We start from the raw sequence: 66,569 nt of genomic DNA on the forward strand, positions 1-66,569 counted from the left end.
ATACATGTTTCTCCACCGACATCCATCAAAGTACTCTTGCTGCAGGAGGGGAGCCCCCTGGGCCTGGGTTTGACCCCAATCTACCACGTGTTGCTAATGCTAATCCCGACGATTGTAACCGCGGTGCACGTCGGTTATGAATACGTAGAGCTCGAGCTCTAGCTATGAAGGATGTTTTGCGCCCCGGAGAGGAAGAAGAGGAATGGGAGGCAGATGGAGAGGAAGTGGGGGGATCAGATGGGGGCGGAGGAAGTGGGGGAAGTGCATGAGCATGATGCTGGTGACTCAGAGCAAGCCGTCAGTGGTCCTCAAACTCAACGATGAGGTGCATGGCATCGACGTCCCTTAGACGATCCTAGGATTTCTTGCAGCGATCAGGCTACCGCAATCATTGCTGAGCTCGCAGCCGCACATTGTCTCTCTTCTATTCACGATCCACTTCGATGGCTGCAAGATATTGGGAATTTTGTGCAAGTCCCATCTGTGGACGATGAATCTTTGTTATCACTGGTGGTGAGGTGTAGAGGAATGATGGGCAAGGACATTCGTATCAATTTCATGATCATGATTAATTTCATGACACTTGTTTGTAAGTGTCAGAGGTGCGCCATCTAGAATCTTCACTTAGCTCGATTAAATGACACATTTTGAAAGCATCCGCCTCAAGACAGGCTTACACCTGAAAGGGATTTATGAGAATGAAGTCAAAGACCGCCCTTCAGAGACGAAGGTCACTTATCGCACTTTTTTGGAGTGGCATGCTACTGGTAGCAAGTTCATTGCCATCGCATGTGGTGGCTCCATATATGCTTTAGTACTCATCGCAGGCCTTGGTCTTAGAGTGTCCATCGCATCCATGGTTGGAACCACGCACTTACATCTAGCAGACATGCTACGATCACCTCCAAGGGGTAAGCGGACCTTTTGTCTTGGGCGATCAGACTACTAACCATGTATGTATAGATTCTCCTCAAAGAAAGCTGATTCTTGAACGCATTGTACCCACCATCGCACGCATGCGACTCTCCCATCCCTTCAGTATGACCTCAATGTTCTCTCGCGCTTTGATCGAGAGATTCTCCATCTCAAAGGATATCGACTGCACAGACTTCTCAGCATCTGATCGGTTTTTTGATGCCATTATCCAAAAGTGCATATGGCATATTCATATGCGATCTATTGACTAACACAGTCAAATTTTAGCGCATTCACACCACTCCGTAGAAGTGGACATGTTTGGCGCGCTTGCATTGCGCCTGTGCCAACTGATCTTCAAAGGCTGCCTTTACACACTGTCAATCACAGTGAGCTCTATGGTGTAGGTCGTCCTTATAGTCCACCATTATCCGACATCGAGGAGGACGAGATCGCGCATGTTGTCATTGACACAGCGTTGATCCATCAGCTAAGAACAAGTGCTTCAAGCCTCCTCGCGACAAGGTCCTGAACACTAGCTGGAGTGCGGCGGAGAGGTTACGAGCAGAGGCGGGTGAAAGGGTGAAAAGCCTGGAAGACTTACGCAACAAGGTGGGTGTGCAAGTTCCGATGCCAATTGTACTTATCTTGTCAACAGCTCAAACCTTTCTATCGCAATGGCTGTCAGAAATTACCTGGGCATACTTACTAATCTCAATGCAGATCATGCCAACGTTACGTATCTGGCTCTCCCACACTGCTCTTGCACACTGAAACTCTGGTCAGTCAACCACCCTAGATCTTCGAAAACAAGGATGGTCGTTTATGGCGTTTGTATCTACTGCACCTTCCCACCCAATACGCGCTTCTCTGGAAGTCAATTACTGGCTTGCACTCGGAAATGCAGACTTGCTTGGAGATATGGATACGCGCTTGCCTGGAGGTAGACCCTTTCCAGGCTATGCACCTCTCTTGGTACAATCGCCATTGTACATCGGTAAGCTAGCGCACATGGACTATCAGTATTTTGTTGTTAATATAATACTTAGGGCCTTAACGCTCCAACAGACGTTCAACCTTGGCTGCTAGAGAAGGAAGGAATGCGCACAAACCATGGTCAAGTTATTCCCTACATATCCCAGGACTTACAACAGCACAGACTCGTATACGGAACAATCTCAAAGGTGTACGGGGAGTTATTTGAGTGGGTAAGACAGTTGGTAAGTTCGGTGAAATCTGCGTAGCATCCAAGCGCTAAATTGTTTCAATGGTAGATGGAGAATTACCTACAAGAAGAGTTCGAAATGCTGATGGAGGTCGCCTCAGTTTTGCCTGGCAACGCTCTTCCCCCGTTGTTCCTTTCATTTCTCTAGTGATCAACATCAATGTTCGCACCAAAGCTCATAGAGACAGCGGTGATCGTCATCTATGTTTGGTGATACCTATTGGACACTTTGAGGGGGGGGCCTTGTGCTTGTTGGAGAATGGGCTAGTTCTGGAGTTGCGCAATGGTGACATAGCTATCTTCAGATCTAGTGAGGTAACCCATTTCAACCTAGACTACAGGGGGGGGAGGGCGTCCTTGGTTTTCCAGACTGACAAGGAGTTTGCATCATGGATTAGGAATCAAAATGGATGGGTAGACACAATACTATGCATTCTTTTGTATAACTTACACTAGAATTGCAATGCACCAGATTCTGTAGACCTTTTGTTACGTTACATGCATGGTCTCATATAAGCAGGTTACATTTTTACACGAACCACTTTTCTCACTACTACCCTATCATCACTATGCGAGTGAAAGGCAAAGGCAAAAGACCCGCCTTCCCCTACTTCCTCAGCTCCTCCTGCTAGTAATAAAGGCAAGACAAAAGCAAGCAAAATTATAACTGATGACCAGTATGACGAATTCCTGAAGTTTCAAGCTCAAAAAAAGAAGGAAGCTGAACTCAATCATCGCAAAGGTTAGTGATGCTTTTCACTAATGTAATGATATTCAAATGCTAACTAATAGAGCATTGAATTAGGTTTGAGGAAGAATGTTGACGCCATGCTAGATGAAGAAGAGAGTAATACTGAGCATGAGATTACGGAGCATAACAAGAGGAAAAAAGGTGCGTAATCAACAAGATTTTGTGTGTATGATAACATCACCCATGATATAGTGAGCAAGAAGGCAAAACCTATGGACACAGATGAAGAAGTAGAAGACGATGCCAATCCTGATGATATTTTGCCTCACTTGGACCCTAAGAAAAGAATACGCCCATAGCCAGTGAAGGTAAGTTATCATTGACATATCAGCTAGTATATTTGAACAATCATGTGTTTTAGATTCAGATCATTCGCGTCACCCAGAGGCAGATTCAGCAATAGAGACAGACGTAGCTGGAGAGCAGTCTGTGGTTAAGAAGAGAGGCAATGGTGTACGTCTGCTATACTTAATTGACTTCATAGCTAACTAATATTACATCTAGCTAATAGAAGTCAAGGATGAGTCGCAAGATGAAATGGCTGTCAGGCGTCGCAGAAGGGGGGCCAATAAAGGTGAAGTCAGACCACCTACTACCCTTGCATCTTTAAAAAAAGATGGATGCGGACCTTTGGTGGATCTTGCTCATCAACTGCTGAGAGTAAAAATTGCCCTGGAGAACGCCTTTCCTGGTCCTTCTGTAGATGTCCAGGACGCCTTTGCCTGGAACTGTATCAAGGAGGCTGGTAAAGAATCAGGCTCCCCAATGAAGGTTATGTTTGATCGCATTAGTGAAGATGATACACTCAAAGGCAGGGCATTGGCATATGTAAGTTCACTAATTTTTTATGAATACTTACTGACGCTGTTCTTAGGTATGGTCAGGTGCATCTCAGTTAAGGGGGGAGTTGGCTAGGAAGGCTAGAGAGAATGTGATTTTCATGTTGCAGCATTTACGTCCCAAGGAAATAGGTGATGTCTTTTCAGGTTATATATTTTTAAATCTAATCTCAACATTGTCTTCCTTCCTCAGCCGACATAGCTAATTGGGTTATATCTACAAGAAAGGAGCCGTTCCTTAGTGGTGAGATGGACATTAAGTACGCCATCTACTTCTTACCTTTGTATATGTATACTGACTAGACGTGTATTCAGGCCAAGACCTTCAACAAGAACCTTCCTTTCCGCACACACCTCATCAAGCAACTTCTCATGGGCCAATTTTTTCAGGGCGCTGGTGCTGAAGGATTGCTTTACAAGGAAGAATTTCAAAAGCTTCCTGATAATCTTATTGCGCTTTTGGCAGCTTCAGTAAGTTTTATTATTCAATAATATTTCATACTAACCTTAACGCATCTTCAGATAGAGTGTGCATACAAAGGCATGCTCACAGGTACACCAGTTGTAGTAGAGTTCAAGGAACCAGTGTTTCAACCAAGGTGCATATATATTTTACTTTTTTGGATATTTTTTGGTTATATTACTGAACGTCATACATAGACATCAGTACTACTTGTCTAAACTCACTGAGTATAGCCTTAAGACTCCAGGCTATATGAAGAAATTGAGAGATGATCTGTGGACTGATATTGGGTACGTGTTTTGCGGTTTTAAAATCATATGATCTTGTTACTAACACTATGATAGAGAGGCTTGTCGTTTCCAGCTTAGAGAAGAGGGAGGCGACAGTGATGAATCTGATGTTGATTTTGATGCAATGGAGGAGTATGCTAGGCCAATGTCTGGTGTAGCAAATGTTGATGATGCTGTCGTCAACTGATATACTAGATTTTGTAAAATAAATATTTGACAAATGTATCATCTGGATGACGCAATGAATTGATTGAGATATGGAGCTATATAGAAATGTCATAGGTCTGTATAACATCATATATCAAGAGGATACAGAAGATATAAGGGTCAATGTAGCCTGGTATAGATGGTTATAGTCATACAAATGATCCTATTATGATGAATATAATTTTTTAGACAGACTATATGGTGCTATACCCCACTATAACGTGCTCTACAGGCCTATATAATTGGGGACTTAGCTATGGGGCTATAGGTCCCATATGGTCTATGGGGGGCTATAGGGCACTATACTGGGCTATATAGAGTTAGCATATTTTCCTGATGAAGGACGAAGTGCTAATATTGAGTCGTCCAGGAGCCACCGAGCAGATGACTTACTCTGGAACTCGTCAAGGAGTTTAAACTCCGCTCGTCATGTTGAACGGCTATGCCAATCAATCCAGAGTTCAAACTCCGCTCCTTGTCCATCCCGCTGCTTGGTATCAGGCAGGCCTCAGCTTTGGCGCATTCTTCTCTCTTATGTCCTCATTGTTTGCCTACGGGGACTCTTTACTACCGCAATCCACTCGAACCGGTATGAATAAACAGAAGGCCAGAAAGAGCTTTGGAGAAGTTGGAGCATTGTTTGCCGGAATAGAATGTGTGACTGAAGGTGTAAGTTATCTTTCATTGTTTCCCTTGACCTAATCTCTCACCTTCTAGTAAACCCGGTTGCTGCAGGCTTTGTTGCTGGAGGTGTTCTTGTGTGAAATTCGAGACCTAAAGCTGCTCTTGGTGGCGGATTGGCATTTGTTGCATTCTCCGCAGCCATAGATTTGTTTTTACAGAGGGAACAGACAGTAAGTGTGCGCTTGTTTTACTTGTGACTCTAACAAATGCATTGCCATTCCTTTAGTGACGACTGAGTCGTCATACATATTACAAAGGCACCCCTTCGATCTGCTCTTTGATGACATATTGTGCAGCAGGAGCCATAACGGGCCCGTATGTGTGGTATATGAGGTATGTCAGCTACCTTACTCACTTCTCACACAAGTTTACCTTCACTTGGCTGACCAGCATCCAATTGACCCTCCCATCATCCAACTTCGTGTTTTCTGGCCCGAACGGGGCCCATGTGAGCGATCCAGGTACTCATAGCGTACAGGCTGGCCCTACCACACCCACAGCCTATCACCCCAACCTCAACCATGGACCTCTTCCACCTATGTTAAACGCCTCACTGCGTCATTCAAAAAGTTCCGTATCCCAAGGTGCATTGGTATTGGTTGGGCAATCTCCTGGTCATGGAGAGCACCACCCACCACAACTTCCGCCCTCACATACCAATCCGACTTCACCGACCCAATCATATGGTTATTCCCCTTCTGGAGTGCCCTGCCTGTAACCACCACACCAATCTCGCCTCCACTCTTTCCTGCTACATGCAGCCTAGCTATACTGTCGCCACCAGTCAATAATATCTTTTGTGGACAGCGCATTAAGACCGGGCGGTACGTCTACACCAAGATCTAGTGTCCCTCCCTCATTGCCTCTTCCTATTGATCCTCCTTGTTGGTTATCGTTATTGGCGCGAGATCAAGAACAAGTCTAACAGGATATCAAGAATTCCCGAAGTACCGAGCCAACTTGATCATAGGTAAGGTTATCTGGCACGCAGACTTGAAGGATGCGCCGAAACCCCAAGAACTGAGCAAATCACTGTGATCTCCGAATCTCTGGTTTCTCAAGTTCAAATTTGAGAGACGTTCCAGCTTTCACGACACGTGCAACTTGATGGATCTTCCCTCCGTACCAATGGTCTTTTCCCTCCCATTGTCCCATAGTTCCCAAACTGCGACCTTTGTTTTCAACACCTTCACATTTGTTATTCAGTGATTTCCACTGCATCCTGGATTTATCCTTCTTCTCCTACCTTGCAGCTCCACCTTGTACACACTACCTAGTATAAATGTCATACATGTTCATGTTGTTGGTAGTCATAATTTTATATCTCGTCCTTGCGCCCAGTAAATCAAATAAATGAGAATCTCAGTTGGTTCATGATTAAAATTTTAAGGACTACACTACACACCCAAGTTCTGTATGAGATACTCGTCACGGTAACCACAACAAAGAAGCCAAAAAGTACAAAGTAAAAAATGAGAGGTGATGCAGTAAGTGGGCAAGCATCCAGCACCAAAGCCATACACTTCCTCACATAGTCGAAACTAATGTCTGGCCATGTACTCTAGAATTCAGATGCACATTTTAGAAAAGTTAATCAATTAAAACACCAATGTACAAACTTACTGGATTTGCGCGTGAGAAATTGAGTAAAGCTGTTCCAAAGTCGCGAATAATTAGTCTTCCTGCTAGCGGAACTTGAACTTGTGTTGTTGCTTCTGTGTAGATTGTCACAGCTGCTCGTCATCACCAACTGCAGAAATGGTCGCAACCCGACCATCAAACAAGAAGCATCCAGGTAAGGTAGACTTACCTGCTCATAAACAAGTACAGTCAGAGTTGGGTGAAAGTGACATCAATGACGACGACGACGACAGTGATGAAGGGAAGTGTTCCCGTATGAGAAGGTCAAGGTCAAGAAAGAAGCCTGGACCGACGTCGAGAGTCACCAAACAGGCAAAGAAAGCTGCAGCAACAAAGGCTGCAGCTCAACTCGAGCTGGAGATGGCAGAGATGGATGCTCAGCAGGCTAAGCAAGTGAGTCACCCACCGACGTCAAAGGTGCTGAAGAAACCTCGAACTGCGAGCAGCAATCAGAAGTCTAAATCATTCAGAGCAAAGGACATACGTACATGATTGATTGATTGTGTTTTGACTTGGTTAACCCAGCCGACCGGAAGAGGACGTTATGCTAGTAGATCAAGATAAGCGTGATATAGACGAGACCAGAGATAACGACAACTCACCAGCAAGTCCTGAACAGCCACTCACAAAGTCCCAGAAGGTCCACAAAGATGTTGAGGCCGTAAAAAGGTGTATGTTGGAAAACAGGGGTGAAGTACTGGAAGGGGATGAGACAGGTGATACTGATCAAGATGTTGGAGTTGTTGGAGAGAAACGGCGAAAGGGCAAAGATCGCGCCCTGAGTGACAATGATGGCCAGAGGTAAGCGTCACTTTAGCGCTCAAGAACAACAACTGCTGACTCACAGTGACAACTCCAATCAACGTTGATCAACACTTATCAACATCACTCATGGACTTGATACGCACACCCTTACCGTCCAAATGCAGGCCCTCCAATCAAAAACATAAGCCTGACATCTTACATTTTTCTTCTCAACCGTCACTGAGTGGCCTTCATGAAAACTGGCGTCAGTTAGTAGCCAAAGAAGTTCTGAATTCCTCTCGCAGACCTACCGGTAGCGGTACCCCCAAATTCTTTAACAGCCAAGACAGCAGGTGCGTACCAATTTTCTTACATATTTATTGCATTGATTCACTCAATTTCTAAGGTGTAGTACCTCGCAACACTGTCCATCCTGGTGGGTTCGAGGATGAACACGAAGACCTCGAAGATGATGCGAATCAGTGCTCAACGACGAAGGCACCTGTACTCGAAGATAACGATCCGCTATTGGCTCCTTTGTCAATTGATATAATCAAGGTATTTTTCTTTCTTTTGCATTCAGTATACTAATTACAAACTTCTATATCTACTGTAGAAACCTCCTTCCAAGATACCCGACCAATCTGTCTCTGTCTCCACAACATCTCGTGCATCCCAGCAACCAGCACCCATTCCTCTGGTCACGCACAACAAGAAACCGAATGAACAGGAGAACGAGCAATATGACGGGGAACGGGACGAGCAGTGTGATGGGGAATGGGAGGAGCAATGTGATGGGGAACGGGACGAGCAATATGATGGGGAACGGGACGAGCAATATGACAGGGAATGGGATGGGCAACTGGACGAGCAAAAAGGCAGGGAGAATGAGGGCAGTTGCTATATTGCGCAACCCTACAGGCACTACATGCGAAAGGTGCATTTTTTCTCTATTCATTGGCTTTTGTTCACACTAATCACAAGTTTATTTATTCTAGTTGAAAGTAGCTGGCCACCAACTCACATGCCCTCCACCTGTAAGTCAGGGCCCACAAGCCAACTCCACCGACCCAGATTGATCGAATGGCATGGCTGCATCGAAGGCTGGCTACAGTAAGGCAAGTCTTTTTCTTCCTCTGCGACTTACGACTCCCCTAATGTGTAATCTATTAAGGACAAAGCACAGTCCAAGCTCCGTCAATCCTACAGGGACGCAGATACGAAGGGGGGCCGTAACGATGGAGCAGCCGCAAATTGGAAACAGAAAAAGTCACTTAATGCTCACTCCTTTAAAGTACGTGTTACCTATTTTTGCTCTCTGACTTGCGCTCAAGTCTATCTAGGCTGCTAAAAATGCACAACACCTCAAAGGTCGTGAACCTGACACTGACGAAGATACTGATGGCAATAATGCCGACGAGGACGACAACACCGATGCACAGTCACGTGCGCCACCTAGTCATATCAAATTTATGAAAAATGATCTTCCCCCAGGTTTGCATCGCCTTTTTGATTCCCTCGTCATTCCCATGTGGATTGAGTTCATTTCCTGCCTCGACAACATGTGGGACATATCTGACTTCGCTGAGGAGATGCAATCCATGTGGGACCATGCAATGCCAAACATCCCACACACAGTTTCTAGGGTGAATGATCCCGTATACAGGATCATAAGTGCTTGATTTTGACTTGCACACACTGACCTCGTTTTTATTGACCGTTTAGCTTATGCAATGCGCGTATGATTACCACAGTGACTTTGGAGTGCGTGCCCAAGTTGTAATAGCGAAGCACATTGACAAGGAGGGCTGGACGCCCAAAGAGATTTGTGAAGTCATCACATATGTAACTCCGAAACAGCACAAGTGTGTCAATGATAAGGGAGAAACTATCCTCGTCAATCCTCCGGTTTATCCTTACATGTGGAAAGAGTGTATCGGGGACGAGGCAGATGCAGATGTAAGTGCTATTATTGATATGGTGCCAGTTACTCACGTTGTTGACAGGCTTACTGTGGAGCTTTCGAAGATCCTTGCATCCTCGACACGTTCGTGCTGTACCTCAAGTATGTTCATAGCCTCCCAAGCACTTACCGTCGTAAAGAAATGCCCAAGGGCGGGTTGTCTATCGCTACAGTTGCTATATGTATTCTCCCTTACTTCGAGACATGAATATCTTCATGTTCATCTACAGGTCAAACGAGCATGGAACATGTGGTCAACGGGACAGTTTGTGAAACCATCTAAGTTAACACACCAACAGTTCACGGAGGGGCTCTGGAGTTTTAGCACTGATCTCATCATGGAATCTATCGACAACGCTACTCGTCGCAAACGGAAGAAAATTTTCAAGGGTGCTGCTCCGTTCATAGATGCTCATCGGAAACGTCCCACTCGGCGGGCACAGGTACAGGCCAAGGGTGTAGGTGTGAATGGTCGAGCCATGTGTATTGACGAAGACTCTCATTCGGATTCCGGCTCTGACATATCGCTGATGGTTTAATTGACTGCTACTATTCATGTTTGTAATTGTTTCAAGTAATGCATTGAGCTTTATGACTTTCTGGTTTACCTGTTGGGTTGAGGGTAATGATAATGTAAGGTACTGAGAGTCATGACTTCCTGGATGAGCTGCACATCTGTTAATTTGAAAATTGGATGGTCTGAGTATTTGATAGTGCTGATGTGGCTGAGTACCTGAGCATACAATAGTCTTGACATAATGACTCGCTGACACCTTTGAATATTTGATAGAGCGGATTGGCTGTGTGCCTGAGTTACAGATAGTTTTGATGTAATGCCTTACTGAGATTTGTGGCATCCTAGTAGGCCTGTGCATCTGTTAGCCTGAAAATTGGACAATCTGAATGACTTATGTATCTGATAGGCTGTGCACTGGAGCATATGACAGTCTATCCATATGACTAGCTGACCATAAGGTGATCTGATCATCTGAAACACACAAGTATTTGATAGGGTGGAAGTGACTGAGTGCCTGACTGTATGACAGTCTGCACATAATGATGTACTGATGCTCTGCACATCTGACTGGCTGAAGGCCCCGAGTGTTTGTCCATTCCACCATTTGATTTTTGTGATAAGCATGATGGTGCTGAGGAATTGCATGTCTGAGGTCTCTGCTATACCTAACATCTGATAGACCTAGACATGTCTGATTTCAGATGAGACCTGTCTGATTTCAGACAAAATCTGAATGACTGATATGTATGATTTGACTGGTGGGTCTGCTATCAGACAATGCAGGCAAATCAGGGAAAATCCAGGGTTGCTGATGTAATGGTACTGGCGCCTCTATGTAAAACAGATGATAACATAGACCGAAAAAGGACTTAGCGATATTTTAACGAGTTGTAGTACTGTGATATCTTAGCTTCCGAGTCTACTGTGGCAACATGGGTTGTAACCTGAAGACATTCAAAAGCACAGAGTTCATCGACGACTCTGATAGCTCGGATGACGATGGCAGCATCCTTGACATCTTGTCGACATCTTCCGATTCTGATAGCTCAGGGTCATTGACAGCATTTGTATCCGATGCAAGCATTTTCAATTTCGATACTCAAGACAGTATAGATCGTGAACTAGATGCCATGGCTGCTCTGCCTCCAGCTGTAGAGCCTATTCCAGTTGCAGAGCCTCTTCAAGCACCTAAAGTCAAGTCAAAAAAGAAATGTTGCACATATATTCTGTTTGTGGCGACTCCCCCTCCCAATGAGCCAGAGGTTTTACCTGCTCAAGTGGCTCCACTGTGTATCAAGGCAACATACAGCATCACAATTCTGCTGCACAGTGAGCTCAAGAAACATGACATCAAGAAATGTGTCGGCACAGCAACCATTCTCAGCCTTTATCTTGACGAGCCTTTTGACACATTCAAAGCACAAGTTCTTCGAAAGATCGAAAAGAGACCAATCCAACCATCTTGTCCTTCGAAAACTACAAGACTTTCTTTACCATCATTCACATCGCTCCGCAGCCAACCTCACTCACAGATGAAGATGATTATCAAGAGCTCATCAAACATCTGCAGCGAATGAGCACACCTGCTGCCACTATTTATATCCAAGAGCTTTCAGCCATGAAAAAGGTGCTAACTGCGTGTGATTTCTTTATGAGCTAATTTGAGTCTGATAGCGCAAGGACCGGCCATCAGACAAGGAGAACAATAGAGAAACAAATGAGGATAACAATCATAGCAGCTCAGAATCGAGTGATGACGGTAAGAAGAGGAGCAAGAAGAAGAAGAAAACAAAGGTAACACATCATTCTATACTATCTCAATGTTGGTTGACGAAAAGTTTAGGCACCAAAGGCTGCTGACATAGACGAAGAGATGAAACCAATCAACAAGAACATCAAGGCATTATCGGATCGGTGGGTTTGCCACAAAAATCCAGGCTGCTTGAGCGACTACTGCTACCTAAACCCTGGTGACAATGGATCTCATGTCCGTCTGACATTTCCCCTTCTCGAATGCTGGGCAGCTGCAATGGTTGGTATTCGTTTTTGAATGTTTTATTGACCGTTTCACTTTGAACACTGCACAGGAAAAAGGGCCAGAGTATGCCACTCTTGAGATGCCTCTTAACCATTCTTCCTTCAGCATGATTTCTTCCGACTCTCTTGGGCGGCCCTCACTTCTTTCCGTCCGCCACCAACAGCTCGACGAACAATCCAAGAAAGCCACTCAGGCTGAGGCTGTACCTGTCGCACCTGCACCAGCACAAGCTATGCCTGTTATCAACATCAATTTTCCTCCTGAAATGTTCCAAGCTATACGTGCAGCATCTGGCTCACAACCTGTCCATCATGCACCAGCTTCTGCCTTGCTTCCACCTGCTGTATTACCACCTGCTGTTCCAGCCTCTCTCGGCTCTTTGCTCTCATCGACACAACTTGCTTCCCTTGGACCGAGAATGAACCTAATGGACTTTTGCTCTGCTTATGAACTTTCACAAATTCTTCAGTCAAAACTTTCCGATCATGGTTTCACGTCATCACATGCCCTTTGTTATGTCACTGTCGATGATTTGCAAAAGGTGGGCTTGCTTTGTGGAGAGCTTGCTGAGCTCAAGGATGCAGTTGCCCGTTGGTGTGGTGAATAGTTGTTACACGTTACATTTTTTTACCATTACTTTTGCTCTGCATGTTCTGTTGTCTCTCACTACTCTCACTCTGCATGTTCTGTTGTTTCTTGCTACTGTTACTTCATACACTGCTCTCAATTATTGATAATGTTTGTATTCTAGAAGTACCCTGAATGACGAATGTATCCCTGTGCATCCTCCACCGTAATGATCTCCAGGGCCTCTCGTAGGTCATACATAATCCCATCATTGTCTGCTGCTGCAGAAAACAGGTCATAGTTACGACGAATCCATGCCTTGAACTTTGAAAAGGCTTCCTCGATCGGGTTGAGGTCAGGGGAGTAGGGAGGTAAAAATACGATTCGTACACCTGCTCTGAGTCAGCATCACTGAGTACATAGATACCATGTAACAGGCATTATCCATGATCCACACACTGTTCTTGCCAGGATAAGCCTCACAGTTGGGCAGCTATCAATGAACATGAATTGACGAAAAAAGTCAAGTGTGATGAGTCCTGACTCACAACAGAATGTTCGAGGAAGTGAAGGTACCCATTGCGATGCAAAGATCCTTCAAGAACATGTCCTGCAATGATTCCATCTATAGTCAAAGCAGCAACAACTGTGAAGTGTCGTCCACGAACAAATGCACCCTTCATGCTTGCATATCGGCTCCTCTTTGCTCGTCCATACCTCTGAATTTGTGTGCGTTCATCTTTCGATGTCTCATCAATGAACAACAGTTGATCTGGTGTATACTGCACCACCCGTCGCTTGAAGTCTGCACAAACATCTTCGTTGCGCTCCTTAGCAATCTTGTGGAGTTTTTTGAGTGAGATGCCAGCCCGTGCAAGCTCTCGGTGAATTGTGGAATAATGGACGGCGATTGTAGTGATTGTGTCGCATAAGTGTTGTCAGCTCATCAAGAAACCAATCAGGATGGTGATGGATAAGTTCTAGAAGGTAATGGAGGTCTTCGAGATTGAAAATGCGTGGACAACCAGTGTATTGGCTCCTTGGCTTGACAATGTTACCAGTGTCGTTGTGGCAGCCCATACTGTCATATTGATATATCCAAACTGGCTTATTAGCCAAAAACCCTGATACATCATCCAGTTTAGCTATCCACTGTAACACTATCTAGGTTGATGTATCCTTGGGTGGATCCCAGCAGTGGCTTCTGTATACATCATTCCCAGCATATTTTCGCATTTTTGGCCACCTACTGTGGGAATTTCCCCACAACACCAAAACATCGCCCATTTTGGGAATCTCCACAATATCAATTATTCCCACACCCTCCCCACCTTACTGCAGCTTCACCACTACACCAAAATAGGTCCCCCCTTGTATCTAAGTAGTAGTTTGGTATATACATGTATAATATACTATAATAGACCGCTTTTTTTGTTTATTTGTATGCTGCTCCTCCTCCAGGACCCTTTTAAAATGAAGTAGGACACAGAACACTTTCGCATTTTTGCCCCTTTGATGTGTAAGTGTCTCAGGCCATTCAGAACATGTTTATGAGTATATATGAAGAGAATCACATCTTTATTTGACCCCCTTTAGCGTTCTACATCAATAGATATAACATATATACAGAAAAACACAAAATATGTTGCCATTTGTTTATTTCTAGGTGGATGTACTTGAAAAATCATTCCCAGTACCTATTCAATAGTAGGAACAATGTGTGGGGAGCTCATCACCACAGGACAAGAGATTGTTGTGTAATGTATCCCCCTCCCCTGGTGGTTTACCCCCTGTGAAATTTTTTCCTGTAGGACTGGACCTCAAGAAGTGTAGGGTGTTTATTCATATTCATATTTAGAGTATATCTATTACCTAGCTACTCCAGAACATCCACAGGGTCCTTCCACAGGAACATAAATATAATATATCGCAATTTTGACATTTTTGATGTTTTTCATTCCCTTACTCTTGCAAAATGATCCAAGCTGGTCATATATCATCATTTGGGTACAGATATATGCTTTGTATCCCCAGGATCAGCTCATAATAGGCCGGAGATTTCAGATCATGTGTATGCTTACTATTTCTACTGATTAGGGGCCCATACCTTTAAAACATCAGAATTTAATGATCAGACATCTGTAGTACATCTCACATACATTCAGCATCATAGGACTAAAGTTATAGAAAGATCTACCCAGGATTGAGGACTGGGGAAGTAAATAGATAAGAAATTGAGTGTGGGAAACTTCAAATGCTCAACACATCGAAAGTGGTCAGTTAAGAAGTTGTAGGACTTTTATGCTGCATCAACTGACTTCACCACCACATCCCTTCCACATCCCTTCCACTCTCAGGGCAAAGTGTAGTATAGGTTCCTTGTGTAGTCTAATATGTATTCTATCAAAATTTAATGAAATATTTGACCTATATCATATACAAATGTGAATTCTGTGTGATGTGTCAATTGTCACTTTTCACACATATGTTCTTTTGCATTCATTTCACTTAATACTTGATGGATCTTTCTGAAATTTGAGATCTGTGATACTGAATATATATGACATGCACTCCAAGTGTCTGATCATTAAATTTCGATACCCTAAAGGTATGGGCCCCTAATCAGTAGAAATAGTAAGTATATAGATTATCTGAAATCTCCGGCCTATTATGAGCTGATCCTGGGGATACAAAGCATATATCTGTGCCCAAATGATGATATATGACCAGCTTGGATTATTTGTGCAAGAGTAAGGGAATGAAAAATATCAAAAATGTCAAAATTGCAATATATTATATTTATGTTCCTGTGGAAGGACCCTGTGGATATTCTGGAGTAGCTAGGTAATAGATATACTCTAAATATGCATAGGAATGGACCCCATGCAATACTTGAGATCCGGTCCTACAGGAAAAAATTTCACAGGAGGTAAACCATCCGGAGAGGGGGGATGTACTACACAGCAGGGTCTTATCCTATGGTCCTGAGCTCCTGACACATTTTTAATACTGTTGGATAGATGCCGGGAATCATGTTTCAAAGGCTCTGTACCTAGAAATTAATACATGAGAACATATTTTGTATTTTTCTGTATATATGCCATATCTATTGATGTAGGGCGCTTCAGGGGGTCAAATAAAGATTGGAATCTCTTCATATATATTCTTAAACATGGTCTGAAGATCCTAGAACACTTCTCTATTAAAGGGGCAAAAGTGCGAAAGTGTTCTATACCCTAACCTATTTTAAATGGCCCCTGGAGGAGGAGGAGACATACAAATAAACAAAAAAAGCGGTCTATTATAGTATATTATACATGTATATACCAAACTACTACTTAGATACAAGGGGGGACCTATTTTGGTGTAGTGGTGAAGCTGCAGTAAGGTGGGGAGGGTGTGGGAATAATTGATATTGTGGAGATTCCCAAAATGGGCGATGTTTTTGGTGTTGTGGGGAAATTCCCACAGTAGGTGGCCCAAAATGCGAAAATATGCTGGGAATGATGTACAGTACACTTTCTCATAATGTATAGCGACGGGAGCTGCCTTTTCGCTATACAATATGAGAGATATACACTACCAAATAATTCCCACGGCAGAGGGGTCAACCAAGATTGGGGGTGTCAATGCGCGCTACTTGCGCATGGTCCAGAAATCAATACATTCAGCGAGTACATCGAAACGGTATGTTACTTAGAATTCCATAATTGATCCAATGTAGCCTGCTTTGCATTCTGCAATTCCTCGTGCCGTAGTGTTGCTCGGAATGCACGAAATTTGTGAATAAGATCAAGTGAAGAATCAGCGCCAGCTCGCGCAATACACGCAACTTCGAGCTTTTCACACAGTGGAATCAATTCAGCAACACAGACCTTGGGTTGATCATCCTCGTCTTCATCATCTGATTCTACTTCAACCAGCTCCCCGCTCCTAATTCCTTGCCGGCGCCAAATTTCTGCAACAATTGCATTATCATCTTCATAAACAGTTACTTCCCCAATGTTCTTCTCTTCTTGAGGGTTGAGAATCTCGTCAACAGACAGTGGCGTGCCAATGATCCATCTTCGTGTTGTAAGCTCCTCTATGGACTTCATCAATCCATGTTCAAGAGTTTGGAGCTGAGGTGACTTGGTGAGAGGTGGAATTTTGATAGTGAGCCCAGTTTGTCGACATGCAACTGATGCAAGTTTCTCAACAGTCTCGGCCGCTTTGATGTTGTCACCCTCTGCGTCCATAACAGCTTTGAGGGCATCCACCCAGTCCCCCTCAACATAATTATTGCCAAGGTGTTCTTTCAGGCAAGCTTCGGCCTGAGGCAAGGTCATGTCATCAGTATCTGCAAACTGGCAGATGATGCTCCATGCACCCGGGTCTGCATGGGGAGGGTGAGACGAAGGTGCCGGAGAGTTGGCTTGGATTCCTGCGTGATTCCAGCAATGCTGAATGGTGGATGACTCGACAGCATCCCAGGCCTCTTGCGCCATGACCATGGCTTCTCGAAGGTTTATTTTATAGATATCACGATTACCAGCTTCATCAAGTTCAATAGCATGGAGACAGAATGCTCGACGGTAGTGAGCCTTGAAGCAATGAATGACTCCGGCATCGAGAGGTTGAACAAATGAAGTTAAATTTGGCTCAAAAAATTCAAGCTGGATGTGAAGCGGTTTGTATGTGATTTTGTGCCCAGAGAAATTGTCGATAAGAAGGCAGATGTGACGTTGTCAGATCCCCATCTTGATGTCGAGTGCCTTAATCCACCTTGTTTTATTGCGTAAATTTTATGTGATGCAACCTGATCTAGAGCGCTTACTCATTGAACAATTCACTTGTCATCCATGCTTTCTTGTTGTTTCGATAGTAAAACCCGGCACTCTGTGGTGACTTGCCACCAAAGCATCGGGGCTTTTGGGAGTAACCAATGAAGAAAAGTGGAAGCTTCTCGCTTCCATCTGCATTTGTAGCAAAACCAAGGGTCACCCTAAATTTCTCTTTTTTCTTCCCACTCATTTGATGTGTAGCAAGGCCACGATCAGGAGGTGCCCTAATTCATTTTAGTTCCTCTTTGAACTGAACACTGACGAGTGACTTACATTGCAAACAGACTTGATTCATCAAAGTTCCAGCGGTCTCGCACTGGGAAAGTTGATAGGAGACATCCCACTCGCAACCGTTTGTGTTTCACTGCTTCTATATCCACTGATCCGGCCTCACCATGACACCGGTATTCTTTGATATTGTATGCTTTGCAGAAAGGGGCTATCCAGCCATCACCAATTAGCTGTTCTGTTTCTGGAACGCCAAACTTCTCTTCGAGCTTCCACCGCTTCTCCTGGAGCATTGCTCCAGTGTAACTCTCACCCTTCTGCTCCATGCTTGTGGTCCATTCCACAAGTGCTTCTTCAACATCAGGGCGGGGGTAACGACACGCGGCTGTTTACTCAAGAGAGCGCCGGGGTATGACTCAATATGTTGCTCAAGGTGCATGCGGTCCTTTAATTTTCATGATAGGGTTGCCTGGGTGAACTCAAGCACCCCCTCTTTTCGTGTCTTGAAATGCTGAACAATATGATCCTGGGGTAAGTCTGGATGTTCATTGATGTATGCAAACACCATCAGCCAGTCATTCAAGGTAAGATTCTTGCGCCTGCTAGTATCGGAATGCTTTGTAGATGTTGCAGGACCATCTTTCTGGTGAGGTGTCTTTGGTTTCCACTTGTATGGGGCAGGTTTTGGACGTGACTGGCATTTCTTAGGGCTGCGCACCATTGGGACTAGATTGACTATAAAATTTTCCATCTTACTGCATTGTTATGCATCAGTTTTCGGCAACTCCGCAGTAGTCCTACTCGGTACAAACCATATCTCATAGTGTATATCGGACCTCCGAAGGCTATACATTATACATTATACAATTTTTCGGGCATCTACCCGCATACCATGATGGGAGCTGCCAAAACTCGATACAAGATGAGATTTATACATTACTAATGTATGCATTATGAAAAAGTGTACTGTATACAGAAGCCACTGCTGGGATCCACCCAAGGATACATCTAGGGAACTGCATGGGTATACCCCCGGGTATCAGAGGCCTTACCCACACCCGTACCCGGCGAAAACCCGTACCCGCTCTGATGGGTGCGGGTTTTTGGCGGGTACGACGAGCTCATACCCTTACCCGCACCCGTGCAGGGTTTACCCACGGGTAATACATATAAATATTAAGTTAGCAATTATAAAAATATGAAAAAACGATTGTGAAAAAGGACAAACTCGCCGACACGCTGCAGACGGCGGGCAATGACTTCGATCAGCATGACTCGAGCTCGAAGGAGGATTGACACACTCACCTCCTGCGAACAGCGGGAAACGACTTCAATCAGCATGGCTCAAGCTCGAAGGAGAATCGACACACTCACCTCCTGCAAACAGCAGGAAACGACTTTGATCAACATGGCTCGAGCTCGAAGGAGGATTGACACACCCATGCTACAAACAGCAGGAAATGACTTCGATCAGCATGGCTCGAGCTCGGAGGATCAACGCATCACTTCCCGCGAACGGTGGACTTCAATCAGCGTGGCTCGAGCTCGAAGGAGGATCAACACATTCACCTCCTGCAAACAGCAGACTTCGATCAGCGTGGCTCGAGCTCAAAGGAGGACTGACACACTCACAGGTGTTGTGTTGAAGAAGATGGAGGGGCATAGCAGCAGGGTGTGGATGAGTGCAGAGGATGGAGAATGAGGTTGAGGTTGGATAGCGGCGCTGTGCGCAGACAAGTGCCTGATATTGAAAAAAGGGTGTAAATACTTGTAAGTAATGTACTGTACATACATACATAGATTTTGAAAACATACCTTTAAGTTTTGAGAGCAGCATTACCTAGAGTCAGCAACAATAAGATCTAATAGTACGAGTATAAAGAGGAAGCGTTAGTGATACTTTGAACAACTGAATGCCAAACAATTACCACATTAGGAAGGCACGGGTATGCCAGGGGTACAGGTTAGCCCGCAGGTTTTTGATCCCCGACCCCCACCCGTACCCCAGTGGTACCCGTACCCGTGACCCGCACGGGTTACCTGTACCCGTGCATATGCCTAGATACATCAACCTAGATAGTGTTACAGTGGATAGCTAAACTGAATGATGTATCAGGGTTTTTGGCTAATAAGCCAGTTTGGATATATCCTTCCCCCACTAACAGGTGGTTGTGGAGCTTCTTGATGGCATTCTATAGAATGTCATGCGGGAGAAGCCAACACAGTCGAGGATCTCGCTGAGTCTAAGAATCCCTTGTTCATGCAGGCGAATAGCTGCAAACTTCAAATCAGCTGAAATCTTTCTGTTGCCCATGATATTGATGGTTGTGGTATGCAGGTCTTGTAAAAATATCGCTAAGTCCTTTTTCAGTCTATGTTATCATTTGTTTTACATCGAGGTGCCAGTACCATTACATATGCAAACGGCTGTAACTTTGAATACCACTATTGGTGTCATTGTTAGGAATGTCGTACACCACGATGACCGTGCAGCGCCTAGATCTAGTAGAGCAGAACTCCTACACTAGCCGTGGGAACGGTTGGACGGTGAAGGTCCGACGGCATTCGTATCGCCGGCCGATAGCCCGATATCATTTTCAAATTATGCACCTCTCTTCTTTACTTCCGACCTAGTTCAACGACAAACTTCATGGTCCGGTTGATATCCACCAGGGTCCAACGTCGAGATTGCTGTCTCCTCATCATTTAACCACATCACTGTAGCCTGCGTGTAAATTGAAGACTTCTCGTTGTCTTTGATTTGCCGAGAACCTCGTAAACCCTGACTTCGATGCTGGTCGCCCTCACTGCTCAGTGCTCAGTAACATGATACATCCACGGGTTTCGCGCTTTCATGACATTCCATCAGATATGTTCCAGTACTATATTTAAGCAATTCACCCGCCTATTTTCATGCAAGAAACGTGTCACGAGCCACGATATATATTCAACAGAACCGGGAGCTCATAGAAAACACTTCGATTCTTCAAGACGTCATCACCGCTCTGCGTCACAGAATCCGACCCGTACAATTCGATAGTTGACCTTATCTCCAATCATGAACGACAAAAACATTTTAGCCTCCGCAGCTGCATCCTGATCCCCAAAAGTCAATCCTGAGGTCGTCAACAGATATATATATGCCAATATGGGCTCCCATTTGTCAGGATCGAAGTTGGAAGCCGCCCAAGTATTCAAATCTCGTCCTTCGACAACAATAATCGATACCTACGCAGTACTATGTCTTTTCTTCCATCTGACCAGGAGAAACATCAGCAGGTGAGCACAGTGCTCACAGACAAAGGTGTCATCGACCTCCCAAAGTTCAAGCCTGTCACACGTTTGGACGACATCTCATATTCCCGCGTTGGAGATGCATACAGGATCACCTACGAGCCGAATACTACGTACATGTCATACCTGTGCCAATCGTGACAACATAGCCTAGGATCTATCCGAGTCGTCGAGCTACACGTCGGCCGAAAGTAATTCGAACTTGACAACAGTTATTGACAAGGGATTAATATCAAAGGCACAGACGGCAGTACTTACTACTAGTACCAGGAAATGATGAGAATGGCACATCTAATCTCTGTCCTTGTATGTAGCAATGCAAATTGCGATTTGAGTTTGTGAAATCTGCATGGCGGGTACATACGGACACAAGTACAGCAATCTCGTACATCTTGTTAGTAATGGGAAGTTAACTTTTTTGCGTTCGACAAAGCCCTCCTCCCATTGAAGTAGGAGTCAAGGGTGAGACACCATAAGTAAATGATCGGGTACATACATATGTAAAGAAGGAAACATCGAGAATAAAAACTACTGAGATCTATCTCCTCTAAAACAAATGAGCAAACATAGCTACAATATCTCGAGTGTCCTGACGTCCATCATACCATGAACAGATTTCACGTCTTTGACTTGTGTAATGATATCATGATCTGATGCGATTCTCTTGTATTCTCCGCCGCGTTGCTGCGCAAGCAGGAATGCGCTGAACGGCTGTCCAAGGCGGACAATCAATCTCATTGCGGCACACTTGCTCAATTCCGAATCAACCGGGCCCTCTCCTGAGCACAATTCCTCATCGTCATCGTCGGCTTCATCGTCATTGTAAACCACGCTCTCTTCATCCATGCTCTCTGTATCATCTGCGTAGTCAGGCAGCTCGAACAGACGACGATCCCAGGGACGGACGAGTAAGAATGACTGTCGAGTGGGTCTGCCTCGTGAGAACTGAAGCAACCTGTCCTCCGTGGTGATCTTCAGATCGTGAAGCCCGTCTGCTTTGACTTCATACGTGAAGTAGGTTTCCTTGTGTTCAGTGGATCTCCGTCTAATTTGTGTGACAGGGAATGCTATGCATGGCAAATGCAGCCGGCGGTGAGCAAAACGTGGAGCGCTCAAGCGGTCGAGCGAGTTGTACAATTTCAAAGCTAACTCGACAACAACAGCATCTTGCAGCGACGAGACCGATCTCTGCATATCATCTTCAGATATAGATGGCAAAGCGTACGACGGGGTTTCGTATGAATTGATGTCGGCAGGCAGACAGCTGTTGAATTCGGATGATTGCCCTACCCAGTCCAGGGCACTGATATCACCCGACTGAGCTACGACCTCCTGCAAGAGCCGCCCGAGCGCGCTTTGCTTCTTCTCACCATACATGACAGGGAGCTGAACACCAAGGATGCCAAATAATGAGTACGCGATATCTTCCTCTACCGTGGTGACACGCGTGGACGCCCATTGCAGTTTCTCGCGGGCGTTTATCATTCCAGGACGGAAGGCGACAAGGGTTTGTGCATCTATCCCCGTTGCATCTTCCAACTCCTGCATGATCGCGACAGACTGCTTGTGGTTGGGAGAGTGGTCGTCGAGATACGGGGTCCAGTCGCTTTGGTAGAAGCGGATGACTTTCGGGGCCAGGAATTCCGGTACGGTCCATCCTCGCGTGTTCCATGCGCTCCCTGACAGTGAGCCCGGCTTCGACGAAGGCAGAACATCCGACAGGTAGACCATCGTGAGCGCTGAGGTGCGATACCAGACGAACATGGAATTGAGCGATTTCTGGAGTTCAACGTTGTTAGCCTGGTCGATGCAACATGAATCAATCCACCCCCAGCGATACCCCGCAGCACGAGCAGTTTTGCAGAAAGACTGCAACTTTGTGATACCGCCAACTGGATTCAAATCATCAACAACCTTGTCCTGGATGTCGTGCAGCAGTGGTTCCTTTCCTTCCCACCGATGCGATAGCGTGACGCAACGGAAGTACGTCGCCACGACATCTTTGATGCGTTCCTCTCGGAAATCGATGTGCATCAATGTTGATGACAAAAGTTCCTTGTACTCTGTGCTCGTTTTGAAGGCATCGATCTGTACCTCTCGATTGCATAAGCGCCCAGTAAAGGTATTGAGTAGACGATGCGGGGCGTCGTCGAGTTGAGCCTTGATGGTCTCTAGAATAGCTCTTTCTGCTTTGAATGGATTAGCATACTGTTGGCGCAGCTCTGGAGAACGACTCAGAAATGTTTGAGGATGTGGTTATTTAGGGGCGTACTTTGTGTTTGTGTGTCAGGAGCAATTTCCAAGTTCGAGAGCATGGTTTGGAATGCGTCAATCGCTTCATCATAACGATGTGCGCCATGAAGTGCTGCATGCTTTAACTGATATCCAATGTGAGACGAAGGGGAAAGTTTGATGACCTGCATATCACGAAAATGAGCGTCGAATACAACACGGTAGCTGTCGTCGTACCTTTTCCGCGTCGAGGAGTGCATCGTCCCATAGCATTCTTCCCGACCTCGCCTTACTGCGGTTCGCAAATATGGTATCGGTTGCAACATCAAGGTCGATCGCCGCAGAGTAAAGCTCGATAGCACTGTCGTAATTACCTGCAGCGAGGGCGTCGTCTCCGCCCGCAGCACAGAGTACGCTGAAATCTTGCTTGAAAGCTAAGTGAAACGGTGTTGAGAATTATGCCCAGTTGAAATCATGAAGACTTGCCAGTGGACCAATCAAGGTAGAGTGCTTTTGCAGCCTCATCAGCCGTATCCGACATGTATCGGTATGCTTCGATGGCTTCTGGAAGTCTACCTGCCCGACGGAGCTCGTCGCACCGATTCTGGTGTGCAGTTCGCCACAAGGACTTGAGATCCCACCCGAATAACTAGAAAAGCACAGCGGGGAGTGAAAATTTGATTTCTATTTGCACTGCAATCAACCTACCACCACGAAGACATCATATTCAGAATGGATGGCCGACATAGACGAGAAACCAATAGCGTTGACAGCAGCAGTGAAGTGGCTAGCAGCTTCGTTGTGACGTGCGTCGTCTGATGCATTCATCCCCATTTGGACGTGTAAATAAGCCTGAAGTGCGAGGTTCGCAAGATCAGCATCGACGAGGAACCTGGACTTGACTGTGTCAGGAGCACTCACTTCCACGATACCACATACAAGAGAATTCGGATTTGGACGAGTGGTAGCTAGCTCTTGGACGCGCAGAATTGCGTCGTCATGTTGATCTGCATTGAAAAGGGCGATGGCCTGACAGCTGGGGTGTAAGTAGCAACTACATGAGACACAATCGACGTACCTTAATCAAGAGTAGAAGACGAGTTTTATTCAAGTCTGCGTCCACGTACATGAACGCGAGATCAAATGCTTTCATCGCATCCTGAAACTGTCGTTTTCCACAGTGGGCGATGCCCTTGGAGATACAGCCCATCAAGGATGGTTGAATGCTGATGCTCTATACCACCATACAAATTAATCTGTATTAAAAAGGTCGCGATGGAACGGTGCATCTCACTTTGAGCGCGTCATCAAGTGCGCAGTCCCAGTCTGAATTTCTTGCCTTCACAAATGAGCGATTCACATAAGAGTTGTAGTTGTTGCTATCAGCGTTGATCCCTTGGGTGAGCAGCATGTCAGCAGTGGTCAAATCCCCGCATATGCATGCATCGCGGGCCGTCGTGTTGATGGTGAGAATCTGCATGATGCATGGTCAGATTTCATGGTAGGAGTGAAGGCTAGAAACATGCCTCGCAATCAGACTGTTGAGCCTTGGCATCAAGATTGAAGATCAATATGCAAGAAGACGGGCAAAGAATGGGAACTCACATTATTTGTCACTTGTTCCTTCAGGGTGTCTTCCCGCAACGCATCCTTGGAGAAAATGAGATGAAGGGATGGAAAATGAACATAAACTTACATCTGATGCCTTCAAGTTGTCCTTGAGAAATTCCTCCAGCAAAGGTACTGCCCACTCTGACATCATTTTATCATCTCCTCCACTCAGGATGTGCTTGCCATCCGTGGAGAAGGTGACACAATTCACCTCATTGGTGTGCTTGAATATGGTGACGGTTCGTCGATCCGAAAGCCGCCAAAGGCGAGCCTGATGGTCTTGAGATGCGGATGCGAGAAGGGTGCCAGTAGGGTTCAAGGCAATCATGTTGAGAGCATTAGCATGGCCCTTCCAGGGCTCACCGACCTGCTTCCAGGTCGATGAATCCCATATCCGTATGGTGGAATCACTCCTAGAACCAGCCGAGACAAGCTGTTTGCCATCGGGCGTCCACGCGAGTGAAGTATTCCATGCTCCATTGAACGCAGTGTGACCCTGGAACTTTGCGATGCATTCCCTCTTGCATGGATTCCATATTTGAATATTTGTCTTTGTTGCGATGGCAAGATGTTCACCAGACGGCGAATACCGAACGCAGCGGATTTCAGCGTCAGTTCCGCAACTGACTGGATTTCCTTCCACCTGCCATGTTTTTGTATTCCAGAGCTTTATTGTGGTGTCCGATGAGCCACTCGCCAGAAATGTGCTGTCTGGGGAAAAATCGAGCGAGAGGAGCTTGTTGGAGTGGACTTTGATGGGCTGGGTGATGGATTCGCCGTCTCTGTTCCAGGCGATGAGCTCTCCACCATTATCACCGCTTGCTATGAATTGCCCGTTTCTTGATATTGCAACTCTTCGTACGACCAAGCGATGCCCCTCCATTATCTTCAATACTACACCATTTTCTAAGTCCCATAGACGAAGCGTCTTGTCGTCCGAGGCCGTTACCATACGGCGTCTATCGGGGAAGACTGCGACTGCCCCGACACAATCTTCATGACCTTCAAATGTTCGACTGGCCGTAGTGATTTGAATGGCAGGCTGTTCTGCTTCCGTCATTCTGTTCAAGGTGGATGGTGTTGAGCACAACTTGCTGGGGAGTTTGTGGGTGTCTTGATCTAAGTTTCAGGGGTGCTTGTACCGGGCCCTTTAGTGCTTCTTCACAGCCTCAACCTGCTTCGTGTATCATTAGACGCGCAGGGCACGAGGCCTGAAGCCTATATGTATACAATTTGCAACAAATCCAGAGCCAGCCTCGCTCTCTTCAAGATTCTAGCTAGTCCACCACGTCCATCCCTCTATCCGACTCCATCGCCTACTCCACCCAATCCATCCTGGACGTATATCTAGAGAATCGACACCATCTCTGCCGGAAAAAGGCTGGGTCGCAGGCGAATCTGCAGAGTGGAAAGTCTATAACACAGCAGAAACAGACAAGATGTACGTGCACTTCGACCTGTTGTTCAGCCACAATCGTGACTGCGATCGACAGCGATGTCTAAAAGCTCTTGATTTTAGCCTGCATCGTACCACGCACCATCGCATTCATGTCCACGATCAGTGAGGAGGGCATAGAGAACCTGACACCGTTCAGGTAAGATGTACATTCGTTATCTAACGCGCTCTGCATGCTTACTTGGCCTGCATCCACCAATTGGTTTAACACAGAAAAAACATGTCTCTTCATCGATTCAATAACTTCTTCCCATAGGTCACGAACTATCCGCCTATCATCTTATTCGCATGCAGCCACAGCGCTCGGGGCCGCCTCGAAAACACAGTCGCGAACTTGCAGAACAGCCAAGGATACACCGTGAACATTATCAGTAAGCCATTTGTCGAGAATGTAAACGCAACTGCCATAAACGCTCTTTGACGAGTGGACTATCAACTATTTGACAAAGGAAAAATGCGTATGCGTGCTCCTTTGTGATACGATATATGCGCTAACTACCGGATGTTCGGCCCCTTTTCGCATGGAGTGCAAGGTCATTTCATTAACTGCCAAGTCCGCTCGGGAACTACACCGCCTCCCAACAGCTCTACAAATCCATAATATCACACACTCAATCACAGGCGAGTACAACAGCACGCTCATCCTCGCGTACGTCAAATACATCTACGTGCGAGACCTGCTCACAGGTATAGTAGAGTCCCAGTCTCTGCGTCGATGGCGGTCGTCATAGTCACGGACTCTGTCATGACGTTTATCAACATCGCGATCTCGGCCCCTCCGGTCCAAGTCCCTGTCCCTTTCACTACTGTCACTTCTTCTCCTGTCATCTTGGTATGTCTCCTCGATCGTCACGGTCGCGTTCTGGTCGCCTATCGCGATCACTTTCTCTCTTAAAATCACGTTATCATCCCTCCTACTGCTCCCCGCTCCGTTCCTTCTCTCAGGTGACCGTGAAGCCCTCCTCGAAACAGTCGCACCCCCATTCCTGCTTTCCTGCCTACTGATCTCCTGTCTCACAAGCGGGATATACCACTTATCGTCTCCTCGCCGTTTCTCACTGCCGTAATCCAGCACCTCCTGCTCCTTTGCTCCAATACCCAAGAGTGCAGGGCGTGATTTCGGTAGGCAAGGCTCCACCAGCGCATTATCTTTCGCTCTTTCTGAGCTTGTAACAGCCCCACCGTCCACCCAACCCATGCCGCGGAGCATAGCAGCTCCAAACGCAGTAATTGGCACACGCGCATAGTCATCGATAGTAGCAACATCCGGAATATCAGCGACGTCTTGCTGGACGGTATCGGTTTCACTGGGAGGAACGAGAATAGTATCGACGTGGGAAGCCGAGTCCATATCCTCAGCCAGCAGCACACGAAGGGCATTTTGGTCGTCTGTCTCTTCTACCATGTCTACCTTCGCATGTTCTTCTACTGTAATATTTGTCTCTATAGACGTCGTGCTTGTATTGAATTGAACTTTCTTGTTGCCGAATTGGATACCTGACAGCTGGGGGCCGGAGTTGATGGTATCACACGTTCTAACTTCCAATCCCTCTAACGCTCACGTCTGCACCTATATTCTCTTTTTCAGAGTCAGGGATGAATCGTGCTGCCTCCCGCCGGTCAGGATTTCGCTTCGAAGGAGTCACACGACAAGAGGGCCCTTAGGGGCTTTGGTCTTCGGCTTTTTTCCCATTTACACTAGATGATATAAGTAGCACATGTGCCTTTTGTGAGCTGTAGAAATGTTGGAAAGAACGGAAAGAGACGCACCGCTGTGCACCGAACTTGTTGAAAGAAGTGATAAGCTCGTCCTCGAGACGGTCATCTTCATCATGATCATCGCTATAGTCTGACTCGTCTTTACGCCCACAATTAACGAACACTATCCCGCTAGGCTCTTCTTCATCGTCTGAATCCTCTCGGGAGCTGAAAGTACGAGGAGGCCAGAAGCAGACTCGGAGCTGGCGGTACCGGAGAGGTGACGAAGGAGCACTGAAAGTTTGAATTTGTCGCTCGCCCTGTCATCGTTGGCTCAGCAGCTGCTGTGTACCTGCGCACAGTGAATGACAACTTGGACATCGTCGTGCAAGATACAGCAAGTGTGGCCCTCGGATCGTAAGTGCATTTATGATTTGGAGGACACTTGTAGAGTATATCAATTGCATTGATATTTCCGTGGACAGCACCCTGCTGGCGAGCAGGGCAGGATGTTCGATATGGAGCTTGGACACTGTGGAACTCGTACTTGAAATACTTGGTGACAGATTGGGTGCGCACTGTGCTATGAAATGTTGAAACTCACTGCAGAAATCGGTTGTCAGAGTGGGAAAAGAGGCTTGCAGACCGTGGGTAATAACATTTGCACGGCTCGGATGACCTGCAGGCTTATAATCAGTTACTAGCTCCATTGGCTGGCGGCGAAGCGGACGGCCTTTCTTGGTGGAAAGACCATTCAATCAATTCTGAAATCCACCCGCTCAGGATCTTTGCTGTGACGGTCTTCTCAATTGTAGGGCATGCAGGCGAAGTAGAGCGCACGTTCTCAACTTCTCTGATCTCGGCACAACACCATCCGCGCGGTGTGATCTTTCAGTTGACACATTTGAAATACTTGTGCAAACCACAGCGCCATAAAAGCCGCGGAGGCTGGGAAGTCCATCCGTCTTCGACATGCTCGCATGCACACTCGTGAAGAGGTTAGTATTGCTATCGAGACTGGACAGGATCTTGAAGCATCTTTCGCGTAGACACCTCCGCTCTCGACCGAACCTCGAGATGCAGAGACTTTCTTGCCAGTCCAGAGAGTATTTCGCCTGACGATATTACTACTGAATTTGCAGCTCTCGCAAGAGTCAAAAAGGACTGAAGAAGTTCAGAGCATTAATGGAGTCAACTTGAAGTGTTCGAGGGAAATGTTTTTGATTTTGACGAGTTAGATCGGGTCGAACAACTTGAAGGAATAATATTCTATATGAAGTTGAGGTGGTTAATCACAATGGCGAGGGTGACGAATGGGACGAGGCAACATTGGTGTCTTAGGAATGTCGATAATCGGCAGAACTAAATCCAACCCCCTATAGCTAGCCGTGGGAATGGTTGGAGGTCGGGTATTTGATTGTGGATGATCATATTGCCGATAGTAGTCCGCACTTTCAAATTATGCAGCTCTTCTTTAATTCCGACCTAGTTCAACGACAAACTTCATGGTCCGGTTGATATCTACCAGGGTCCAACGTCGAGATTGCTGTTTCCTCATTATCGTTGTAGCCTGCGTTCAAATTGAAGACTCCTCGTCTCGTGTCTTTGATTTGCCGAGAACCTCGTGAACCTTGACTTCGATGCTGGTCGCCCTCAGTAACATCCCCAGGTTTCGCACTTTGTGGTACCAGCCTATTTTTATGCAAGAAACGTGTCGCGAGCCATGATGTTCAACAGAAACGGGAGCTTCTCATAGAAAACACTTCGATTCTTCAAGACGTCATCGATTCATCACCGCTTTGTGTCACAGAATCCGACCCGTACAATTCGATAATTGACCTTATCTCCAATCATGAACGACTGAAACATTTCGGCCTCCGCAGCTCCATCCTGATCCCCAAAAGTCAATCCTGAGGTCGTCAACAGATGTAGATATGGGCTCCCATTTGTCAGGACCGAAGCTGGAAGCCGCCCAAGTATATAAATCTCGTTCTTCGACAATAATAATCAATACCTGCGCAGTACTATGTCTCTTCCTCCATCTGACCAGGAGAAACATCTGCCATCTATTGGAGAAAAGACTGACACTGACCATGAGCAGATAAATCAACAATTCGACTTGGATCCAGTAGATATCGCTGCTCATGCGCCGTCCCTGCGCGGTCGTAAGCTAACGGCTGCAGTGGCGTTTGTGGCAGGAACTGGATTCACACTCCTTGGGTGCGTTAAGAAGTGACTAACAATCGAATTATTCTCATTTTGCGATTCAGGTATGACCAAGGCGTCATGTCGTCACTAATTACGGGTAATCAGGTAACATGTGTTCTATCAAGCCTCGCATGCAAGTGTCCATATTCTCATTGTACCAGTTTGAGGCTTCCTTCCCTGAAGTCGTAGTAGAGGCCAGCCACCCCAATCACGCAACTCTTCAGAGCTTCATAATTGCCATTTATGTATGTTGTCACCTTTTGTACGTCGTATTTTATGCTTATACCATGTAGGAAGTGGGCTGTCTCTTCGGTGCTCTGTCCAATCTTTGGGTGGGAGATAGGCTTGGTCGCCGTAGAACAATTTTTTTAGGAGGCAGCATAATGATGATCGGTAGGCGAATTATATCGTTTTAAGAACACTAGCTAAATTTCTCACAGGGGCAATTCTGCAAATAACTGCGTTTTCTTTCGCACAGTTGACTTTTTCTCGTATCCTCACAGGCTACGGAAATGGTCTGATAGTCAGCGATGCCTGTTCATGATCCCGAAGTCCTGCTGAAACAAGTCTGCAGACATCAACGGTGCCAACATATCATGCAGAGCTCTCCCCTTCCGCAAAGAGGGGTCGAATGCATGTCATTCATACGCAATATAATCCAAAGACTCACAGAATTCTTCTAGGATCATGATGGAGGGGACTCTGATTGTGGTTGGAGTATCCATTGCGTGAGTGCGCCATTATATCGATTTATTAAATTAATTTAATTACTGTTTTACAGCTATGTACGCGCGTCGTTATTTCATTTGTTCATTTTTGCTGACATGGTGCTCTAGTGGGTTGATTTAGCACTGTATGTTTCAATGTCATATCCAGGTTAAGCTTGTCTGACCGATGGCGACGATAAAATCAGGTTCTTCGTGAATTGGTCGTCTGCTCAGTGGAGAGTTCCGATAGCTTTGCAGTTGGTGTTTGAAATCATTGTGGTGACGTGCATTGGATTCGTGAGTTCTGTTTCTCCCAAAAAATGTGCATACTAGTACTAACAGAATCGATTTGGCACGCTACACAAGCTTCCCGAGTCACCGAGATGGCGAGTTCTTGTTATTCTCCATGATTTTCGCGAAACTAATTAGAATCTTAGGTTGGTGAAGCATGGTCGGAATGCAGAAGCGATGGCCGTTATATCCGCAATGGAAGACAAACCTCCCACTGATCCAGAAGTTCAGCGCACGTACTACGGTATTCGTGAAGCTGTTGCTGTCGAAACATCTAGTCAAGGTTCATTACGTGAACTCACTACCGGGGGTCGCAGTCAAAACTTCAGACGAACAGCCATTGCTGTGGCATGTCAGATGATGCAGCAGCTGACCGGAATCAACCTCGTTACCTAGTGGGTATTTCAGTCTCCTGAAGTGACTTGTTCTGATTTAAAAATGCGCTTTCAACAGTTACGCTGTATGTCATGCAACCACATGGCCTACTACGACGATGCTGATATCACGTAGACTATTGTATTCCAGCGTCTTGGTCTCTCCGATGTCAACGCGCGGATTACCGCTGCTGCCAACGGCACAGAATATTTCCTTGCTTCTTTTATTGCTTATTATGCAATAGACTATGTTGGCAGGCGCCAACTCATGCTGATTGGAACAATCGGCCAATGCATCGTGATGCTGCTCTTGGCTATCTTAGGATATATTAACAATAAGCCAGCGCAGATTGCGAGCGTAGTCATGTTATTCGGCTTCAATACGTTTTTTGCTATTGGGTGGCTTGGAATGGCCTGGTTATACGTGAGTACAGCAACGGCGGTTTTAATCATTTTGATTTTTCGGTGATCTGATATTTTCTTTGCTGATTTCCAGTGCGCTGAGCTTGCTGGGCTCAGAACCCGTGCACCAACAAATGCACTAAGCACGGGTTTGTCACTCTCGTACGCCAAGACAACTTTACTTACCTATTGTTTTCCCAGCGTCAAACTGGACTTTCAACTTTGTCGTCGTGATGGTCGTTGGGCCATCTTTTAACAACATCTCCTGGAGAACCTACATCGTTTTTGCAGCATTGAATGCAGCCATTATTCCAGTTGTTTACTTTTTCTTCCCCGAAACTGGCGGTCGGTCTTTAGAAGGTAAGTTTTGCGCGTCCTCTGTCCAGCTCCTAGTTAATTCTATCATGGAAGACCTCGACGTTGTGTTTGCGTTGGCGCACATTACTGGTGAAGATCCTGTCAAGGTTTCGCTTCGGAAAGATATCCCGCTTGCTGGATCGCGAGAGGCGGACGAGATTCTTGGTGTTAGCACAGGCGTTCAATATCATCACGCGACAAAACCTTTGACGTCATTCTCGTTATCGAGTGAAACAAGGACACCGGTCTAGGTGCGATGGTCACTGTTGGTTACGGTTGAGTTTGACGAAGGTTAGGTGTGTAGCTTCTAGAATGCACAGAAAGTGTATGTATGCATAAAGTACGGTAACCCGAGCTAGGGTAGAGGGGCGAGTTGAGTTAGTTGAGTCAGGCATGTTTTCTATGTATGTATTTCGTAGCCATCAATACAATCAATTCTTCATACTGAACTTAATGGACACGTGACCCAACATCACTTCGCGTCCAAATCGCGTCTGTCATGATTTCGAACGATCTGGCAGGACGCTGTACATACGGCGGATGATTCCTGGACGTCCAAAACGGTGCGGCCAGGATAGTGTAAAATATAGGGTCGCCTCAGTCACAAATCTGAAGTTGTAAAATTTATGCAATGTGTCAGTGTCATGTTATAGCCTATTACATGTTGATATAGTGTCTATTACACTCATAGAAAGTACTTATGCAATTCTTACCCTTGAACAAGTCGAATAACCCTGGTGGATATGAAATATAATTGGCTCTTGACAACATAGTTGCTACGTCGCCCGCGCAGTCATAACGAAGTGAAGAGTAATGTCCATGGTGAAAATTAAATAAATCACATAAAATTCTGGACCTTCTTCCCTTTGACCGTCCTCGTCTTAGTCTTCTGTGTCTTTGGCTTACTAGCCTGGAACAACTTATCAGCAGCAACCTCATCCTCATCCTTTACTTTCTTCTTCTCATCATCAGACACATCAACGACTTCATCATCCAACTGAAAGAAATGTTAGTGGACGGAGACGATCATGCTTGGGACACTCACATCGAAAACGTCTTCTAGATCGGGCGCTGGACCTCCTGAAAGTTTCTTGGGGACTTTCCCGAGGTCCGTTGCTTTGTGGAAGGGTATTGGATGATCCGTGCTGTTATACCTGAGCGTGCGGTTAGCGACAATCTGACACGGTTGATCGGTGAGCCTTACTTCTTCGTAAACGATGTCTTGGTCGCAGGTTTGATGAGCTTGTTAACGACATCGTCTTTCTGAGTGTCCACGCCAAGCTCAATGACCGTGTCCCAATCCTCACGAGAAAGGTAATACTCGTCCATCCGTTCAATGACGTCGTCGACAGCAGCCTATGAAGGACGCGATAAGTAGCAAGGAGGAAGAGGAAGGGACAAGACTCACAGCACCCTGATCTATCAGTGGCTTAACAACGTGAGGGAACAGTGCAGGGATATACGACTGTCGGATCTCGTGCTTGTCCCCAGAGACTTTGAGTCGCATTCGAACCTGCACATCTCCTAGTTGTCGATTGAGCTTGATCTGTTTCGAATTTTGTCCTAGCCACCTATGCGAGAATCATATGAATGATGGGTGTAGTAAGCTGGGGCGAACATACTGAGGGAATGTCATTGGGTTTTGGCCGCCGTATCCGCCGCCTGGACCAAACAAGAATGAAGCGGGCCGCACCATTGAACATACCGCATGCAATGGCATCAATGACCAGTGTTGCTCCGGCCTGAAGGACATCATAAAATCCAATAGAAAGAGTTATGCAATCTGCTCACCCATGAATCAGGGCATCGACGAGATCGGCGTCAGATATAGAAGATGCGGCTTGATCCATCAACTCGAGTTGCTTCAACATCTTTGGAGGCCCTTCGAGGTTCCGAACCTTGACAGGTTGAGTCTTCAAATAATTTTCCTGACGAGAGGGTAAATACTTCGGTGGTACTCGAAAACAGTGTGTTTCACCTGGATGAAAAGCGGGACGAAAGAATGGTCGTGGAAGTACAATTCCATCTTGTCGCCCAGTGTCTCTCGAACGTTCGGCCCAAACGCATACGGACCAAGAATTTTGTACGTCACGTCGAACGGTGTCAAAATAGTGTACTTTTCGTTGATCTTTGCACTGTATTATAGTATAATTAGTGAGTAGCAAACGACGAAGAGCACACGTACAGATTCTTCGCCTCGTCAAAGTCCATGCTACTACTGGATAGTCGCCATGTCGACAACATATTCAAAACTTGTCGAATATCTGACTGAGAGCCAGTGATAAGCTGATCGATGACGTTGGCAGGAATTTTCATATTCTCCCTAGTCGACGACATCAGCATGGTGTCAATGTGATTGAAGGACAGCTTACTTGTACGCGATCGTCATTATGCGTGATCGGACAGATTGAGCCTCAGGTCTGTTACTGCAGTGAGGTCATGTTACTCCTGAAATTGAGTTCGACATACCGCCGAAATGTCATGCCAAAAGTATTTGCAACGAGTGGCTTCAGCTTCTGGGCGCCTCTATCGTTAGCAATACAGATAATAGGGATCTGAATGCTACGAGGTAAGATGTGTGCTCGAGCGGACGGATCAAAACATACTTTCGTCTTCTTGATCAAGGCACTGAGAGCGCCAACGCCACCCCTGTCACCAGCGGACATGCCGTCGACTTCGTCCATAATGAGACACGTCTTGTCGGTGACTCTGACTCCTGCTGCGTTTGTAGCCTATTAAAATATTAGAGCCATCGTAACAGAGCATTGAACAAACAAACATTGCTTCCACCCATCCACCCGTCTAACGACAGATTGCTGATGTTCATGCCACTCTAGATGTTTGTGAGCACAGTATAAAGGTAAGGCACCACTTCCGATTTACCTCGACTAGCTTTTTGCTACGCGCGTCGCTTGCATTAAGCTCAATAGGCGTGAACCCTTCGAGCTTCGCACAAAGATGGGCACTGGTAGTCTTGCCTATACCAGGTGGGCCAGTAATCATCACTGCACGGTAGACATTCATAGCATTTTTCCCCGGTTTTTTGAAACCACACTTCAGGCTGTCCGACCTGCGAAGGGATTTGCATTTGCTTGAACAGACGCTAACATATAGACCTACCAGTCGTGAAGCCATTGCTGTAGTTTTTCCACCTGTCCTTTGTTGCCACAGATCTCCTTTAATGATTGAGGAGCGTATCTCGTTGTCCACAGCTGGTTGGAGACATCAACTTTGGAGCTGTAGTAAGAATCAGGGGATGTGCTGGGTGAAAACGGAGTGCATACTGACCTACTAGATTCGCCAGCGTCCTTCGACGCTTGTTTCTCCCTCCGCTCGAGTTCCTTTGCAGCCTGTTTGATCGTTTCCTGTTCCTTTGCCATCTTCTTCTTAGTCTTCTCATCTAACTTCCCATCACCTGGTCCTTGGCGAGTGGCTATGAGATCAAGGAACTCATCCTCGGAGAGCGTCTTGAGTTGGTGCTTCTTGATTGCGTTTAGTTTCGAAGGACCAGCATTGTCACCCAGGACAACAAACGATGTTTTTGATGAAGGTTGCCCTACGACGCGCCTATGAAATTGTGAAGCCTTGTAGATACTGTGGATGTTAAGATAACTAACCCCCCAAATCGCTTCGCCAAGTCTATTGCTTCGTCTCTAGAGAAGCTGCTGAGTTCGCCAGTGAAGACAAAGGCAAGGCCCTCGAGGCAGTTGGATGACTTGGGCTCAGGGACCTGTTTCGAACCAGGGGCAGACGGTCCAGCTAATTTTGCGGCTTTTGCAGCAGCCCAACTAAGTCACGTAGTTCAGAGACAGAAGCACAAACACGGAAAGTCAGTGTACTTGAAGGGTTTGGTGGGCAGTTCCGCGTTCTCTTCTTTAGCCTGTCCTTTAGCTGCTTCCTTTTTCTGTGGGGGAGGTTTCTTGGGGGGCGGTTTTGACTTTGGGGGCGGCTTAGTGTTACTTTTCTTTTCATATTTGACATCTTCCTCGTCCTCATAGTCGTCTTCACTCTCCTCCGCTTCCTCCTCGGAAGAGTCCACCACGAACTCGTCGTCCTTTGATTTCTTGGATTTGACAGGTGCCTTTCGGTTCGTCTTGGTCTTGCTTGTCGATATAGTTGCTTTCGAGGTCGAAGGTGACGCGGCTACTTTCGTTGCGGTAGCTTTTGAAGCCGATGCTGACACGACTGCTTTTGGTGCAGCCACTTTCGAAGTTGAGGCCGAGGCAACTACCTTCGGTGCAGACTTCGCAGCGACAGCTACTTTCTTCTTTGGCGGGGACGCGACGGATTCGTCCTCCTCATCGCTCGAGATAACAACTGTATTTTTTCGCTTGAGACTCTTTTTCGATGGAATGTCATCACTGTCGGGCATCATTGTGCGGTCGGATTTGGTTATTGCCTTGTGCTAGGAGTCCGCAGAAGTTATGGATGGATGGAGGAAGGATACTCACGGATTTACCTCCTCCAGCACCACCGAAGAAAGAGCGAAGGTCTTTTCCTGTGGGTGCAGCAGTCTTTGAGGACTTGGCGGGTGCCATAGTCGTCTGTGCTATACTAGCAGTGGTGCGTGTGGTTTGGTCGTGTTCACACTCGGAGCGCGCGCCAAGTACTCACGTCGCGTCACATTCTGTCACGTGTCGGCGTGTCACTCATGGTGAGCTCACCTGGGCTTCCCAATAAGTAAGCCTTAATATAGTTGTTTATTACGTGCTGTACTTACTAATGTTTGGCTTGGTTGCTGTCAGATTCAACACCAGCATTAAATGTTGTCCCAAATCACCTGGAACCTTCAGCGTATGCTACCTAGGTAGCTCGGCACTCTCCGCTGCCTATACCACCCGGATGCACCATCCCGATGCACCCGCCAACGCGCCTCACTTTCCAAAATGGGGCAGGCAACACTCTCACGCCCTTTGTACTTGCCCGCCACCACCATCATCGTCTACCCTCAGCGTATAGACGGCCCCCTTGTCTTCCAATGGCCACCACCCTGCTGCTAACGTTGTGCAGGCCTTCCAAACTCCCAGAAAGACTCAACGCGCCCACATCTCTTGTCTTTGCCTGCCACCACCACCATTGTCTACCCTCAGCGTATAGACGGCCCCCTTGTCTTCCAACGGTCACCACCCTGCTGCTAACGTTGCGCAGGCTTTCCCAACTCCCAAAAAGACTCAACGCGCTCGCCAATGCTCAGCCACGTACCACGTTCACCAACGATGCGCCCATCTGTGAGGAGGATCACGGGGCTATCCAAAGTGGCTACCAAACATTCGTTTCGACGCTCTGTTTGGACTATTGATGTACTTAAGGCAGGGAAACAAAGCCAACGGAGGGAGGAAGTCAGTGCGAAACGGCAAGCATGTATACAAGGTATGATAACTATTGTTCTACATGACTTTGATGTCCTTTTCATTGTTGCAGAAATGTCATCTGAGGATCGTGAGGCTGTGGAGACCATGCTCATCGATCATGATGTTGATACCGAATCCCTACCATATACAGCACCTCCTGGTGAGGAAGGAGTGGACCTTAGCCATGAAGGTGGCGAGTACGAGGCCTTTGAGGGACTAGCTCAGCAAATGGCCAATATTTCTGGCTGGTAAGTCTCTATTTCCGTGCGCTTGTTGTCATCTTCTAACATATCATAGCCACTATGTGGATCCGCGCACCCGCAAGGACCGCATTGACATCCAGAACGCAAATTGGAATGCTCAAATGGAATGCCTTGTCGATGCTTACTTGGACTATCGTACCCGGGATGCTGGCGACGGCATGCCAAGTGCTTTGAAGGAGGATCAACCTATATGCAATCATGCGGACAATCTATCACTTCAAAACATTGAGCTCATCGATATATTCAGTGATTTATGTATTTTTATTCGTCGGATTTGTATTGACTAACAATACACAGGTCGGAAGTGCACTTCTGTGCAGCCTCGAGCCTTCCACAAATTTCTGAACGAAAGTCTTATCTACCACGGTTACCTAGGCTGCTCCCCACTTCACCCAACTGTTGCCATTTCTCTGCGCACGCTTGCTGTGTATCAGCAAACTCATAGGACATGCCTCCGATATAGCATCCAAGCGCAGTGCAAAAGTTTATGTCACCTTCACGATGTATGATTTCTAATGTATTGATATGATACATTAATAACATATTGTTTCATAGATTCCGTACCGACCTTATTTTAATACACAGTTTTCAGACGCTTATGATGTGTACCTTGAGATTTTGCATCGTGTCGACTCCCTCATCAAAGCAGCGCTCAAGCACAACACGCCCAATTGGCGACTTCTTAACTCGTGTCCCTGTTGCTTTTATAAGCTTGAGGGTGAACATCCCCTAGCTTTTGAATGGCTCGCCACTATTGACGGAAACAATAGCTTGAAAAGATGGTTGTCATCAATATATGGCACATCTCCACATAATGATTCACGCACCTATCGTTCCGACTACTGGCTTAGCCGAGCACAGGCTGATGAATTCCAGAAAGGTGCTCAAACGCAATCAGTGAGTTTGGCTCATATCAACTATACGAAACTAATCATTTTAGCTAGAAAGAACGTAATGATGATTGGGAAGATGTCATACAGTCGGAGTCTGCACCAGCATCATTCCATTGTGTCGACCGCTGGCGAAATGCTGGTCCAGAACAACGTAAACGCATGTTCTCGATCTTTGATGAATCCGGAATCATTGTCGCAGCCTGCCGCCACCGGATCATTCTTTTAGCTTGCGATATGGTGAAAAGTGGTGAGCTGTACGTATCTTATTTTGATATTGTTGTCATCCTTGCTGACTGGTTTTAAGTGCAAAATACCCATTAGCCATTATAGACCGCCTGCTCGACATTTATGGCAAGAACAGGGGTGTTGCATATGATATCGGTTGTGCATTCTCTAAAACACTCGACAATAGTAGCCTGGGTCCCCGCGCTCGCGCACTCAATTTCCGGATGATGGTCGGGGCGTTTCACGGCCATGCTCATAACCGAAGGTGTCAGATTGATTGGCACCCGCTCTATATAGAAGGTACCGGCCACACAGAAGGTGAAGGCTGTGAGCACATTTTTTCTTCGTCAAACGAGCTTGCTCGTAGCACTCGCCATGCTAGTCCATTTCACCGACATCAGGCAATCGAGCAGCACTTCTCCTTTTGGGACGAGGACAAGTATGCAGCCCTTAGTAAGTTTTGTCTTTGACCCGGTAGACAATCAGAGCTGATTCTAGATTGATGTATAGGCACATTTTTACACAATCATTACTGAGAAGCTTTAACGGCTGTACAAACTCTTAGCGCTGAACTTGCTACTCTCCAAAGTGTGCTTAACATTTCAAACAAAGACTTCCTCCGTTTTCATGAGCAAGAGCGTTCATACCTTGATGGGCTGAAAGAGCCGCCACTCAAGGATTGAGTCAGCATTCGGTATATTCGAGCTCTCGATGATGTTGCCGAGCGACAGTAAGTCATTAGCCAAATTTGTACTGATTTGATGCCTCAGTACTAGTATAACAGAACGGAATGGAACTCGGCTCGCGAAGCAGCTAATCGGTCGCTCGTAGACATTCATGTCGGTGGCTTTCAGGATATGCATGTCGCCCTGAATCAAGCTTGGGTACGTGTTGATGGAGCATATTCCAAGCTTCAAAATGCGGAAGCAATGGCTTCGCACTTGGAAATTCAGCTGGGAATTGAAAAACAATGGGAGATCGGGAGCGAGCATTATAATCGCTTCCGCCAGGAAGCCTCACTTTTGAACTATCAGACGGCACTTGATGAGCTAGAACGGCTCGTTGTTATGCGTTTATTTGAGCTGTCAAAGCTCTCACTTTCAGGGACAGGTAGGTCTCTCATTTTGGTAATGGCCGCATTAGCACTTAATCCTTTCTGAACTAGGCTACAAATTACGCCAACAGATCAGCAAAGCTTTACAATGTCGTTCTGAGGCAATTCGTAATGCACTCGGCCAATACAACACTCAGGCCACTGCTCTGGTCCCTCCGCGACCACAGCTGACTTGGAAAGATATTGTCGAATATAGTTTCCTTGGCAAGTTCGATCTCTTGCGTCAATCACGTTCTGACATCCGCTCTTTGGATTGGACTAAACCTGCTCACCGTGAAGCTACGGTGAAGTACTTCAAGATCCAATGCACTCGTGAAGAAATCCAACGATTGAATGTTGAAATTCGTCGGTTGCGTACAGCTATATACGACGAAGAACTTACGGTAAACGCCACCATTGAGGTTCTTCTCACATCAAACAGACCTGTTGGACTTGAATTGCAACGTCGATGGTGAAGACGTGCTGCCATCAACGCAGTGCATCTTTTTAGATTAGATCAAATTGCGTCGCAATCGAACTTTTCAGGGACAAGAGGAATTGGTGTGCAGCTCAACAGTACATCTGAGTCCTCTAGCCACGGTATGTCTCTTGATTATTTCAACCAGTATTGATACTATTAAACATGCAGACATACCCGCTGTTATCCATGCCAGCAATAACCAGGCAGAGTCAGAGACAGCTGCCTCGAATATTTTGGCATCTGAACAGAGTGATGGAGATATTCTCGAGCATGAGGAAGAAGCACGGACTGTAGAGGACTTCGCTGATTTTTTGGCCTCCGTCGCAGACTGAATGCTGCTACTTTGAACATGTTCTCAGTAGTTCGCTCCTTGTACTAGTAGTTTGTCTAATAGCATCATGACTCGAATTCTACGATAGACGGTACATCAATGAGACGCACAGAATGGTTTGCACAACAGGAATACAGTCTGTAGTTGAATGGGAGACATAAGATGTGATGGTTTTTAAGTATCTTTGTTGTCTAGGAGTTTAGATATATTCGCCGTTCGACTTATCATATTCCCTTTTACATATCATCTGCTACTACTTTTGTACAACAGGAATACAGTCTGTAGTTGAATGGGAGACATAGGATGTGATGGTTTTTAAGTATCTTCGTTATCTAGGATTCAAATAGTATAACAAACTCGCTTCACCGTTCAACTGATCTTAACATATCATATTCCCTTCTACATATCATCTGCTACTACTTCGTCCCTTCTACATATCATCTGCTACTAGATGTCCTGATTTATAACTGTATACAGCACGCACTGGGTTCTCTTATTATGATATCCGTAATCGGTTACCTGCGCAGGCCTTAATTTTCCTTACCTCAAGCATCCTTCCATCCTAACTCAACACCTCGACCATGGTTTGTTCTGTCCGTTCCTCATCTCCCATCCCTGCAAAACAGAAAGATCATTGTCTGAGTCAGACAGCGTCTACTGAAACCACGTCTCCAGTGCAGGTGACGATTCAACCTCGCTTCTCGTTGAATAGCTTAGCAGCATTACACTTGAGCTCATTTGCGCAAGGGTTCAGTAATGCAGAGCGACAGGCAGCGGCCCGTGCGGTACTCAGACATGATGCTCACATTGACGGTACTCACTACCACACTCGAAAGCCTGGCGGCCTCCATCCTTCGCACATCGCCTTCAATTCATACACGTCATCAGATGAACGAACCATCACTCAGGAAGAGTTCGTGGATGCAGCACTGCAAGATGTGTTTGATGCGGTGAGCTCTCAACTTCTCATTGTTAACAGACCAATAATATAAACTGTCGTCAGATTGCAATGCAAGACCCACTTGATGGTGGGATTTCCATCCTTATGCACTGCGCTGGTTCTGAAGCCCCAGAACCACACTCTCCAGAGTGATTCACCATTGAACTCTATGTACATCACGCCACGTGAATATCATGAAACACCCAGGCGCATTGGGGGAGACTTATCAGCTTTGGTCCAGGCTTTCAGCGAGGAGTTTGCAATTCCGCATCTACAGCGTTTTTCGGAACGTTGTCGTATTGAGGGCATCATCCCTCCCCAGCACTGTAAGTCTATCTTATCTGGATGCAGCTATACTATTTAGAAGCTCACATCTTTTTCTTTCGCACTTAAAGATGCTGCAAGCCAAGTGAATTTTTCTGGACCATCATTCATACCCGGGCCAGTTGTAGCCACGGGTGCATGGGTCCAGTGCTCGGCTCGTCCTACCAGGCAGTTCACGCAAGATTTCGAAATCAGTAACAAGTTGCTCTTGGCTGCTGTTCAGATGGGACAAGCCTTGGCAAAAAGGATGTGTCTGACACAATGTCTGCTAGTGCTTCGCTCCGCAAGGGCAGCATTCGTCAGCGCCGTCATGCTGATGCGGCTTTCCTGAATACTGGGGCCCCTCTGCTTAGTATTGGTCTGCACACCGATGCCGTGCTTGATAGATTTGGTCTGGATGACAGGATGCTTCTAAAGCTCCAAGAGCTCATCGGTTCTGTTTGTAGCAGCCGCTGGGAGGCTGTACTTCAATCTCCGAAATGGAATCTGACTCATGAGCAGGCGTTGAACATGAGTAAAGCGCTCCATTTGGATCTTGACAGCAGCCGATCTATGTACGTGGTCAATAAGGTATGGTGTGTTTTTGGGTTGTTTAAATTTTTATAACTGATTATTTGGTCACCATTTAGGCGTCATCTTCGCTCCTTTTGCAAATTTTCAGGTTTCTCAGCATTCTAGTGTGTATGTGCACGCTTTACCTGTTTTGTCTTTGTTTCTGGTTATTAGATTGAATTACCCATCATTTCAAAGTAACTAGTAGTTGTGTCAATATTATGTCAATATACGTCTGGTGTGCTATGCTAAATATCATGCTTGCTTTCTACATATAAACTCCTCGCTAACGGATCAATATCCAGGTCAATGGCTCCCCCCTCCCTTGCAACGCAGGTGCACAAGCGCATCCAGGCACACCCTACCTGTCGCTCCAGAGTTACTCTCAGTAAGGAGGCTCGTGCTGCCCTTACAGTTCGATGTCGAGACAATTCCCGTCGCTTCAAGTTAGCCCTTCAGGGCGCATGGGACGGTCTTGACAAGACTGTGAAGACCATCACATCCTCCCATCACAAAAGCTTCCGTCGCGTCCAAAATGACTTGTGCATAGGACGCGGGATGATGAGGTTCAAGCGCTCCAAGTTGAGTGCTTGGAATGCATTCTGCTGGAAGAAACGTCAAGAGAACAAGGACAACGGTAAGCACATTTTTTAATCACTTCAACAGAAGTGTACTTATTGTGTGACGGTATCAAGGTACGACGGGCAAGGACGTCTTGCAGGAAATTGTCAAGGACCACCGTGAAGAATATCAGGACCTCACCGAAGAGGAGAAGACTCAGCTTCTGCTCGAATATGGTGAATACAAGGAGACGAAAACCACAGGGGTCCGAATTTCAACTAAGTTGAAGATTATTGATATCACCTCGACATTCAAGGCTGTCGAGAGCGAGGTTAGTCTTCATGCATCTTATTTTTGCTTGCTGACAGTGTATAGTTAAACAACTTGAGGAGTCGTACTGGCACTGAGTCAATGTTCTACGCAACGCGTGGGTCTACTGACCTCCCTCTCTGTGGTGTTATCTTCGCTACCAACGGTGTAGAGGAGTTTATGCCGTCCGTGATGAATATCGATAATCAAGATTTAATCAGCAAGATGGAAGGATTTGCTGTCCAGGGAATGAAAGGTCAGCCTCATCTCGACCGAAAACGAGTCTTTGTCAATTAATTTCTGATGATAGGTGCTGCGGGCAATCATCAAAAGCGCTGTTCTAAGGTCCGTGCATCCCTGCGCAATATAATCAATCGGAAACTCGGTAAATTTTCCCTGAATCTTCTTTGCTTGCTGTTATACTAACTACTATAATGTATAGTGGAAATCACTAAGGACGACAGTGCGAGGATGCACTGGGCCAATTATTTCCGCAACGTCGTCGAGCCTTATCAAGTTGTTGTCCATGGCTGGCACACCAACATCCCATTCGTCAACCTCAGCAAAGCATCTAGTGCTCTTCCTGACCTCCAGATGTTGCAACGGAAGTGGGAGTCTGGTGCTGTTCATTGGAGACAACTTGAGGAGGAGGAGTTTCAACAACTCCTTGAAGAGCGTAACGAGAAGATTGAAAGTGGTGAGATTATCGAGAGCCGCTGCCGAACTCGCTCGGACAAAGGAAAGAAGCGAGTGTGATTGCTTGATGACTCTGGAACACAGCATCACAAGAAAAAGTACAAGAGTACAGAAACTATTGATACAGATGATGAGGATGATGAAGATGATGCCCCCACTTCACCTACCAATGTCAGCTCCACCAGCACCAACACGAGCACCAGTGCCAACATGAGCACTAGCGCCCACAGCAGCATTAGTGTTGATACCAACACCAATGACAACAATCAATCTCACTCGTCTGAATAGATTTAACCGTTTTTCATCACATAAGGTCCCAAGTACATTCAATTAGATACCTACTATAATAAAAAAGTTTCTTCTTGCCGCTTTTGTGAGCCCAATGATCCTCCTCCGAGATGAAGGTGCCACCAGTCATTAAGATACATGGGTAGCATCCAGAAAGTGGTCTGTAGATGAGCAGATGACGCCATGTTAGGAAGTCCTTTGAGAGTTGAGAAAGCCTGCGCAACGTTAGCAGCAGGGTGGTGTGGCCGTTGGAATACAATAGGGCTGTCTATATGCTGAGGGTAGACGATGGTAGTGGTGGCGGGCAAGGACAAGAGGCATGGCTGCATTGGCAGGCGTGTTGAGTCCTTTTGGGAGTTGGGGAAGCCTGCGTAACGTTATCAGCAGGGTGGTGGCTGTTGGAAGACGAGAGGGCCGTCTATACGCTAAGGGTAGACGACAGTGGTGGTGGCGGGCAAGGACAAGAGGTGTGGGCATGTTGGCGGGCGCGTTGAGTCCCTTTGGGAGTTGGGAAAGCCTGCGCAACGTTAGCAGCAGGGTGGTGGCCGTTGGAAGACAAGGGGGCCGTCTATACGCTGAGGGTAGATGATGGTGGTGGTGGCGGGCAAAGACAAGAGATGTGGGCGCGTTGGTGAGCGCGTTGAGTCTTTTTGGGAGTTGGGAAAGCCTGCACAATGTTAGCAGCAGGGTGGTGACCATTGGAAGACAAGGGGGCCGTCTATACGCTGAGGGTAGACAATGGTGGTGGTGGCAGGCAAAGACAAGAGATGTGGGCGCGTTGAGTCTTTCTGGGAGTTTGGAAGGCCTGCGCAACGTTAGCAGCAGGGTGGTGGCCGTTGGAAGACAAGGGGGCCATCTATACGCTGAGGGTAGACGATGATGGTGGTGGCGGGCAAGTACAAAGGGCGTGAGAGTGTTGCCTGCCCCATTTTGGAAAGTGAGGCGCGTTGGCGGGTGCATTGGGATGGCGCATCCGGGTGGTATAGGCAGCGGAGAGTGCCGAGCTACCTAGGTAGCGTACGCTGAAGGTTCCAGGTGATTTGGGACAACATTTAATGCTGGTGTTGAATCTGACAGCAACCAAGCCAAACATTAGTAAGTACAGCACGTAATAAACAACTATATTAAGGCTTACTTATTGGGAAGCCCAGGTGGGTGAGCTTGACAAAAACTTTTGACCACTCATTATAACGTTTAACATCTTGGTGCGTTGCAATTGTTGCCTGGACCCCTACTTGCATGCATTTTGCTCATCGTAGTTCATTCATAGCAACTGTCCCAACCGCACTGATATACTCCACGAGCCTGCCCCCGATGATCGATCGCGCAACCGGCGCTATTACATTTACTAGCATGAACGTATCTAAACTGAGAACAGACCAGTGTTTTCCTTCCTTTTTGTAGGGTTTTTCGAGGAGAAATTGTTTGCCCCACAGTGGGTCATCATGATTTGACTGGTCCATTGCTAGATTTTCAAATGGTGTGGCTTCTGCGTGATTGCAGTAGTTGATGTGCACCATCTTGCAATTGTGCTCCTCCAGTGGGTAATCTTTGTATTAGTAATGAACGCGAATCTGCAAGGTGGAAGGTCTAACACATGTACAGACAAGACGTACATAGGTACATCTCGAGCTGTTTTTCGGCCGCAATCGTGATCGCGATCAACGGCAATATATCCAAGCTTTTGATTTCATGCGATGGGGTGTGGTATGATGCCTGACGCAGACATTGAATCACACCTCATCGCATCCGTTTCCACAATCGGCGAGGAGGGCACAGAGAACATGGTACCGTTCAGGTGAGATGCACCTCCAGTATCCAACATGCCCTGCGCGCTTACCTGGTTTGTGTCCATCAGTTGGTTTAACACACTGGGAAATACACAAAAACATGTCTCTTCATCGGTTCAATAACATCTTCCCATAGTTCACGAATTGCCTGCCCATCATCTCATTCGCAAGCAAGCTGTAATGCCGTCACGTCGACGGCAACACTAATAGACGGAACGATAACGTGGAAGAGAGTATGATTGACAAGGCGGTAAGAAAAAGAAGATCTCCAACTACAGGTAGGTCGAGCTATATATATATGAATCTGTATTGTGCACGGTGCCCAATCAACGATGTAGGTAAGACGCGTCATAGGCTGCGTCATATGCTGTGTCAGCGATGTGGTAAGCATCAGACTTATACAACACAGCTTAAAGACAATCGCGAGAACAACCAAGGATTCAAATATTCACCGTGAACGTCCGCGTCATCAGCGGAGTGGGCTATCAGCGGTTTGACAGAGGAAAAATGCGTATGCGTACACCTGCCAATCATGACAACATTCATCTGAGTCGTCGAATGTCACGTGTCGTGACACTCCCGCGAAAGTAATTCGGTGACGTAACTCGGATGCGAAGAGTTGCGCTCTTCGCATCAACGAGTCACGTGGATGACGTAGAACGTGTCTTCGTTTTAAAACTTGGTCGGTGCGTAAAGGACAGTAGCTCCTTACACCCTGCACGCTTACCTCGCTTGCATCCACCAGTCGATTTAACACTTTTTCCCGTAGGTCACGAACTACCCGCATATCATCTCATTCGCATGCAACCACAGCGCCGGGCCGCCTCAAAGACACAATCGCGACCTTGAAGAACAGTCAAGGATTCACCGTGAGCATCATCATCAGTGAGTTATTCGTCGAGAATGCAAATGCGACTGCCATAAGTGCTCCTCCCGGCTTCGATTAGTGGACTGTCGGCGGTGTGACAAAGGAAAAAATGCGTATGCGTGCACATTTGTGACACGACATATGCGCTAACAACAACGTGTTCAGGCATTCCGCGTCAAGGAAAGCACTTTTGGCATCGGGTGCGAGGTAATTTCATGTACTGCTGAGTTCGCTCGCTCGCTAAGAATGCCACTTCCCAACAGCTCTACAAATCCATAGATATCACCCACCCTCTCACACCCGCCCTCCCCGAGTGCTCTTCCCGTCCCGGACGACATTTAGTGACATCGCGATCTCGGTTCAAGTCCCTGTCGTCGTCCCTTCTACTACCGTCTCTTCCCCTCCTGTCATCTTGGTCTCTGTCCTGTCGACCCTCACGGTCGCGTTCTCGTCGCCTATCGCGATCACTTTCTCTCCTAGGGTCACGGTCATCATCTCTCCTTCTATCAATCATCCTCCTCTCACGATCATCATCCCTCCTACTGCTCTATCAGGTGACAGCGAAACCTTCCTCGAAACAGTCCCACCCCCATTCCTGCTTTCCTCCCCACTGCTCTCCTGTCTCACAAGTGGGATATACCGTTTCTCCTCTCCTCTCCGTTTTTTCTTCTTACTGCCGTCACCCAGCACCTCCTGTTCCTTTGCTCCAATACCCAACAGTGCAGGGCGTGATTTTGATAGGTAAGGCTCCACCAATGAGTGCATTCATTTTCGCCCTTTCTAAGCTTCGCCGTCCACGCAACCCATGCCGCGGAGCATGGCAGCCCCAAAAGATACAACAAGTACTGACCTCGGATCATGAGAGCATTTGGAGAATACTTATGTAGGGTATCATATCAGCTACATTGATATTTCCGTGGACAGCAAGGCAGGATGTTCCATATAGAACTTGGACACTGGCAAACTCGTATTTGAAATACTTGGTGACATTGTGGGATGTTGAAACGCACTGCAGAAATATCGGTTGTCAGATCTAGATTGGGAAATTTTATGTTTGTGGCTTGTGAGTCAGAAAGAATAATTATAATTCAACGACGAGTCGACACTACACGTAAGTCGGAGCTAAGGGCAACTTCACCACACTTTCATTTGATAGTGCTCTCTTACTCCGTTAGTCCCTTATAGTCCAACACAACAGGTTATCGTCCCCCGCCCACAAGGAGGAACGTACTTTCCTTTGTTAGTTTTGTAAAATCCTTCATTTTCTCACGAATCCTGTTCGGACTCATCTGCCTCGTGATCCTCTGGATGTATCTTTCCAATGTCCATCTTCCTCATGGCATTCAGTCGACTTCATAGCCCCCTTAGAGTTCCCTGCTGCTTTACCCCTACCTCGCAGCTTCTCTCCCTCTGCGCAAGCAACGACTCGAGTGCATTTTGATATGAATTCCCACTAGAATATGAGTGTCGGCTGCCATCTCGTTCTCGACTTATATTCTTTCAGGCTCGACCCATATCAACACTCCACACAACCCAGTATTCTGTCACCGCTCCCGTCACCGTCAAAACAGGACTACGCCGCCTATCAACCTTGTGGCCCGCTCGTACATGTCATGCACTACCGCCTATTGTGGACATTCCTCTTACTCCGGGTAAATTGGTATGGTCGATTCATTTCTCTCACCGCGTTTCAGCCAAATTCGCAACGACCTTCCACAGAAGTGCAGATTACCACCGGACAACATGGAAGCGGCTGGTCGTGTGGCTGCTTCTAAACTAGTATTGTGAACATTTTACTTTTGATCGTTGTCATTCGTCGTATGTGTTATATCACATTAACCTGTCCCATAGTTGACCGAGATATAAACTAACTATGAAACTCGCCTCTTTGGTTAGATGCAAGTATAGCTCTCCATTACATGCTACGTTATTGTATCTCCAGGACAGATATCTGATGCATCATCGCATGAATTAGGTTTTCATAAGCGCCAGTGCCTTAGTATAATTTTTGAAAGAAGGCATTGCATTTTGGGATCAAACTGGCGCTTGTTGGCCTACACGAAGACTGGATTGTGGAGCTCCCACACAGGATGACACCGGTCACGACCTTGGGGGTCATGAACCTTCCATTCCCAATCTTCCGAATGGTGAACAACGGATCTGCCACTATAGCTTCAACGTTGGCAATCATAGGTCCGATCAGACAATTTATGAGTTTGACGCCTCGACACTGAAGAAGGTGGGAACGCCCTTTGAAGGGCACACCAGCCTTGTCATAGGCCTAACATTGTCATTTGAATGTGCTCTTTTCGCCAGCCCTACCCATGACCGCGTCGTCGGGCTCTGGGCTTTCGAGTCCCGGTCCTGCTGTGCCGCGTCGTAAGCCAGTGATCTCTGCGCTCGCCTGTCAGATATTTCTCTGCTCAGCTGCTAAGACAGCCACTTTGGTTCACTACCTTCACAAAATTCTTCCATCCTCCTCTTGCACGGGCGCGGCTCCTCTCATGAATACTGAGATTCGTGATCGCTTGGATGTACGTTCTTCTCTCGTTTCCTTCGCAATTGACTCGGCGGTCTCCTTGTAGTTCCCTGCTACATTGTCCTTACTAATTGTTCTCCCACTCACGGACGTTCACATACAGATCCACGCGAGAACGTAAGCGTCAACGGCCGCCATCATATTTCCAACTTCCATCTTTTTCAGTCTCGTCTACCCACCAACCAATCATCCGCTACTGCTCCTACAACCTTCAAAGCCTGCCTACACCACCTATGGACCGCTTGTGCATTGCCACCAATTTCCAATGTTCGTCTTGCCTCGAGTTAACCGGTATACATGGTTCATTTTTCCCGCTGTAGTGAAGGTCTCACCCATTTGCAGCACAACGATGCTGACGATGACTTGATTCATGATGAAGATTATGTTCCTCATCCATCCAATTAGCAACCGTTAGTCACAGGGAAGCTCGTGACTGGAGAGCATGGAAGTGGCCAGTTGTATTATTGCTTGTAGACCAGCTTCGAGGATATTCCATGGGTATTGCTCGTCTCATACGTCAGATTCACATTCTTGGATTATGGATATAACTAACACCAAGGATGCATGCCGCTACAATATCTCTAGCGTCCTGACCATGTCCGGAATAGAAGAAAGGTCTTTGACTTGTGCAATAATATCATGATCTGACGCGATTCTCTTGTATTCTCCGCCGCGCTGATGCGCTAGTAAAAATGCGTTAAAAGGCTGCTCAAGGTGAGCAGCCAATCGCAACGCTCGACCTCTCAGTTCCGAATCAACCAACTCCTGCGCTTCAGGGAACTCGCCAGGCGAATCCTGTAATGGAGACCCGGGCGCAGACCAATAATCTTCCTCGCTCTGCGTGTTGTCAGCAACGTCAGGCAGTTCTGCCAACACAGACGGCTCCCTGAAGTCCAGAGACTCGAGGAGATCACGATTCCATGGACGAACGAGCAAGAATGTCTGCATAGTGGGTCTTGGCGATGATAACTGGATCAGCTTGTCCTCCGTGGTGATCAGCAGGTCATGAAGTCCGTCGGCCTTGACTTCATATATCTGCTGGTCTTGAGTGCGACTCCGTTTGACTGCTGTGACACGAAATGCGATGCAAGGCAGATGCAGCCTACAGTTTGCGAAACGAGGCGCGTTCAGGTTGTCAAGCAGGGCGTAGATTTTCAGGACCAAATCTACAGCCATGGCATGTCGGAGCAAGGAGATTGACGTCTGGATGTCATCTTCGGACAGAGATGGTACGGTGTATGGTGGGGCTTTGTATGAAGCAATATCGTCCGGCAGACAACTATTGAATTCGGATGATCTCCCCACCCAGTTCAAGGCACTGATATCCCCGGACCGAGCTACGACCTCCTGCAAGAGCCTCCCAAGGGCGTTTTGCTTCTTCTCGCCATAAATGACAGCAAGTCTGATGCCGAAGATACCAAACAATGAGTATGCAATATCTTCAGGCCACGTGGTGACACGCGCCGACACCCATTGGAGTTTCTCCCGCGCGTCTCTCATCCCCGGACGGAAGGCGACAAGGGCATGTGAATCTATGCCCGTCGCATCTCCCATCTCCTGCATGATTGCAATGGAATCCTTGTGGTTGAGAGAGCGATCACCGAGATATAGGGACCAATCCCTCTGAAAAAATAGGACAAATTTTGGGGCGAGGAATTCTTGAACTGTCCATCCTCGCGTGTTCCAAGCGCTACTTGCGAGTGCGCCAGGCTGCGACGAAGGTGGAACATCCGACAGGTAAATGATGGTAAGCGCTGAGTGGCGATACCAGATAAACATGGAGTTGACCGATTGCTGGATCTCGACGTTGTTAGTCTGGTCGATGCAACAGGTATCAATCCATGCCCAGCGATACCCCATATCACAAGCAGTTTTACAGAATGACTGCAACTTCGGGATGCCACCGACTGGATCCAAGTCGTACACCACCTCGCCTTGGATGTTATGCAGCAACGGCTCCTTCCCTTCCCACCTATGCGATAACATGACATAACGGAAGTACATCGCCACCACGTCTTTGATGCGCTCCATTTGAAGGTCCCCATGCTTTATCGTGGATGACAAAAGTTCTTTGTACTCTGCGCTCGTTTTGAAGGCATTGATCTGTGCCTCGCGATTACATAAGCGCCCAGTAAAGGTATTGATTAGACGATGCGGGACGTCGTCGAGTTGAGCCTTGATGGTCTCTTCAATGGCTCGTTCTGCTTCGGATGGACTAACATACTGTTGATGCAAGTCTGTACATAGAGTCAACAATACTTCAAGACCTGCTATTTGGGGCGTACTTTCTGTATCCGTGTCGGGAGCATTTTCCAACTTGGAGAGCATGATTTTGAACGCCTCGATGGCTTCATCGTACCGATGGGCGCCGTGAAGTGCCGCATGCTTCAACTCATATCCAAAGTAAGATGAGGGGTTGAGTTCGATGACCTGCGTATCACCAAAATGAGCGTTGAAGACGAAACGGTAACTGTCATCGCACCTTTTCAGCGTCGAGCAGTGCATCGTCCCATAACATTTTTTTCCGACCGCGCCTTGCTGCGGTTCGCAAAGACAACATCTGTTGCCAAATCGAAGTCGATTGCCGCAGAGTAAAGCTCGATAGCCCTGTCGTAATTACTCGCAGCGAGGGCAGCATCTCCACTCGCAGCGAGATCAGTCACTCCGGTGGCAGTATAGTGCATGCTGCAATCTTGCTTGAAAGCTAAGTGAAATGGGGTTGAGAATTATACCCGGTTGACATCATGAAGACTTGCCAGTAGACCAATCAAGGCAGCGTGCTTTCGTAGCCTCATCAGCCTTATCCATCATATATCGGTATGCTTGCATGGCTTCTGGAAATCTACCTGCCTGAAGGAGCGCATGGCACCAATTTTGGTGTGCAGTTCGCCACAAGGACTTGAGGTCCCACCCGAATAACTAGAAAAAGCAGTCGAGCGTGAAAAAATGATTTTCAGTTGCATCGCAATCAACGCACCACCACAAAGATATCATATTTAGAATGGATAGCCGACATAGACGAGAAACTGATAGTGTCGACAGCAGCAGCGAAGTGGCCAACAGCTTCGTTGTGATGTGCGTCGTCTAATGCATTCATTCCCACTTGGACGTGTAGATAAGCCTGAAGTGCGATGTTCGCAAAATCAGTATCGACGACGCCCGAATCTGGAGCTGACTGTGTCAGGGGCACTCACTTCCACGATGCCACAGGCAAGAGAATTCGGATTGGGACGAGTGGTAGCTAGCTCTTGGACGCGCAGAATTGCCTCGTCATGTCGATCTGCATTGAAAAGGGCGATAGCCTGACAGCTGTTGTGTGAGTGGTGAGTACATGATACACAATTGACGTACCTTGATCAAGAGTAGAAGACGAGTTTTATTCAAGTCTGCGTCCACGTGCATGGACGCCAGGTCAAATGCTTTCAATCGCGTCTTCAAACTGTCGTTTTCCACAGTGGGCGATGCCCTTGGAGATATAACCCATCAAGGATGGCTGAATGCTAATGCTCTATATCAACATATAAGTTAGTCTGTTAAAAAGATCACGATGAGCAGGTGCATCTCACTTTGAGCGCATCATCAAGTGCGCAGTCCCAATCTGAATTTCTCGCCTTGACAAATGACCGATTTGCGTAAGAGTTGTAGTTGTTGCCATCAGCGCCAACATCTTGTGTCAACAGCCTATCAGCAGTGGGCAATTCCCCGCTTGTGCAGGCATCGCGGGCTGTCGTGCTGGTGGTGAGGATCTGCATCACGCGTGGTCAGATTATGTAGTAGGAGTGAAGGCCAGAAACATGCCTTGCATTGAGTCTTGACATCAAACTCGAGGATCAATATGCAAGGAGAGGGAAAATGAACAGAATCTTACATTTGATGTCTCGTCGTCGAGAAAGTCCTCCGGAGGCGCTGCCCACTTTGAAATCATGTCATCTCTTCCTCCACTCAGGATGTGTTTGCCATCCACGGAGAATGTGACACAATACACGTAACTAGTGTGTTTCAATATGGCGATGGTTCGTCGATCCGAAAGCCGCCAAATGCGAACCTGGTGGTCATCAGATGCAGACGCAAGAAGGGTGCCAGTAGGGTTCAAGGCAATCATCCAGACAGCCCCAGTATGGCCCTTCCAGGGTTCGCCAACCGGCTTCCAGGTTGATGAATCCCAGATCCGTATGGTAGAATCACCGTGAGTACCAGCCGAGACAAGCTGTTTGCCATCGAGTATCCACGCGAGTGAGTAATTCCACGCAGTGTGAATGTGGCCCTGGAACCGTTTGATGCATTCCCTCTTGCCAGGATTCCATATTTGGATATTTGTCTTTGTCCCGATTGCAAGATATTCACCAGACGGTGAATAGCGAACGCAGTAGACTTGATCGCCACAATCGATTGTCGGATTTCCTTGCACCCGGCGCCATGTTTTTGTGTTCCAGAACAACACTGTGCCGTCAAATGAGCCACTCGCCAACGATTCGTTGTCTGGGGATAAATCGAGCGAGTAGATGTCTCTGGAGTGAACTGTGATGGGTTTGGCGAGAGATTCGCCGTCTCTGTTCCACGCGATGAGCTCTCCACCATCATCACCGCTTGCTATGAATTGCCCGTCTCTTGATACTGCAATTGTTCGGACCCAATGGCTATGCCCCTCCATTTTCTTCAACACAATGGCGTCTTCCAAGTCCCACAGACGAAGTGTCTTGTCTGCCGAGGCCGTCACCATACGGCGTCTATCGGGGAAGACTGCGGCTGCAAAGACACTGTCTTTATGGCCTTCAAATGTTCGACTAGCCGCGGCGATTCGAATGGCGGGTTGTTCTACTTCGGTCATTCTACTGGAGGTGGATGGTGTTGAGCACAACTTGCTGGAGAGTTTGTGGGTGTCTTGATCTACAGCTACTTTCATACCGATGATAGACCGGATTTCATTTTATTCCCTTTACCGCTTTTGTTTACTTGTGGAGCTGGACAAACAACAAGGCACCTCTGACTCCCACATAATCCCTGTACTAGTAGTAATTGGAGGTGATAATAGACAGTGTTCGCACCTCTAATTAGAGGCAAATACAGCGGCTGCCGTATCAGTGGATCGACGAGTCCGTGACATATCAGAGGTTTGGACATTTTACCACTTGCAAAATTTCAATCACAAGTAGATCTAGACCTAGCCTGGAATGCTCTGGTCCTCTGGAGCGTTTAGTGAATGTGATTTCACTAGTGGCAAAATGTGGTAAAAATTAAATGTCGAAACCTGTGTGACATCGTAGTCACGAGACCTGTAGACGGATATAAATATCCTTTCCCTAAATATATCTATTTATTCAATCACAAATTTTTGTTTTTCATACATACCCTCCAAATCAAAACTTGCAAGAGGCATGTATGACAGAGTTAAAGTATAGCAACATTATAGCATCTATGTATAGCTTCCAGTTTTCGTGTTAGTGCAAAGAAATCAGATGTATTGATCAGCAATTGTTACAATCAAGTACGCCCCTATTCATTCTCCTTTTCTTACCTTGTATTACATCACGATCGCTATCGTACTTTCTCTTATCACCAGTTGTATTACACCACGATCGCATCATGCCGTTGCTAGGTGATCTATTCTTGTTATCTCTGACTCGTCTTATCTCTGACTCGTCCTTATGACCTCATCGTACCGGCCCTAAAGCTGTTACCGTTCACTATATAAACTTGTCCTGTACTATGTAGTTCTTTACTTTAATCTTACAAGGTTTTACCTGGAACTTCCTTCGCTTAAGACTTCCAATCTTAAGTTGTCTGAAACTTGATTCAAGCCAAGGACACTCTCCTTGTCTTGTCATAGTGAACTACTGAACTTCGGTATATGCAGAAGCCTTGAACTGACCTTGGCCGATTACTCTTATCGAGTAGCCATACGTCAGAACCATCCTAGTTCGTAACAAAAGATTAAAGTCTTCCACGAATACATCACCATCACGCGCCGTAGCCCAGAAAGAACAAACCCTGGTCATCACGACAGATGGAACCCCAGGTCCCTCAGAGCTGAAACAAGCTGACGTCATTAACACCAATTTTGGCGCTTTGAACTTAGGTGCTGTACCACCCTTACCACCTTTGAACCCCCCAATGTCTTCCTCGAAACCCATTGAAATCAAGATCGGATCTCCCCCAGTCTTTGACGGGGATAGAGATAAATCCGAAGGATTTTTGATGTCGTGCATGTCTTATCTCGACATCAACGAAAAGATCTATGTCGACGACAAGCAGAAAATTATCTTTGTAACCTCCTTCATGAATGAAGGAAACGTGCGCTACTGGAAGGAAGACTTCCTCAGGCAAGTGCAAGATCCTAACAACAAGACTACTGTAGGTCTTGTCAAAGGCTACGGTACATGGGCCGAATTTCTCGCCGATTTCAAAAGCGTGTTTAGACCGCTTGATCCCTCAGGAACCGCGCTAGCCAAGCTTCGCAACCTGAAACAAGGAACCGAACTCCAAGATTATATCTTGGAATTCCTGATGCTCACACGAAGGGCAGGAATCCAAGGTGATGTCGCTAAAAAGCAATTCTTCTTAGACAGATTACACCCAGGACTACTTGCTCGCCTCTATGGCACGGGTGACGTCTCTGACGACTTCGAAGTCGTCCTTACCACCTGCATCAATCTCGACAATTCACGCCTTCACTTGAACGCCATCAGGGCATGCCACCAAACCCCGAAGAAGAAGAACTTCGGATCTAACCGATACGTACCATCTAAAGATCCTAATGCCATGGTGATCGATTGGCTCTCTGAAGAAGAACGCACTGAGCATTTCTGAACCGGAAAATGTTTCACCTGTCACAAGACTGGACATCTTTTTAAGAACTGTCCCAAGAAGAAGAAAGGGAAGACCCCGATACGCCGCAAAGAAGTAGAAAGCAGTGATGAAGAAGAAGAAGAAGAAGCGGAAGTCCGTCGTCTCAACGAGGATTTTTGATATGGGAGACTGGATCAACGTCAGTATCTCTCAATGTACCCATAAGACTTGTACAAAAAGTTGGTGAACGAAAAGAACTTTGGGTTCCCCTTTCCCTAATTTCGAAAACACGTCTGAAAACCGTTGAAACGACCGCAGTTGTCGATTCCGGAGCAGCCAGAACTTTTATCTCAGAAGACTTCGTCAAGAAGCACAAAATCCGAACCCACGCCCTCAGTAAACCCTTTAGGGTTACTACCGCCGATGGAAGCTACTCCAAAAGCGGAGCTATACGCCGATACTGCGTCCTTACTATCAAGATAGATGAACGAACTATGATTGGGAAATTCAACGTCACACGTCTTGGCAGGAGGGACCAAATTCTCCTTGGAATTCCCTGGCTACGGGCTATGAACCCAGTTATTGACTGGGCAGCCGAAACCCTCGTCCTTTCTTGAACGGAGAAGAGTAATCAAGTCGAAGAAGAAGTCGATAAAGAAAGGAAGAAGAACAACCTTCCACTTCTATTTTGACTAGAACCCATCGACCAAACCTGGAAGCAATCCAAACTTAGGAAAGCACCAATTATCGAAACCCCTGTCATATATCCAAAAGCGACTATCGAAGAAATTGTTGACGAAGAAGCACCAACCGTCCTTCCTACCCTTGACCCACTCCCAGATCTACTCCCCATTCCCGATGAAGATGACAAAACCTTTGATACTAAGGAAGACGTCTGGACACAAGAGAACTTTGCTGCACCAGTGCGAGAAGTCTCTATGTACAATCTGGATGACGACGAATTCTTAGTGGAATATTCCTCTGACGCATCAGAACTCTGGGTGATTTTGAACGTTACCATGGACACCCCATTAACCTTTGATGGAACCAGTCGTTCGGAACAGAAACCCATGGTTAAACCCCTGCCACGGCCTACGGAATACGCGAAAGTTAGTAACAAAGCTCAGCAGTTCGCTCTAGCTGCAGGCTTAGAACAGAAGAAGAAAACTTTTGAAGAACTCATACCCTCCTATCTACACGATTTTGCCAACATTTTCGCCAAAGACGGTCTTAACCAACTGCCCCCTGAACGACCTGGTATTGACCACCGTATTGAAACAAAACCCGGATTCATTCCCAAAATGTCGAAAATCTACCCTCTCTCCATTGCCGAACGGACCGCTGTCAAAGCATTCATTGATGAAAACGTAAAGAAAGGTTTTATTTCAGAATCTAAGTCGCCACAGGCCAGCAGTTTCTTCTTTGTAGGAAAGAAAAGTGGAGATCTCCGACCCTGTCAAGATTATCGGTACATCAACGATTGGACAATCAAGAATGCTTACCCACTGCCACTTCCCTTATCCCTCGTCGCACAGTTACATGGAGCAAAGTACTTTACCAAGATGGATGTCCGATCTGGTTATAACAACATCCGCATTCACCCTGATGATAGATGGAAAGCCGCATTCACTACCGAATTCGGACTCTACGAACCGAATGTCATGTTCTTCGGACTTTGCAACTCCCCGGCCACATTCCAAGCCTATATGAATCGTACGTTCCAACAAGAGATTAATGAAGGATGGCTGGTGATCTATATGGATGACATCCTCATCTTTTCGGACAACCTTGATGAACACCACGCTCGTACCCGTTGTATTCTTACGAAGATTCGTGAAGAACGACTCTTCCTGAAACCGGAGAAATGTACCTTCGATGCGCAAGAAGTCGAATATCTTGGTATGATTATTCGCCCAGGCTGCGTCGCCATGGATATTGCCAAAACAGATGGAATCCGCGATTGGCCGACCCCAACCACCATCAAAGAAACCAGATCGTTCCTGGGATTCTGCAATTTCTACCGAAACTTCATTCCCCATTATTCCGATATCGCACAACCTCTCATCGATCTTACGAAGAAAGATAATGCGTTTCTTTGGTCCACACCTTGTCAAGACGCATTCACGACACTTAAGGAGTGTTTCCTGAAGCAACCAGTCCTCTGTAACCCTGATCCATCACGACAATTTGCGGTAGCAACTGATGCATCCCTTGTTGCAACCGGTGCTGTCTTATTGCAGACTGATGAAAACAGCGTATATCACCCCTGTGGATATCTATCCCAATCTCTGAACCTGGCAGAACACAATTATCAGATCTTCGATCGGGAACTCCTTGCTGTTATTCGCGCACTCCAAGAATGGCGTCATTATTTGGAAGGAAATCCTCATCCGGTTATTGTATTCACCAATCATAAGAACCTCCTCTATTTTCACACCGCGCAGAAGTCAACCCGTCGTCAGGCTAGATGGCAGCTCCTTCTTTCATGTTACGATATTGAACTCCATCACGTACCAGGAACCAAACTCGCCGCACCTGATGCCTTATCTCGACGACCTGATCATGCGCCAGAAACTGCCAATAATGAAGACATGACGCTCCTCCCTGACTCCATGTTTGTCTGCCTTCTTGATCAGGAACTCATGACCACCCTTGCAAACCCTGACCCTGATGACACTGACCCCATTTTCCAAGCCGCCTCTGATGCTTTGAACGGCCTTTGTCTCCCCCCTATGAAATCGGCTCTTTCTGACTGGATGATTAAGAATGATGTTTTATTCTATAAAGACCGTGCCTACGTCCGACCGGCCGGACGCCACTCTATTTTAGAACGAACCCATGACCACGCCACAGCAGGGCATCCTGGTCACTTTAAAACCGAAGAATTGGTTAAACGCGATTTCTGGTGGCCATCAATGGGAACTTATATCCGAAAATACGTTGAGGGTTGCGCCCTTTGTCAGCAAATGAAGTCTGATACCCACCCTACGACTCCTCTGCTGGTTCCTATTCCTTCTTCAGTCTCAACTCCATTTTCCCAAGTCTCCGTCGACCTCATCACTGATTTACCACCTTGCAATGGCTTCGATTCTATCATGGTTGTGGTAGACCATGGTCTTACGAAGGGGGTAATTCTCATCCCTTGTACGAAAACCATCACCTCTGAAGGCATAGCAAAGAAGTTTTTCAAATACGTCTATCGTCGCTTTGGACTCCATGAGAAGGTGATCTCCGATCAAGGACCACAATTTGTATCCAAATTCTCTAAAGCCCTTGCCAAGCTCTTGAAATACGACATTGCCGCCTCCTACCGCTTATCATCCACAGACAGACGGTCAAACCGAACATCTAAATCAAGAACTGGAAACCTATCTCCGAATCTATTGCCGCAATAACCCAGAAGAATGGGTTGAACATATCCCCATGTCTGAATTCATCCACAACCACCACAAACACGACTCTCGCAATGCATCCCCATTCTTCCTTATGATGGGATACGAGCCACGGGCTCTCCCTCATGTACTCCCAGATTCTACCGTCCCAGCCGCAGAAGAACGACTCCGCCTCCTTCAGAAGATACGCGAAGAAGCTATTTCTTGTCATAACCTGGCAATGCAACGAATGGCCGCACGATCGTACGGGAAGAAATACCAACCATGGAAAGTTGGAGATAAAGTTTGGTTATCGGGAAAGAATCTTATCATGCAGTTACCATCACGAAAACTTGCCCCGAAACGATATGGACCCTTTACCGTGAAAGCCATACTATCCCCTATCACATTCACACTCCAGCTCCCAGAACAATGGAAGGTTCACCCCACGTTCCATGCTTCCGAGCTATCATCCTATCACGAAACCGAAATCCACGGTCCTAATTTCCCTGATCCTCCACCCGATATCATCGATAACGAAGAAGAATACGAAGTCGAAGCAATCTTATCGCACAAAGGCACGGGTAAATGAAGACGCTATCTTGTATCCTGGAAAGGATATTCTTCCGCCAGCAACGAATGGATTCCCACGGAAAACCTCAGCAACGCTTCTGCAATTCTTGCTGCTTATAAGAAAGCTCACCAGTTATAAGAATTGTCACAAGAGATGTCTTTCTCAGAACTTCGCACTCTTCAAATCTGTCTTCTGCAACTCCAAACTCTCGTCAAAACCATTGATAACATGTCCGCAAGTCTCGCTGCTTCTCCATCCACAATGTCCGTTACATTGACTGAAACCACCGAATCCCCAAACTACTTCACCATTCTCGACGACATCGAGACTAACACGCTATTCGAATCCACTCTCCTTTCTGAACAATACGCTATCGAGATAGACCGCCTCCTTGCTGAACGAGGAGCTCTCTCTAGCACGCTCCTCATTAACATCATTCGCGCCGCCAATCTTGTCAAACATACCGCAGGACTTCTTAATGACGAACATCTTGAAACCATTTTCCGTCACCTTCACATACGTATTCGCAACACTGCAATACGCCTCTTGCCTACCTCTACCAAAGAAGTTGTTAGAGAAGCCATCCATATCGTCACTGAACGAATTGCAACAAACCCAATCGCTAGACCACCATCCCCACACGTCACAATCCCCGTTCCACCTCCAGTTGAGATTCCAACTCCCATTGAGCATACATCTAATATTATCACTCCTCCTGTTGTACCGATCGTACCAATTGCTTTCACGTCTGCCCCGGCGGCAACAACCCCTCGTATACGTCCCACCTGTCGACGACCCTCCAAGCGAGAGATCTCCGTCTCCCCTCCTTCTCACAACTGCACTTTACATTCCAAGACACCATCCCCGCCTCCGCAATCATCCTCCATCACCATCGTAAAAGCCGAACCCCACGATAACTTTATGTGTCACAACTGTAACGAAATCGGTCATCGTCACAAGAACTGCCCTACGTACTTCTGTCGTGTATGTCATAATCTCGCGCCAGGACACCTTTCCATCTTTTGCAAAGACCTCAAAGGAGAAAAGCCTATCCCATTAGTGTGGACGGACGCAGGTTTCTATGAGGCTCTCTCTAGATGGGAGGCTGATAAAGACGCCGCTATGGAACAAATCTCGATCGAAGAAGACGAGAGACTGTTCGTTCAATGTGCTGGAGATCGTGACAACTATGACGCTTACGATAATTTTGACTGTTGAAATTGGTGATTTCAACGATAGTAATGGGGTAATGTTACAATCAAGTACGCCCCTATTCATTCTCCTTTTCTTACCTTGTATTACATCACGATCGCTATCGTACTTTCTCTTATCACCAGTTGTATTACACCACGATCGCATCATGCCGTTGCTAGGTGATCTATTCTTGTTATCTCTGACTCGTCTTATCTCTGACTCGTCCTTATGACCTCATCGTACCGGCCCTAAAGCTGTTACCGTTCACTATATAAACTCGTCCTGTACTATGTAGTTCTTTACTTTAATCTTACAAGGTTTTACCTGGAACTTCCTTCGCTTAAGACCTCCAATCTTACGTTGTCTGAAACTTGATTCAAGCCAAGGACACTCTCCTTGTCTTGTCATAGTGAACTACTGAACTTCGGTATGCGCCGAAGCCTTGAACCGACCTTGACCGATTACTCTTATCGAGTAGCCATACATCAGAACCATCCTAGTTCGTAACAGCAATGTCATCTGATTTGTACAAATAGTAACAATGACATAGTGAGGCTACTATCCCTTCCACTGCAATTGGCACCTCACAGAAGTCAGCACTTTTGGAAAACTCATATTTCTGGCTACTTCAACACAAAATTCTTTCTGTAGATATCATTCTCTCTCTAATACAACTCATTACGAGGTTGAACGACCATGATTGAAGCAGAATTGGGTGAGATAATTGAAAGTGCCGAAGTCACACAGAAATGTCACCTGCCGATATGTGCCATGATGGAGTTTCAAACTGCACACACCCACTTTGGAAGTGCTGACCGGTGCAGTGCTGCTGGTCATGGGGCTGGTCCAAGTGTAGCAGCAAGATTTTGAGTGATACTGTAAAGCGCACACCTAATCAACCAAGTAGACATTCAATTTTGAATGCGCACATTTTTACTATAGACATCACGCACACTTCTCACTAATCATCAAAATACGCAGGGCTTATGAAAGGAATAGACGAAGGAAGATGCACGAAGAAGACAAGGTGGGCGCGAACCTGCGCGACCATTGTACCATTTCACCTCTTATGATTTTCTCTTGCGCATTTACTTATATTCATGAAATTCTCTTATGATATTTAGGCCCAGTGGACTTGGACTCAGGAGGTGGACATGGACATGCAACGTGACACGAGGATGGCATGGACTATTCTACAGGTGCATTGGCATCAACAAGAGACAAAGCTATTCTAAAGGCGCTTTGGCACCAGGACCACAGGATAGACTAGTTCAGGAAGGTGAGCTCATCATCCAAACACCCCAGCTCAGTAGACATGGTATAGGTCTGGTTAGACAACACAATAAGGCGACTCTGCGGACTGCGCCCGCTTTGGTGCATCGAGCGGATAATGTTCTTGAGATGTTCATTCTCAGCCCTGAGGTGCTCTACCTCACTCTCAACCTCATCAGTGCCATTGGTAGGAACACTAGGCACACTTCCCTTACCCTTACCCTTACCCTTGTCAGCCTTAACCGCGCAGGAAGGCAAGGCCTTGATAGCGCGAATGGGCACCTCCTTCTTCTCGACCTCAGACTCTCCAAACCCAGACATCAATCTCCTTCAAGAAAGCCCTATAGGCGCGTTTACCTTCCTCCAATATCTTCCTCCCAATATCGTCGAATTATTTGAGCTCTATCTTCAAACATGCCGCTATTGTGGCAGCTTCCACGATTTGCACCTGCAGGAAAGCTGCTTAGCACTCAGGTAGACCCAAGAAGGCTACTCACAGACAGCTGACTCCAACCACACATCCATGACTCTCTACCCTCAAACAACTCAGGACCATCACCAGGAATGATCTTGACCTGGGTGTCCAATGCCTGCAATAGTGCGACCCAAGAACGGAGTACCTTTTGCTGCTCAGTCTCTGGTACCTCTTGGACTGGTGTGCCGGCTTCCTTGGCTGGGGAGACAGGGCACATATCAGGCTCAGGAGTAGGAGAAAGGGCAAGCAAAGAAGAGCTGAAAGGTGCCATCTTGTTGAGAGGCAGATCACTGATGAGATGGATAAGACAGAAGAAGAGAAGCTCGACACATTTTTCATCAATTCAACCACTCTTCCAAATTTGGTCAAACTCCTGTGATCACGTGATTTTTGCGTCCACAACTTTTTCCAAGTCCATTCGTGCTACAACGGACTGACTGGGGACAATCAGTAGCCAAGTCCCCGGGAGATGTAGAGACTCATGTTTCTGCAGGCTGTTATGGGCCTAATTCACACCTTTTCATGATGCACTCAATATCCTTGCAACGTGCACTTTGGCGTGTACCAGCGTGTTTGGACATCTTATGGTGCACTCTGTCACATTTCCTTAGGATCCATTGCCTGTCCTCCACATGTCCTGTCCTAGTCCTCCAAGGTCCATTGGTGCGTTTTCCCTTCATCAGAACTCATACTCTGTCACACAGGCACTTGTACTTATCATTGTATTTCATCATGGACCCTGACTTACCTCATCACTTACCTTAGTACTCCCTACTCAGTTCCAAGCCCTGGGAACTCGCTTAGCCTACTTACACATCGCCATGTTTGTTTTCTATCACTTACTTCTGTTCCACTACCATCCAAGTGTATAGCCCAAGTTTCTATCTGAATACACCTGTTTCCCTCCAATTGGCGCTTTGACACCCTTAAGCATCTATTTCCACGTCTATCAGTGTCCTGATTCCCCCATTGATTGTCACCTCTACTCAAAGCACTCCGTTGTGATTGCACGAAGTGCACTTTGACATTAAAGGGCGCTTTTCCACACTTTCCACCTTATTAGCGCATTTAGGCGCCTTTAGTCAGCGCTCTTTGCTTTTGGGTGCATTATTTGCATCAGTGTCCCACTCAGGCCTCAAGACCGAACCACTGGTTATAGATCCCCCTCACCTTTCACTAGAGGAATCTTTCTCAGTAGCAATACCCTTGGGACAACTTTCCACTCGTACCCAGAGGAGCACTTGAGAGCCCACTTCCCACTCTTCCCCCTAGCACGCAGCTATCATTCCTCACCCTCAGCGGTATACCGATGGTACACCCGATGCAAGATACTGATGTAAAATACCAATGTGAGATACTGATGTGAGATACTGATGCGAGATGAGAAGTCCGATGCCGAGGGAGCGGCAGGTAAGGCTAGGCCGAGGTAAGGAGAGTCTAGGTATAACTAGGTATGATGAGGTAAAACTAGGTATAGGTTATTGAGGCAAGACTACCGGTGTCATGCATGGTATGTGATCCATACCATGACATATACACAACAGCAGTGACAGGGAAGGTAGAAGACACCTGACTGATTCCTATCACCAAGTTACCTTATCATTTTTCATTCATTTCTTAGCTAGTATTTTCACTTTCAAACTTCACTCCTATTTTTTTCTATGTATTTCTATTTTGTTCCATGAGATTCTATCTCTTTCTGTTTTTCTAGGCACATTTAGCCACCAGACTTTTCCTTAAGCCACCAAACATGTTAGTAATCATGTCATGTGACTGGGAAATACTCTGATTTGTAAGGATTCAACTTGACTCATCATGTTTGGTCATGATTCATCATGCTTTGTAAAACTTGCAACTGTATTTGTAATCCACTTTGTCATAAGGCTGATTCAGCACACCTAAGGACTTGGTTTGTAAGCACATTCTTACCAATCCATGTGATGACTCATGCTTTTCATTTTTCATTCTTTGCAATACTACACTTTATTTTGTATGTACATTAGTAAACAAGCTGACTCAACACAAGTTTGTAAGCACATTCTTACCAATCTATGTGATGAATCATGCTTAGTAAGATGGCCTCCCAAAAGGTATACAAGGAGCCCATTTTCACCCATGCAATTTAAGCTTCTCACTTTAACTCTTTTCTCAAACCATGTGAGAACCAGTAAGATCTAAGTGCAGGCCATTCAGCAGCCTTGAAGTTAAGGATAAGAAACATATATTCAGGTTATATACTACCTTACAGGGGTTGACTATATAACAAAGTACAGCTACCTAGTTAAAGCTCATCAGCACTACTTTCCTCTCTCTTTTTCAGGAAGGGAGACACGAATCACGAGACACACTTCATGAATCCATGGGCACACACTTGCCAAAACATGTACAAACTTCACACTCAGTATTTCGAGACCACGAGGTTTAAACTAACCAAGGAACAAGAAGGAGAATATTGAAAGACATTCCTCCCAAGAACTCAGCACATTATCTACCACGAAAACTAGAAAAGTCATAGACTGTGTACTTAAGGACTGGCAAGAAGTCTTATCCTGTATAGTTGTGTTGTCACTATATACGCGTCATATATAAGACCCTTAAGTAACAAGACAACGGGTGCTCGCGTGGTTTGTGCTTGTGTCGCTTATTTCCGTTGTTTCACGTAGGTTGCGTATGTCACTAAAGGCCACATGGGAACGCTTAGCTCACTTAAACCTCTTTTTGGTAACTCATGTGGCTGTCACGTGTTTTCAAGTGCCGACTCAATACCATTGCCCGTTTGAGTGCAGGACATGTCAATAAATAATTAATGAAAATGAGAGAACAGGGGAATGGGGTAACGGGCCAAAAGTGCTCACTCCGCTCACACCT

General features: G+C 46.5%; 16 protein-coding genes across 16 annotated transcripts; 10 read left to right on the forward strand and 6 right to left on the reverse strand.

The window, feature by feature from the left end:
- Positions 1 to 164: 164 nt before the first annotated feature.
- Positions 165 to 4,670, forward strand: DFJ58DRAFT_727663 (uncharacterized protein; the record flags this gene model as incomplete). The annotated part of the gene is made up of 22 exons (XM_041385509.1): positions 165 to 252; positions 303 to 325; positions 379 to 602; positions 655 to 911; positions 964 to 1,150; positions 1,204 to 1,378; positions 1,411 to 1,527; positions 1,574 to 1,598; positions 1,639 to 1,649; positions 1,702 to 1,912; positions 1,984 to 2,123; positions 2,723 to 2,882; positions 2,946 to 3,032; positions 3,084 to 3,121; positions 3,178 to 3,199; positions 3,253 to 3,344; positions 3,396 to 3,719; positions 3,766 to 3,822; positions 4,046 to 4,201; positions 4,253 to 4,329; positions 4,391 to 4,483; positions 4,538 to 4,670. The coding sequence occupies 22 exons, from the start codon at positions 165 to 167 to the stop codon at positions 4,668 to 4,670; spliced, it is 2,697 nt and encodes an 898-aa protein (XP_041244108.1).
- A 449-nt stretch (positions 4,671 to 5,119) lies between these two features.
- Positions 5,120 to 5,518, forward strand: DFJ58DRAFT_882038 (uncharacterized protein; the record flags this gene model as incomplete). The annotated part of the gene is made up of 2 exons (XM_041394565.1): positions 5,120 to 5,359; positions 5,426 to 5,518. 2 exons carry the CDS (start codon positions 5,120 to 5,122, stop codon positions 5,516 to 5,518), a joined length of 333 nt encoding a protein of 110 aa, XP_041244109.1.
- A 1,465-nt stretch (positions 5,519 to 6,983) lies between these two features.
- On the forward strand, positions 6,984 to 9,995 carry DFJ58DRAFT_841226 (uncharacterized protein; the record flags this gene model as incomplete). Its single annotated transcript, XM_041392686.1, has 15 exons — positions 6,984 to 7,020; positions 7,098 to 7,169; positions 7,200 to 7,408; positions 7,554 to 7,816; positions 7,945 to 8,024; positions 8,065 to 8,112; positions 8,166 to 8,317; positions 8,376 to 8,696; positions 8,758 to 8,796; positions 8,934 to 9,053; positions 9,103 to 9,205; positions 9,254 to 9,405; positions 9,485 to 9,718; positions 9,766 to 9,824; positions 9,953 to 9,995. The coding sequence occupies 15 exons, from the start codon at positions 6,984 to 6,986 to the stop codon at positions 9,993 to 9,995; spliced, it is 1,932 nt and encodes a 643-aa protein (XP_041244110.1).
- A 1,176-nt stretch (positions 9,996 to 11,171) lies between these two features.
- On the forward strand, positions 11,172 to 12,884 carry DFJ58DRAFT_841227 (uncharacterized protein; the record flags this gene model as incomplete). The annotated part of the gene is made up of 5 exons (XM_041392687.1): positions 11,172 to 11,568; positions 11,676 to 11,866; positions 11,914 to 12,033; positions 12,083 to 12,226; positions 12,327 to 12,884. 5 exons carry the CDS (start codon positions 11,172 to 11,174, stop codon positions 12,882 to 12,884), a joined length of 1,410 nt encoding a protein of 469 aa, XP_041244111.1.
- A 439-nt stretch (positions 12,885 to 13,323) lies between these two features.
- DFJ58DRAFT_660137 (uncharacterized protein) lies at positions 13,324 to 13,602 on the reverse strand (the record flags this gene model as incomplete). The annotated part of the gene is made up of 1 exon (XM_041382132.1): positions 13,324 to 13,602. A coding segment is annotated over one exon (279 nt), but the record flags the coding sequence as incomplete, so codon positions are not given.
- A 2,934-nt stretch (positions 13,603 to 16,536) lies between these two features.
- DFJ58DRAFT_841228 (uncharacterized protein) lies at positions 16,537 to 17,337 on the reverse strand (the record flags this gene model as incomplete). The annotated part of the gene is made up of 1 exon (XM_041392688.1): positions 16,537 to 17,337. The coding sequence occupies one exon, from the start codon at positions 17,335 to 17,337 to the stop codon at positions 16,537 to 16,539; it is 801 nt and encodes a 266-aa protein (XP_041244113.1).
- A 3,603-nt stretch (positions 17,338 to 20,940) lies between these two features.
- Positions 20,941 to 21,364, forward strand: DFJ58DRAFT_786758 (uncharacterized protein). Its single transcript, XM_041390092.1, has one exon. The coding sequence runs from the start codon at positions 21,136 to 21,138 to the stop codon at positions 21,328 to 21,330; it is 195 nt and encodes a 64-aa protein (XP_041244114.1). The 5' UTR covers positions 20,941 to 21,135; the 3' UTR covers positions 21,331 to 21,364.
- A 5,632-nt stretch (positions 21,365 to 26,996) lies between these two features.
- DFJ58DRAFT_745565 (DExH-box splicing factor binding site-domain-containing protein) lies at positions 26,997 to 28,613 on the reverse strand (the record flags this gene model as incomplete). Its single annotated transcript, XM_041387403.1, has 4 exons — positions 26,997 to 27,992; positions 28,051 to 28,119; positions 28,186 to 28,506; positions 28,539 to 28,613. The coding sequence occupies 4 exons, from the start codon at positions 28,611 to 28,613 to the stop codon at positions 27,153 to 27,155; spliced, it is 1,305 nt and encodes a 434-aa protein (XP_041244115.1). The 3' UTR covers positions 26,997 to 27,152.
- Positions 28,614 to 28,862: 249 nt separating this feature from the next.
- DFJ58DRAFT_702981 (uncharacterized protein) lies at positions 28,863 to 29,430 on the forward strand (the record flags this gene model as incomplete). The annotated part of the gene is made up of 2 exons (XM_041383641.1): positions 28,863 to 29,184; positions 29,236 to 29,430. A coding segment is annotated over one exon (318 nt), but the record flags the coding sequence as incomplete, so codon positions are not given.
- Positions 29,431 to 30,040: 610 nt separating this feature from the next.
- On the forward strand, positions 30,041 to 32,941 carry DFJ58DRAFT_371575 (general substrate transporter). The gene is made up of 17 exons (XM_041380086.1): positions 30,041 to 30,406; positions 30,457 to 30,499; positions 30,556 to 30,639; positions 30,688 to 30,787; positions 30,835 to 30,917; positions 30,969 to 31,027; positions 31,078 to 31,122; positions 31,176 to 31,179; positions 31,231 to 31,247; positions 31,308 to 31,398; positions 31,468 to 31,487; positions 31,539 to 31,787; positions 31,846 to 31,852; positions 31,903 to 32,190; positions 32,263 to 32,317; positions 32,370 to 32,528; positions 32,580 to 32,941. The coding sequence occupies exons 1-17, from the start codon at positions 30,213 to 30,215 to the stop codon at positions 32,774 to 32,776; spliced, it is 1,695 nt and encodes a 564-aa protein (XP_041244117.1). The 5' UTR covers positions 30,041 to 30,212; the 3' UTR covers positions 32,777 to 32,941.
- A 207-nt stretch (positions 32,942 to 33,148) lies between these two features.
- Positions 33,149 to 37,108, reverse strand: DFJ58DRAFT_786774 (replication factor RFC1 C terminal domain-containing protein). Its single transcript, XM_041390093.1, has 18 exons — positions 36,977 to 37,108; positions 36,365 to 36,924; positions 36,143 to 36,313; positions 35,814 to 36,092; positions 35,646 to 35,762; positions 35,409 to 35,595; positions 35,305 to 35,358; positions 35,132 to 35,257; positions 34,995 to 35,080; positions 34,898 to 34,945; positions 34,711 to 34,848; positions 34,504 to 34,660; positions 34,317 to 34,453; positions 34,148 to 34,267; positions 33,934 to 34,096; positions 33,730 to 33,881; positions 33,571 to 33,679; positions 33,149 to 33,522 (listed from the first exon to the last, which is right to left on the reverse strand). Exons 1-18 carry the CDS (start codon positions 37,061 to 37,063, stop codon positions 33,364 to 33,366), a joined length of 2,850 nt encoding a protein of 949 aa, XP_041244118.1. The 5' UTR covers positions 37,064 to 37,108; the 3' UTR covers positions 33,149 to 33,363.
- An 840-nt stretch (positions 37,109 to 37,948) lies between these two features.
- DFJ58DRAFT_716274 (uncharacterized protein) lies at positions 37,949 to 41,163 on the forward strand (the record flags this gene model as incomplete). Its single annotated transcript, XM_041384206.1, has 11 exons — positions 37,949 to 38,124; positions 38,492 to 38,642; positions 38,695 to 39,036; positions 39,084 to 39,286; positions 39,337 to 39,710; positions 39,798 to 39,845; positions 39,870 to 39,896; positions 40,158 to 40,367; positions 40,423 to 40,815; positions 40,849 to 40,911; positions 41,000 to 41,163. The coding sequence occupies 11 exons, from the start codon at positions 37,949 to 37,951 to the stop codon at positions 41,161 to 41,163; spliced, it is 2,151 nt and encodes a 716-aa protein (XP_041244119.1).
- A 2,124-nt stretch (positions 41,164 to 43,287) lies between these two features.
- Positions 43,288 to 44,604, forward strand: DFJ58DRAFT_660110 (uncharacterized protein; the record flags this gene model as incomplete). The annotated part of the gene is made up of 5 exons (XM_041382128.1): positions 43,288 to 43,615; positions 43,674 to 43,870; positions 43,915 to 44,104; positions 44,159 to 44,233; positions 44,291 to 44,604. The coding sequence occupies 5 exons, from the start codon at positions 43,288 to 43,290 to the stop codon at positions 44,602 to 44,604; spliced, it is 1,104 nt and encodes a 367-aa protein (XP_041244120.1).
- A 547-nt stretch (positions 44,605 to 45,151) lies between these two features.
- On the forward strand, positions 45,152 to 45,712 carry DFJ58DRAFT_841235 (uncharacterized protein; the record flags this gene model as incomplete). Its single annotated transcript, XM_041392689.1, has 3 exons — positions 45,152 to 45,299; positions 45,349 to 45,463; positions 45,520 to 45,712. The coding sequence occupies 3 exons, from the start codon at positions 45,152 to 45,154 to the stop codon at positions 45,710 to 45,712; spliced, it is 456 nt and encodes a 151-aa protein (XP_041244121.1).
- Positions 45,713 to 47,850: 2,138 nt separating this feature from the next.
- DFJ58DRAFT_913926 (uncharacterized protein) lies at positions 47,851 to 48,594 on the reverse strand (the record flags this gene model as incomplete). The annotated part of the gene is made up of 3 exons (XM_041395352.1): positions 48,501 to 48,594; positions 48,016 to 48,446; positions 47,851 to 47,985 (listed from the first exon to the last, which is right to left on the reverse strand). Exons 2-3 carry the CDS (start codon positions 48,253 to 48,255, stop codon positions 47,851 to 47,853), a joined length of 375 nt encoding a protein of 124 aa, XP_041244122.1. The 5' UTR covers positions 48,256 to 48,446; positions 48,501 to 48,594.
- A 14,586-nt stretch (positions 48,595 to 63,180) lies between these two features.
- DFJ58DRAFT_745569 (uncharacterized protein) lies at positions 63,181 to 63,994 on the reverse strand (the record flags this gene model as incomplete). Its single annotated transcript, XM_041387404.1, has 3 exons — positions 63,724 to 63,994; positions 63,255 to 63,529; positions 63,181 to 63,220 (listed from the first exon to the last, which is right to left on the reverse strand). The coding sequence occupies exons 1-3, from the start codon at positions 63,970 to 63,972 to the stop codon at positions 63,181 to 63,183; spliced, it is 564 nt and encodes a 187-aa protein (XP_041244123.1). The 5' UTR covers positions 63,973 to 63,994.
- Between the last annotated feature and the right edge of the window lie 2,575 nt (positions 63,995 to 66,569).

The sequence above is a fragment of the Suillus subalutaceus genome (assembly GCF_016647625.1).
Source record: "Suillus subalutaceus strain FC151 chromosome Unknown DFJ58scaffold_50, whole genome shotgun sequence".
Classification (NCBI taxonomy): domain Eukaryota; kingdom Fungi; phylum Basidiomycota; class Agaricomycetes; order Boletales; family Suillaceae; genus Suillus; species Suillus subalutaceus.

Coding starts and splice junctions, on each gene's coding strand:
- DFJ58DRAFT_786758 (XM_041390092.1), top strand. CDS start 21,136: ATGTCTTTTCTTCCATCTGACCAGGAGAAACATCAGCAGGTGAGCACA.
- DFJ58DRAFT_371575 (XM_041380086.1), top strand. CDS start 30,213: ATGTCTCTTCCTCCATCTGACCAGGAGAAACATCTGCCATCTATTGGA. Junction 31,028..31,077: donor TCCGCAAAGAGGGGTCGAAT/GCATGTCATTCA, acceptor GAATTCTTCTAG/GATCATGATGGAGGGGACTC. Junction 31,488..31,538: donor CTTCCCGAGTCACCGAGATG/GCGAGTTCTTGT, acceptor TTAGAATCTTAG/GTTGGTGAAGCATGGTCGGA.
- DFJ58DRAFT_786774 (XM_041390093.1), bottom strand. CDS start 37,063: ATGGCACCCGCCAAGTCCTCAAAGACTGCTGCACCCACAGGAAAAGAC. Junction 35,258..35,304: donor GGTGGATGGGTGGAAGCAAT/GTTTGTTTGTTC, acceptor ATATTTTAATAG/GCTACAAACGCAGCAGGAGT. Junction 33,680..33,729: donor AAGACATCGTTTACGAAGAA/GTAAGGCTCACC, acceptor CCGCACGCTCAG/GTATAACAGCACGGATCATC.